This window comes from Salvia hispanica, chromosome 6, assembly GCF_023119035.1.
Source record: "Salvia hispanica cultivar TCC Black 2014 chromosome 6, UniMelb_Shisp_WGS_1.0, whole genome shotgun sequence".
Lineage (NCBI taxonomy): Eukaryota > Viridiplantae > Streptophyta > Magnoliopsida > Lamiales > Lamiaceae > Salvia > Salvia hispanica.
Genome location: NC_062970.1, coordinates 10,001,091 through 10,072,554, shown reverse-complemented (window position 1 = coordinate 10,072,554; position 71,464 = coordinate 10,001,091). Strand labels below are relative to the sequence as shown.

Below are 71,464 nucleotides of genomic sequence, written 5' to 3'. Positions count from 1 at the left end.
CCTCCAAGAGCCCCAAGTCGGCAGTCGCAACTGTCCTCCAAATTGTCTATTTGAATTGTGATAGTATTTCGTTTGTATAATTTGTCTTCTTATTTTTCTCTGCAAGTTCTAGAGCAGAGAGAGAGACTCACGTTTGGCTTCTTCAACACTCAAGTGACTTTTGATTTTCTCTCTAAAAAAACAACTTAAGTTTTATTAAATTTTAAATATTAAAGAAAGTACATGTTTGACTTTTTCGTTTTCTTCCAAGGTGGGGCAATAATGATTTTTCTATTAAAATACTAAGGGGGCAAAGCTAATACATAATACACATTTTATACTAATATTATATATATATCTATGTATAAATGATAGGTAGAGGTGGGGCAATTGCCCCTGGTCTATATGCCATAGATCCGCCCCTGGGAGGTTAAAATTCCAAGGCTCTAAAAAATAGGTTCTCCTGCATTTTCCATTTTTTAATTCCTTTCTTTCTTTTGTTTCATTGATTAGTAGGGTACACAACAAATCATTAAATGTTAATAAATGCATAATTGTTGGTAGCTAAAGTAGTAAATTAAATACAAATCTAATATTCGGCTGGCCTTAAATTGCCATGAAATAGGGAAGTTACTTGGAGTAAAAGAAAAATACACAAAATAATATATTCCACAAAAATATTCCATATTTTTTTATATTTTGAATGTCCAATAAAATTAAATATTCATCTATTTATAATAAGAGTACTTTTTTGTGGATTTCATTTTCTATTAGCAGACATTTTTATCTTTAATTGTTGGCTATAACTAAAATTAGTATTTTTTTTTTTTGTTTTTTATTGCCAAACACATTATCAAATGACTATACGATTAAATTGTGTAGCTTTTTTTTAAAATAATTATCAAGGGTATTAATTGATTTGTAGACATCTCATTGGTTGTGACAACTAATCCAATAATTTAAAGTTGCTCTATATTCTTATTTTAGTTGGAAGAGAATGACTATAACTTATTATCATATGATAATGGATTAAGTTGTGAGATTCAATCTCATTATAAATACACACTCCTCCATCTCACTGAAGATGATTCACTTTTCTTTTTAGTTTGTCCAAATCAAAATTACTCATTACTAAAATTGGAAATACTATCTCTACTTTATTTAGAGCATCCACATCCGTGCTATTTGGCAAGAGCACGGACGTGGGCTCGGACCCACTTTTACCCCCTGCTCTTAGGCAAGAGCATCCACATCCGTGTTCAAGGGTCCCATTATTCCATTATTTAATTTAAAGAAAAACATTTCCACAATATTAAAATGCATTAAAAATTACATAAGTAAAATCCCAAAAATTTAAAATTACATAATTAAATTCATAAAATTAAAAAAAATCCACTACGCGTTGGCGAATTTCGCCTAAATGTGTTTGATTAGATTCTGCTGTCGCGCATTGTGTGTCTTGTTTCGATCCTCTCGCCCACCGTCGTATGCACACCTCGGCGTGGGGGAGACCTCGCGGTTGAGCTCCCGGCTCCATCCTCGTCATTAAAGTTAGCCGCCCTCAGACCTTCGTCAGCTATAATCATATTGTGCAAGATAATACACGTGTACATGATGTCAGCAATATTTTTAACGTACCACAGCCGAGGCGGGGTCTTTACAATGTTGAATCGGGTTTCAAGGACCCCAAAAGCTCTTTCGACGTCTTTCCGAGCAGCCTCTTGACGCTGCGCAAAAAGAATCCGTCAGATCTTGCGGATTGCTGAACGTCTTCACGGAAGTCGACCACGTGGGTAGATACCATTGGCTAGATAGTAACTCATGTGGTATGCATTTCCGTTGATGGTGAAGTCGATCGCCGGTGCTACAGCATTCAAAACATCATTGAAGAGTGGTGAATAATAGAGCACATTCAAGTCGTTGATGGATCCGGTAACACCGAAATATGCATGCCAAATCCATAGGCGGTAGTCGGCGACCGCTTCAAGAATAAACGTTGGGCCACCGCCTTTGTGGCCGCTTAAGTATTGCCCCCTCCAAGCAGTCGGACAATTCTTCCACTTCCAATGCATGCAGTCAATGCCGCCTAGCATACCGGGAAAAACGTGGACTGTTTCGTGAAGATGAAACAACCGTTGACAATCTTCGGTGGTGGGTGCCCGAAGGAATTCCTCGCCGAAAGCAGAACGAACGCCTGCCGCAAAAATTTTTGAGGCATAGGATTCCAGTTGACTAACCGACATGCAAATACTCGTCGAAGAGGTCAGCCGTTTGCCCAGTAGCAAGTTGTCAGATAGCACAAGTACACTTTTGCAACGCCGAGAGACTTTGCCGACCGGCTGCGTATCTACGTGATTGAAAGCATTCACCACGGACGGACAATGTGTTGACAATACGCATAAACAACCGTTTTGACATGCGAAAACGGCACCGAAAGTAATCTTCTGGAAACCGCGGCTGGTCGGAAAAATAGTCGGCAACGAGCCTTTCGTTGGCTCCCTCCCGATCACGAGGGATATAGCGGCGAGTTGATCTAGTTGGTCGAGGAGGAGGGGCGGGGGTATTGTCAGCGACATAGGCTTCATAGGTGACACAATATTGTTCATAGTATTCTTGTTCTTCGCACTCCGTTTCCGCAATGATATCGGTGAAATCCATTTTTGAATTTAGAGAGGGTTTGAGTGAGTGAGGAAGATGTAGATGAGTTTTATGAAATGGATGATGAATGTGTGTATTTATAGATGTTTTTGGAATTAAAAAATTCAAAAAATAGTAATAAACGGCTATATTTTTTGGGAAACCAATTTTTTTTTAAAATTTCTAGTATTATTTTCGATATTTTTTTTATAAAAAAAGGAAAATCCAGCGGATATACCGTTGGCGAATAGAATTGCGCCACGTCAGTGTGGTCGCTGGCACGGAGTGCTCGATGCATCGAGCAGCACTGTGCCAGCAGATTGAGCGCAGCGGCGAGCAGTGGTGCACTGCGCCAGCGGCACGGACGGCGTCCGTGCCAGCGAGCACCGCTGCGAATGCTCTTACTTTACTCTCTATACTTACATACAAAATAAAACTACATAAAATTTCATGTCGCCCAAAGAAGAGGTTATCTTTTTTGAGATGGAAGAAGTATTCAATTATGAGATACTACAATCTTTCAAATTGAATAAGCTCTCATATAAATATAGTACTCCCTTCGTTTCATAGTATTTGAGGAATTTTTTTTCATCACGGAAATTAAGAAAAATATGTGTAATGTACTCCATTAAATAAAAAGATACTACTAATAAAGTATGAGAGAAAAAAACAAATAAATAAAGTAAGACAAAGTGATAAGTAAATATGATAAAATGTATTCTTTTTACTTAAAAGGAAAATGACTCTGATATTATTAAACCGAGAAAAGGGAAAAAAATGAGTCCAGTATTTTAAAAAATTATTGATTATGAATGATATTAATGAGAATTTCCGAATCTAACCCGTGATAGTGGTTAGTGGTTAGGTGGCGGTATTGACCGGTCTGGTTTGGTAGGCGTTTGTATCGCTTCTCCTCTCTGTGTATGTATGCTTATAAACACCCCCAAAAATCCCCTTTCTCATTTTCTGTAGAAGTCAGAGTCTCTCCAAACTCACCTACGCTCTCTTCAACTAACCTCCATTCCCCAACGCCGACGACGGAGAGGCTCTGATTTCGAAATTCGGTGGAAACTTTTTCTTCTGTGCTCGACTTCGATCGCAATTCATCTTCTCTACATGGAATCCACTACCGAGAAGCTTTCCCCCTTCGATTTGATGACTGCGATCTTCAAAGGAATGAAGCTCGACAATTCGAACGCCTCCGCGGATGCTGCTCAGCCCAACGTGGTGGCGATGCTGATGGAGAACAAGGACCTCATGATGATGCTCGCTACCTCAGTCGCGGTGCTCCTCGGCTGCGCCGTCTACCTGATTTGGCAGCGCGGCGCCGGATCGGCGAAGAAGGCGGCGGAGCCGCCGAAGCTCGTGGTTCCGAAGATGTTCTCCGAGGCCGAGGAGGAGGATGATGGGAAGAAGAAGGTCACCATCTTTTTCGGGACGCAGACTGGCACCGCTGAAGGCTTTGCCAAGGTATATAATTAGCAAATAATTTCAATTACATCGAAATTCTCCACTGAGAGAGTTGGATCGCTGTAGTTTGAAGTAAGTTGAAAATCTTAAGATTCGTGGTGGTTGTTGTTTCTAAAATTCGAAATTCTAAGAATACTCTATTTAATCATTGGGTAAATAATTAGCAAAATAAATAAAAAGGTTTTTCACTTTTACTTTAGGTTTTTGGAAAAAAGAGTGGTTCAATTGCATCGAAATTCCGAGAATACTCTATTTTATCGATCTCAATTATTTGTTGAATATGTTTGATTTGTTTTGGTGAATAATGATTTGATTCTGCTGCTGTGTAGGCCCTTTCCGAAGAAGCTAAAGCTAGATACCCGGAGGTCAACTTTAAAGTGGTTGACTTGGTAAGAGTTCTCTTACTTTTCCGATTTCAGTAATTAAGTTTGCAGATTCATTAGTTTCCTTTTCTAATGGCGTTTTGATCTGTTTATTAGGATGATTATGCGGCTGATGATGAAGAGTATGAGGAGAAGTTGAAGAAGGAGACTTACGCATTCTTTTTCCTTGCAACGTAGGTTCATCGTTTGTTGAATTATGAGTCTCGATTGCGAAAAGATGCATATTTCCCGCTTACGGGTGAAATTGCTTTTGTGTATAAACTCACGTTTATAATAAGTAAGTTAATGAGTTGTTTTGGATTGGCTGGTTGCAGATATGGAGATGGTGAGCCTACCGACAATGCTGCGAGGTTTTATAAATGGTTTGTCGAGGTAAAAAAAGTAATAGTGCATAAGCTTTTTTACCTTAGGGTTGATTTTGATAAAGTTTTGTGCTCCAGGGAAGGGAAAAGGGAAACTTGTATAAGAATCTCCATTTTGGTGTTTTTGGCCTTGGAAACCGGCAGTATGAACATTTCAACAAGGTCTGTATGCGCTCTGTTAATTGTAAATGTGAACACGGCAAGATTTTGTACTCACATGTTATCTCTTTATCTTACTTGATAACAGATTGCAATAGTGGTGGATGAGATTCTCGCCGAGCAAGGTATGCAACCTCTGAGCGTAAATTTTTTTTGTTTGAATGTTTTCTTTGAAACGTGATTGTTAGGATTTTCGAAATGTTTGATTGGCATCAATGGCACCCCATGGTTTACAGATTACATGGTCTTATAAGTCGGAAGTTAAATTGGAATCTATGATGAAAAGAGAATGAGTTTTGGATTCTTTGTTCAGGGTCTATCCTGGTGGTAGCCATGTAATTTGTTATCCACTTTTTCTTACCTACACTATCTAACTCCAGGTGGAAAGCGGCTTATCCCTGTGGGTCTTGGAGATGATGATCAGTGCATTGAAGATGATTTTTCAGCATGGTATTGAGAACATGCATAAGTTTTTACTCTATAATTCCATCCATTTCTAACAATATTGTAAGGTTTTTCCTAATTTGTGCTCAACATTGCAATGCAGGCGCGAGAATGTGTGGCCCGAGTTGGATAATTTACTCCGTGATGAAGGTGATGCAACAACTGTTTCAACTCCATACACTGCCGCAGTTTTGGAATACCGTGTTGTGTTTCATGACCAACCAGAAGAATTGGCATCAGTGAATGGCTTTGCCAATGGTCATGCCAATGGCACTGCTGCCTATGATTCTCAGCATCCCTACAGGTGATGATGTGCTCCTGCATTCTCTTTTTATCATGTATAATATTTCCTTTTGCCTAACCTTCTAGGTTTATTTTTCTCTCTTGTAGAGCAAACGTTGCTGTAAAGAAAGAGCTTCATACCACTCTATCTGATCGCTCTTGCACTCACTTGGAATTCGAGATATCTGGCAGTGGATTAGAGTGAGTCTTTTATTTCTTTTACATGTTCAGACTGTTGGATGTTCTAAATACTGATTGGCCTGCTGTATCTAAATAAATAATTGCTTGGTCTTAACGTGACTGCAATGCGAAAGGAGAATCTTTTCTTTTCGCTAACTTATTCTATTCCTCAGGTATGAAACAGGGGATCATGTCGGTGTGTACTGTGAGAACTTGATTGAGACTGTTGAGGAAGCCGAAAGATTACTTGGTCTCTCTCCTGAAACATACTTCTCAGTTCACGCTGATAAAGAGGATGGCACACCACTTGGTGGAAGTGCCTTGCCTCCTCCCTTCCCGCCTTGCAGTTTGAGGACTGCACTAAGCCGCTATGCCGATCTTTTGAGTGCTCCTAAAAAGGTATGCTGTGTAACCGTGCTGCGTTATTCCCTGGATGTTTTTTGTTAGTTACTCAGCTGATGAGAAATTGTTTGTAATTGTTACAGTCTTCTTTGATTGCATTAGCTACTTATGCTTCCGACCCTAGTGATGCTGATCGGCTTAAACATCTTGCGTCCTCGGCTGGAAAGGTTCGGACATGTTTAATTAAATATTTCTACATTTATCTCCATCATCTTTAATGTCTGAACTCAATCTTTATGTCCTCTTGTTATGAACTTAAGAATATACATTTCTGTATTTCAGGAGGAATATGCACAGTATATCGTTGCTGGTCAGAGAAGCCTGCTTGAGGTCATGGCTGACTTCCCATCTGTCAAGCCTCCTCTTGGTGTTTTCTTTGCAGCAATTGCTCCTCGCTTGCAGCCTCGATTCTATTCTATCTCATCCTCCCCAAAGTGAGTATCTATGATAGCATCGTGGCTCGTGTTCAGTCTATCAATTTATGTCCCCTGCTCTTAGTCCATTCGGCCTCATTTATTTTTATCTATATTCATCAACTTGATTCTCAATGCTTTATAATTTTTTACTCCAGGATCGCAACTTCAAGAATTCATGTCACTTGTGCATTGGTGTATGAGAAAACTCCCACAGGAAGAATCCACAAGGGTGTCTGCTCAACATGGATGAAGGTATTTTCATTTTCTAATTTCTACTTTAAAGTTGTCTCGTGTATAATAGCTTCATCCCTGTTGATGAGATTGTCAAACTTGTTTGATGATATTTTCATCACTATAGGCGATTTAGTCCATTTTTTGCTCACCTTATTTCTCATTATCAGAATGCCGTGCCATTGGAGGAAAGTCCCAACAGCTCTTCTGCATCTATTTTTGTTAGGACCTCTAACTTTAGACTCCCTGCCGATCCTAAACTACCAATTATCATGATCGGCCCAGGAACTGGCTTGGCTCCGTTTAGAGGTTTCCTTCAGGTTTGTTTCGATTCATTCATGTTCTTACATATTTGGCCATTGAGAATTTATGTATACACAATAACATCATAAGTTTTCTGTTTGTATTTCAGGAGAGATTAGCTTTGAAGGAATCTGGTGCAGAACTTGGTCCTGCTTTATTTTTCTTCGGTTGCAGAAACAGAAAAATGGTTAGCAACTATTTCACCATTTCTATAATAAATACATAAAACCTTATTTATTCCAATTGACAAGTTTTTATGTGTTACCTTTCTCAGGACTTCATTTATGAAGATGAACTGAACAACTTTGTTGAAGCTGGAGTGATCTCTGAGCTCGTCCTTGCATTTTCACGTGACGGACCTACCAAGGAATATGTTCAACATAAGATGGCACAAAAGGTACAACTCAATTTTATGTAATCAACCACTCAAAACTCTCAAGAAGCTGCATTTAACATTGATGTTTCTATATCAATCTTGTCATATTTATCCGTATCTAAACTTTTGCTTGCGAAAAACAGGCCTCGGAACTGTGGAATATGATCTCAGAAGGAGCCTATGTTTACGTATGCGGTGATGCTAAGGGCATGGCGCGTGATGTCCACCGAACTCTCCACACTATCGTTCAAGAGCAGGTTTGTCTCTCTGAAGCAAATAAAGGGTTTTCATGAAATTTAAATTTTTTATTGATGTAAATCTAAAACTACTTTTTTTTCATCCCAGGGCTCTCTGGACAGCTCAAAAACCGAGAGCTTTGTAAAGAATCTGCAGATGACGGGAAGGTACTTGCGTGATGTATGGTAATAGTTGTTACGTACGGTGATTAATAAAAAGTCGGGAGGCTATTATACCAATCGGCTTTGCACGAAGTGCCTTGTGAATTACTAGGAAGGTAATGTGCAAAGAATTGCCTACTCAAAACCCAAGGGATGCCTGAAGTGTTGTAATCTTACTTTCTTGTCATTCTTTACAACTAGTTTATTAAGGGATTTTTTTGTTCGGTTGCTATGGAATATAAATATATATATGTATTACATACAAATAATTACTGAATTTTATGCTAGTAAACGATTTAGGTGAAGGTCCGTTGTAATTTTATTGAGCTGGGAGGATATGTGCATCTGACTAAACATGGTAATTTTGCACTTATATATATTCTTTTCTTTTGTTTAATATAAGTATTGGTTTTTGAGGAATTCTTTTTGTACTTCTCTGTCCGTTGGTTACTCCACCTGTATATGTATCTCGACTATTTTATTCTTTTTCTTTTGTAATATATCATTTGTTTCATAATAAATGTCATACTTTTTTTTAGTTTGTCTCACAAAAGATGTCTTTTTTTAAAAAAAAATTTCTATCTCACATTAAATTAATACTCCCTCTGGCCCTGTCTACTTATTTTTTAGTTTGTCACAATTAAGATGACTCATTATTTTAAAATGGAAGCACATTTATCTTCTCTTTATTAACTCTTACTTTACATTCTCCACTCAATACACAAAATAAAATCACATAAAATTAAGGGGTCATCTTCAATAAACACATAGAATAACGTCTTATAAAATCTTGTGTCATAATCCAAGTGAGTCATCTATTTGGAAATGGAGTATAAATTATAAATAGTTACGTATATTAGTACGGAATGAGAACCCCTATTGTGTACAAAAACACAGCGTTTGGTGATGTGCATGAAACGCATATAATACTAAATGAAACGCAACCCATGTTTCTTTATGATAAAATATTGAACAAAATATACATCATCTAAAGAAATACACAAATTATATGGACTACGTATATTTTCAGGAAAGGAAGCAGCGCAAGTTTTCTCTGTGTCTTTATTTTGTTTAATAAATTGATTTTTCATTCGATACTTTTTTCATTTATAAATTTATACCAATACTACTTAAAAATTTAGTTAGATTCAGAATTAAACAAAATAAACACACATAAAAAACTTGCGTTGCTTCCTTTCTTGAAAATATACGTACTCACGTATAATTTTTGCATTTCTTTAGATGATTTATATTTGCTTAATATTTTATCATAAAGAAACATGAACTGCGTTTCATTTAGTATTAGGTGCGTTTCATGCACAACACCAAATGTTGTGTTTTTGTTCACAGTAGGGGATCTCATCCTATATTAGTACTGGCATTCTTTCACATTTTTTTCATTTTTGGCCATTCATGTTAGCTTCTATCTATTTATAATAACTCTTTTTTCTAATGAAACGAGTCTCATTTATCATTAATAATATTTTAACTATTTTTATTCTCTATTTTTTCTTAATTTACCAAGTTACATTAAAATCTGTTTCGTTCACTGCCAAATTTATTATTGTTGTTAATAGTATTAGAGTTTCAAGAATGTTGGAAAGAGTAGCTATAGAGTTTCAAGGAATATAACATTAATGGTGTTATAGTTCCTAAGTATATAGTTCCCATGTACATTTACTTTTCTAATCCTATAAATAGGATTCAACATTGTATCAGAAATATCAATTCAGTTCAATGAAATACAATTCCCAGTTCAATATGGTATCACGAGCAATTCGATCCTAAATCTTCTTTCAATCTTTCGACCCAACCCAAAATTCAAAGATCCAGCAACAAACATCTCAACCAAATCTCAAACCTGAAACAGCCACCAAAATCAAGTCAGATCACATCCCAATGGCCAAATCAATTGAAACAATTTCTATAGGCATCAAACTTGACGGAAAAAACTTCCCTATTTGGTCAAAATTGATGCTTGTAAACATTGGATCCAGGGAGAAACTGGATCACATAGAGGGGGAAAATGAGCCGCCGGCACGAGACGATCCCAAGTTCAAGGAATGGCAAGCTGCCGATTACATGGTGTTCTCGTGGCTTATCCAGAATATGGAGCCGAGACTCGTCGTGCAATTCGCCCAACATCAGACAGCCAAGGCTATGTGGAAAAGCCTTGTCACTACCTTCGGTGCACGAGTTGATCCTGTACAAGTCTACGACCTCGAAATCACAACAACAAGAACTATGCAAGGAGATGACAGCCTCGAAGGTTACTGGAGTGAACTCCAAAAACTTTGGGTGGACACAGATTCAAGGAAGCCTTGTCCTTATACATGTTGCGACAAAGGTCCTGGCATCTACCAAAAAGAGACGCAGACCAAAAGATTATACCAATTCCTTGCCGGGCTAAACGACAAGTACAATGGCCTGCGGCGGGAGATTCTCAAACTCAGCGACACTACAGCTGAGGAAGCTTTCGGAATAATGAAACAAGAGGAAGGCCGGACTGCCGTGTGGAGACCGTCGGCGAGACTGTCCGACCCTGGAGAAATCGGAATTGGAGCGGGCTTCGGTACCCGGTTCCATCTGCCACCACCACACATGCAGACACGCGGACCACCACCGCCCTACGCTGCTCCACCGGCGCTGCCCCCACGCGGAAACTTCACGAACCGAAAGGTACCTGACAAATCGAAACTCCATTGTTCCCACTGTGGAATGACAAAGCACACTAAGGAGACGTGCTTCAAGCTCGTCGGCTACCCCGAATGGTGGGAGGACGGGCATAAGGCGAACAAGGGCGGTGCCGGGAAAGGAAAAACGGCTATCGGGCGAGAAGAGGTTGACGGGAATGGAGGAGCTGTCGCCCCAGCGGGCAACCAGATGGCCACCGGCGCTGGGGGCGACGGGAATCGTCCCGGAGAACTCCTAATTCCAGGCGGGTGGTGGGGAACAGGCGGCGGTGGTGAGCGAGGGGAGGCAGCGGCGCCGAAGTCTTCCGCCTCTTTTACTCGTTCAATTGAAGGTATAGGGTTTGGGAGTTTGCCCCCAAACCCTTCTAATTTATCATTATTTCATAATAACCCCCAATTCTTGCAAAATGAGTCCCAAATATCTAAATTTTCCAAATTCCGCCCCAATAGTTGTGATTTAACTCGAAATAAGCCCCATTTTCAGTTAAATTACAATGTTAACCCCCCGATAAATTGCCAAAATAGATTTTCTGTGCTTGACAATAACCCCGATATAGAACCAAATGCTGATATTCCTGTGGCTTTCACGGTTAAAAATATAAATATTGTGGATGAGAGGGGATGGATTTTTGATTGTGGGGCGACGGACACCATGTCATATGATAGGGCAGATTTTGGAGAATTGACGAAGTCTAAAAGGGTGTGTATCGAGACTGCTGGTGGGGAACTTGTTCCGGTTGCTGGAGCAGGGACCATTCAGATATCACCATCTTTAAAAATTTCCAATTGTCTTTATGTTCCAACCTTATCTCAAAAATTGTTATCTGTCAGTCATGTGACACGAGAACTTAATTGCACACTTCTAATGAAGCCCAATTTTTGTCTTCTGCAGGATATCCGGACGGGGATGACGATTGGGCGTGGCACTGAAAACCAAGGGTTGTATTATGTTGATGGGATAGCTCAAACTGGCAGAGGAATGCTGGCTCACGGAACTTCAGACCATGAAGTCAAGTTATGGCATAGGCGGTTAGGGCATCCGTCCTCAAGTTATTTAAATATTTTATTTCCTAATCTCGTTAAGAACTCCGTTTTTAATTGTGAAACATGTGTTTTGGCCAAGAGCCACAGACAGTCTTTTAAACTCAGTAATACTAGAGTTGATTCTGTTTTTTCCTTAATTCACTCTGATGTGTGGGGACCAGCTCCGGTTGTTGGTGGGAACGGCTTTCGTTTTTTTGTTTTATTTATTGATGATTGTACTCGTATGACGTGGGTATACTTTCTTAAAAACAAATCCGATGTGTTTTCCAAATTTTCTGATTTTTATACCATGATTCTCACACAGTTCCAAACCAAAATTAAAATCCTTAGGTCGGATAATGGGGGGGAGTATGTTAACACCAAAATGAAAGAATTTTGTGCTGAAAGAGGTCTTATTCACCAAACATCATGTGCCTACACTCCAGAACAAAACGGGGTAGCTGAGAGAAAAAATCGTACCATCCTTGAAATGACTCGGGCTCTCGTTTTAGAATCTAAGGTACCTAACCATTTCTGGCCTGAAGCAATCGCTACATCTGTTTATCTTATCAATCGTCTCCCCACCAAAATCCTCAACTTAAAAAATCCCCTCCAAATGTTATCCACCATGACCACAGTCCCTTCCGCTCTCTCCCTTGATCCCCGCGTCTTTGGATGCTCGGTGTTCGTTCATATCCCAAAACATGAACGTTCCAAACTTTCCCCGTGTGCTGCTAAATGTGTTTTTATTGGGTATGGGATCCATCAAAAAGGGTATCGATGTTACGACCCAAAAAAACGTCAAGTCATCACCACAATGAACTGCACTTTTTTAGAAACCGAGTTCTTTTATAATACCCAACTTACAAGTCAGGGGGAGAGGGAAAAAAATGTTGACTCGATAAGTTGGTTGCCTATGTCAAACCTTGATTCTGAGGATCCACCAGAGCCAGCTAATACTGTCGCCGAGCAAGTCACAAACACAAATCAACCCATGGAACCAGGTGACACTCCATCGCCAGCCCCTCCGATATCCGAGGTAAACAATTCTACTGAGAACTCTGTTGTTATTACCACTGACCCTGTCATTACAGAAGAAGAAGTACGGGAAATCATTGATGAAGATACTGGGCAGTATATTTTGCCGAATCGGATTAATCGGGGAGTTCCACCTAAACGATACTCTCCAGAAAAAATAGGAAGAAAGTCAAGATATCCGGTGGGCGGTGTGGCAAAGGCAAATCTAACAAAATTGGCTAAGGCATTTGAAGCAGCACTATATGGTGAAGAAGAAATCCCACAGACAGTGAAAGAAGCTTTAAAAATCAAACACTGGAGGGAAGCAATGATGATTGAATTAAAGGCTTTGGAGAGGAACAAAACATGGAAGAAATGTCGACTGCCGAAAGGGAAACGAACAGTAGGCTGCAGATGGGTCTTCACCATCAAACGAAGGCCCGACGGAACCATTGAAAGATACAAAGCGCGCCTTGTAGCTAAAGGGTATACTCAGACCTATGGGGTGGATTACTGTGAAACATTCTCACCAGTGGCAAAGATGAATACGGTTCGAGTATTGCTCTCCATTGCAGCAAATAAAGACTGGCCTCTACACCAGTTCGACGTAACTAATGCCTTTTTGCATGGTGAACTAAAGAAGGAAGTATACATGGAAGCTCCTCCGGGCTTTGAAGAAGACTTTGAAGATGGAGAAGTCTGTCAGCTAAAGAAAACCCTATATGGGTTAAAACAATCTCCGAGAGCATGGTTTGGAAGGTTTACAGAGGCTATGAAGAAGTACGAGTATCAACAGAGTAATGCTGATCACACACTCTTCACTAAGAAAAGAGGGGACAAAATCACGTGCCTGATAATCTATGTCGATGATATGATCGTCACAGGAGACGATTCTGAAGAGATAGAGCAGCTAAAGAAGAATTTGGCGAAAGAATTCGAAATGAAGGATTTGGGGCCACACAAATATTTTCTGGGAGTAGAAGTTCTAAGATCAAAAGAGGGAATTTTCATCAATCAGAAGAAATACACTTTGGATCTACTCACTGAATCTGGCATGCTAGAATGTAAGCCAGCAGACACGCCGATAGTTGTCAATCATGGCCTCAAAATAACAGAAGGAGCCCAGCTAGCCGATCGAGAGAGCTATCAGAGGTTGGTGGGGAAATTGATCTACTTGTCACACACTAGACCAGATATCGCATACGCAGTAAGTGTGATAAGTCAGTTTATGCACCGACCCCAAACCGACCACCTTGAAGCAGCTTTAAGGGTTGTCCGATATCTCAAAGGAACCTTTGACCATGGGATTATGTTCAAGAAAAGTGAGCATTTGGAGATTCACGGCTATACTGATGCTGACTGGGCTGGAAATCCAATAGACAGAAAGTCCACTTCTGGGTACTTTACTTTCGTTGGAGGAAACTTAGTTACTTGGAAGAGTAAAAAGCAGAAGGTTGTAGCACTATCAAGTGCAGAGGCAGAATTCAGAGGAATCAGGAATGGCTTAACTGAAGTATTGTGGCTTCGGCGACTGATGAGTGAATTGGGTTTTTTAACACAGAAAACCTGCCAACTGTTCTGTGACAACAAAGCCGCAATCAGCATTGCAGAAAATCCAGTCCAACATGATCGAACAAAACATGTTGAAGTAGATAGGCACTTCATTAAGGAAAAAATTGAGGAGGGAATTATTGAGTTCCCATTTGTTCGATCTAAAGACCAACTGGCCGACATTCTGACAAAAGCAGTTGGAGCTCGGAACTTTACTGAAGTACTTTGCAAGTTAAGTATCGGGAATCCCGTTACTTAACTTGAGGGGGAGTGTTGTTAATAGTATTAGAGTTTCAAGAATGTTGGAAAGAGTAGCTATAGAGTTTCAAGGAATATAACATTAATGGTGTTATAGTTCCTAAGTATATAGTTCCCATGTACATTTACTTTTCTAATCCTATAAATAGGATTCAACATTGTATCAGAAATATCAATTCAGTTCAATGAAATACAATTCCCAGTTCAATAATTATTGGTGGACAAAAGTAGAATTGTTACTTTACAATGAGCAATTCACGCAAGATTTGGAAGCTTGTTGGATTTCAACGTGATTTAGAGCCAGCCCAAGATAACTCCAATGTTGTGTCTAACTCAAAGGAACTATGAGCACACAAAGTTAGGAAATGTATCTGAGAGAAAATACCATATCATGTGAAATATAGTGAGACGTTGAGTTATAGAAGTTACAAGATTGCATCAAAAGAGAAACAAACAAATTCTTTCACAAAAAGCTTTCAAGGAAGCGATGGAGGTTAGATGCATCAAGTACATAAGTGGGAGTTATATAGAGTTTTATATACTTGAAGAATGTTTTGATTACAAGTTGGAATCGCTAGAGAATATACTAAAACCATGTTTCATGCTTCTTTATTAGTCTAATGCTTTGATTAGAAGTTGGAGGATCTTCAAAAACATTGATTTCTAAGTTTAATACTCACCTTATGACCGAATGATAAGTAACTAAAAATAAATACTCCCTCCGTCCCAAGTTACTTGAGTCGTATTCCATTTTGAATTATCCCAAGTTACTTGAGTCATTTCTCTTTTTGACTAAAAATAAAACATCTAATTACACTTACTTTATACATTCTTTTATTTTATCCTCTCTCATCTCTCTTATTTTATTCCGTCTTCTACTTTATTTAACTCACTAAACATAATTTTCTTAAATCGCGTGTCAAAAATAAATACTCACATCAAGTAATATGAGGCGGAAGAAGTATAATTAAAGAAGTTTTATTGCCGTCATTAATGAATTAAAAATTTGGACTTCGACACCCTCCACTCCACCCCACCGCCCTGCTTTCGTAGATGAATTAATTACGTAAATAAATATTCTGCCTAAATAAACAGACTTAGGTAATTGGGGAGAATTTTTCTATTGCACGCCAAATTCGAGCGGCTGTATTTTCCACGTAGAAGAGTCTTAATTTTTAGCTTTTTCTTTTGTATATTTTTCATTTTATATTCTAGATCTAGTTTTATTTTTTATTTTTTTTACTCTTTCCTTTCTCTTGGTTAAAACATATCCAGCAGCTCACTTGACGATGACTCGGGCCTTCACCTCGAGTTATTCGTTTTATTCAATCTTCATTATTTTAATATATTTTCAATATTCTCCCTTCGTTCCATGATAGTATAGGCGTTTCTTTTCGGCACACGATTTAAGAAAAGTTATGTGAGGTGAGTAAAGTAAATGAAGAATAAAGTAGGAAATGAAAAAGATAAATATATGAAAAGAAAATAAACTAAGAGGGAGTAAAGTAAGTGAAAGAAAAATGTGTTGACTTTTACTATAAAGGAGAAATGACTCCACTTTTATAGAACGTACCAAAATGTCAAAATGACTCTACTACTATGGAACGGAGAGAGTAGTATTTTGACTTTTGTGACAAAACTTAGGAGTATTAAAATAATACTTCTTCTATCTAAAAAAATAGTTTTATTTGTGGATAACAAAATAATTTATTTATGGACGACATGAGTTTTAATGAGAGAGTTATAAAGTTTGACATATGAGAGAATAAGTAGATAAAATAGAAAGGAGAAAGAGAAAAAAAAGTAAGAGAGATACAAAAAAAGTGAGAAGCAGAAAAAATAGATAAAATACGAAAAATTATTTTTATTTTTGAAATAATATTAATTTTTTCGTTGACACTCTAAAATGACAAAACCAAACTATTTTTCATTGACTAAAAAAAAGTAGATAAAAGAGGTGGAAGTTCCCTGCCCTCCAGATAAACACCCAGAAGAAGAATGAAAAAGAAAAATGAGAGAGAGATGTCAATTTTTTAAGACAGAATAGGAGAAATTAAACACTCAAAACAACAGAATTTTTTCACTCAAAAAAATAATTTTCTTTTTCACTTTTTCACTCAAAAAAACAATTTTCTTTGTCAAATGACTTCACTGCCTATTGATAGGCCAAAGAATATTTTATGAAATCAAATTTTAATGGTGAATATGAAAAAAATTTATGTCAATTTATGTCAATTGATCCAAAACCACCCCTTTTGCAATCAATGTTTTTCTAAGCAGCATTTTATTTTTTGATAATTTGTTTTAATATAATATTTTTCTCGGAAAACTCTCTCTCTTTCTCTTTCTATTTTTCTCTTTAGCTATAAAATAATCGGACTATATTAAGGCTTACCCATTGAATTTGAAGATTCTTAACGAGTACTATTTGTCTTATCCGCATTTCAGTTCATCAATATATATCGATCACTCTTCTAGCTTTGGCATCAATTTGAGAGTTAAGTGAACCTTATATTGAAACTATATCAAAAAGAAAGTTGTGGAGCATAAATTTGTGATTGTGATACATAGATAATCAAGAACCTAAGCGAAATCATAAACAGAAAACTATTAGATCAGATAAATCTATTATTGAAATAAAATAATACTACACCGTAAGGTAAAAATAATTGGTGTATAAATTTTCTCTCCGTCGTCATTCTCTCTCTACTTTACAAAACGGTATAAACAATCTATGTACCAAAAAAGAAATTCTTTGTTATTAATGTTATGCGGTTGTGTTCAGCAATGAAGCCATGTAGTGATAAAATTTGAATTGTATTTAAAAATTTTCAGTACAAAATTCTCATTCCCTGAGAGTTCCTAGATAAATAGAAAATCATTATTAATTTTTTATAGAAAAAGGAAAAGAACATTATTTTGTAATGAGAAAGAACTTAAATACTCTCTCTATCCCATGAAAATAAAAACGTTTTCCTTTTTCATCTGTTCCATTAAAATATCTCATTTCTATTTATGAAAAGCTCTCCCAAATTCATAACTCATATGCATCAATTTATTTATAACTTATAATTATATGGGTCAACTATCCATTAAAACTATTTTAACTATCTTACTCTTCTTCTCTCTTAGTTTACCAATTATACATTAATTTTCGTGTCGTCCAAAATTTCCTTATTGTTTTGGGATGAAGGGAGTATATTTTTTTAATTAAATTTCAAAGATCACTCAATAAACATCATGCAGTTGGATTGTTCAAAGCAATTCCACAAGAAAAGGCTTACATATTAGCCTGAATAATGCCACACAAAGTACGAATATAGAATAAATTTTCATTAGTGAAGTCTAAGAGGAGAAACAGAAAAGAGAAGAAAAGATAGAAGATGAAGTTTGGAAGATGATTGTGTGGTTACAAAACTGGCAAGGTAGTTAAGATCGAAGAACCCCATGATCCTTTTGTTAGTTAGAGAACTAGTATTAATCTTTAGGCCAATTAATATTTTAAGAATTGGGTCTTTCTTTTGGGCTAAGAAATTCTCTTAAGTGATTAACGGGCTGGCCTTCCACTCGTTATTTAGGTTGGGAACGAACGAAACAAAATACTCCTACATGACTAACTAATTAAAGGTAGTGATTTAGAGACGTAACCTCTGTATATCTAATCTATCTAAGTGACATTAGTATGCTAACTATTTTAATGTGCTGCTTGCTAACTAATCAACACATTATATTAAAAATGTCAAGACAGTAACATGAGTATGTCAACACAAATTTATCTTGACATTTTGCTTAATGTGCTATTTATTCACTAATCAACACATTATATTAAAAATATCAAAATAACATGAGTATGTCAACATAAATATATCTTGACATTAATAAAATATTAACACAAATTTGTATTGACATATTCATATCATCGTGCAACAATTTGATTTTTTTATTCTTTAAATACTTACTTAATAGTATTAAATTTGCTGATTAAATAATAATTTTTAAAACAGATATTTTGTACGAGAAAGAGCTCATATGATTTTTAAAATATAAAATTAAAAAAATTGGTCTAAAAAATATAATTTACTATTTTATTTATACAAGTTACTCTATTACTTTTATATATTAAAGTTATTATCTATGACTAAAATTATAATTCTTCTGAGTAGAAGTTAATGTTTTTTCTAATAAATTTTATTCTTCTTACTAATAAAATTTATTATTTTTATATAAAATATCATTATTTTGAATAAATTAGTACTCAAGAAAATTTAGTACTCTCGACGTCCCATAAAAATATGCGCTCTTTCCATTTTCGTCTCTCTCACAAAAATATGGACATTTCCTTTTATGAAAAGTTGTCCCAACTCATATCCATATTTATTATACACCTTATACCACTAGGTCTCACTATTAGACACTAATAATAATGTGAGTCCAACTATGCACTAATATAATTTTAACCACATTTCTGGTCATCTTTCTTCTTTTACCAATTATCCATTAATTTTCATGTGCTATTTCAAATGCACATATTTTTAGAGGACGGATGGAGTATTTTTTTTTATTTATTCCTAAATTAATTTAATTGAGAGCTCTATATTTAAAAATTAACAAAATGGAAAATAGGAAAGTATATGAATAATATTGGGCGTAATTTTATTATTATTATTCAAGATTAAGAATAGTGCTAAAAAACGTACTAGGATTAGTACTCAAGGTTTTACTTCTTAATGATTGTGGATGTTCTATGCCACCAAAGTGAGCTCAGATGATAAAATTAATATTAGCCCAAAAGATCGAAACATTAACTTTGATAATTTTGTATACATTAAAATGGAGACTCGTTAAAGGTTTTGATATATAGGAGCTAGATTGAACCTTAACTTTTATTATGAGTGTAAAATACGTTTCTCGTTTCAGCCAGAAAGATGGTGATCATCAAAAGATAGTCTGCAAGAGTTATGACTGTGACAATCCAACAAAAGAAAACAGACAGCACAACCTATGAAAAAAATCTTCACACAAAATTAAAAAAGCAATAAAGACAATAGGCAAGAAAGTAGACTCATGCCAAGAATATCATCTAAATTTGAACAGCAAGCAAATTAATAATAGCATGTGATCACTATATTGCTGTGCATGCTAGAGTAATATATGTGCATAATCTGGTCAATTATTTTGTTTTGGAATATAGTGGGAATATTATTCTTCGAGGTGTATAGCTTAAGACCCCAACCCCAAATCAAGGGGAAGAAGTTAAAAGAAAAAAATAAAGATTGTGATTGACAATTACTTTACGGAAAGCTCCAAACCCAAGTAAGGGTCGGTATTAATTTGTCTGTATATATAGCATAATAGAGCACTTGAATATACATGAACCAGTAGTCCAAAAGCAAGAAGTGACTTTCTAACAAGTTATGCACACATCAAAAGCAATTTTATTTATTACAATCATTATATTATATACTCCTAGTATTTAAAAACGTTACGTGTTATTTTTAATAGCAACATTTAATATAAGATTAATTATGGGCTCAATCTATAAAATAATGAAAAGTTTAGAAATAGAAGAAGATCCTTAACGCCATAGGGATGTATTCAAATATTTTTCATATCTTTTATCCTTTTTCCTTCTTAATCCTAACCCCACGATTTTATCATCTGACGGTTAGATTAATGCCACGTGTCATTTAATAATGCACATTTTCATTCTAATAATGCACAGGGACTAATAATGCAACATTATAGACTAATAATGCATATTTTCATTTTAATAATGCACAGCGGCTAATAATGCAACATTATAGACTAATAATGCATTGATCACAATTATCTAATTCAAGGATCCAAGGGCTGAGATTAAGAAGAAAATAGGACACGTAGAGTGCAAAGGAGCTTAACGCAACCCTAACGCGATATCCAAGTTTCAAAAATGGACGGAAAGGTAGTATGTATCAATATATAATTAAACTATTTAGAAGCAATAAGTGATCACTTTGTAGTATTCATGAGTTGTTTGACTTTAGTCATTTATTAACAATATAAGTAATTAGCAATCTAATTTAGAAATAAAGGCTTATATATAGGACATGTATTATCTATTGCCCCTTAGGTGTAGATTACGTGAGAGATGTCATTTTTGGTATGGTTAGTTACTTAATACAATGTGCTAAATTATTTGATAAATATATACGAATGTGTTGGAAATATATAATATTTTTCTCTTTAAATTTACTGTCGTCTTTACTTGGGCAAAACAATCATAGAATTTTAACTCGAAATATTATTCTTATAACATAATTTTTTTACTACCTAAATACTCTCAATAGAATGTAATAAAAATACTTATAAATGTTTGAATAAGAAATGAATCACTCATCTTCTTAAAATACTCCTTCCCGTCCTTTATTTTTTATCCACTTTTATTTTTTATTATAAATTATACTTCATCCATCTCACAATAGGAGTCCTATTTGATTTGGACACGAATTTTAAAAAATATAAAAAAAATTGGATTGATTAAGTTAGTGGGATGTGTGAGTCCCACTTATAGTATACTCCCTCCGTCCGCAAATAAGATTCCCGGTTCATAATTACCATAAATGGTAAAGAGGTCCCACATTACACCAACTCATTTCACTCACATATCATTTAAAACTAATATATACAAGTGGACCCATATTCCACTAATTTCCTTCCACCCATTTTTCTTAACATTTATTAAAATCCGTGTCAGAATGGAATGAGACTCCTATTCGCGGACGGATGGAGTAATAGTTTTATAATAAAATGTGAGGTGAAATAAGTTGGTGGAATGTGAGGCATACTTACCATTTAAGGTAAAAGTGAAATAATACTCTTATCATGGGACAGAGGAAATAAGTATGATCTACATTCCACACTAACTCAATCCAGTCACATTTTTATACAACTAATATATAAAAATGAGTCCCACAAACACAATTCCACTAACTTTTTCAATCCACTATCCTTTACATTTCTTAAAATCCGTATTTAACACAAAGTGGACTAAAATGAGGGACGGAGAGAGTATCTCATAAAGTAAGGTTTCAAGAATATAAAGATAAGAAGACATGATTATTATTAAGTCGCTGGTGGATAAAAATAAGAGTTTTCAACACGCCCATGTATGGGTCGGAATGCACATCAGACATCCATTCGCGCAAACAAAAAGATCCACATCAAGTTGGATATGCTTTGTTATTAAATAGAAATGAGTCATTCACCACTTTAAAAGGTTTTATAGAGAGAATAATCATCCATAAATATATAAATAAAACATGATCATCATCAAATTGATGTGAGAAAAGAATGTTAATTTTGAACATTGATGGTCTTATAAAAGCATCCACAATGCAGTTTGTTTGGGGCGGCAGCCAGATGGAGCTGCATTGCGGCCCCCTAAAATCAATCGGCAGCCCGGCGAAGCGCCCTCATCCCGGCAAAAATGCTAGCCACCCGGCGGTTTTTGCGGTTGCCGGTCGTTTTTTTCTTTTTTTCTTTTTTATTACTCACTCCATCCCACCACAAGTGATTAACTTTTCATTTTGAATTGTTCCACCACAGGTGATCAATTTCCTTTTTTTAATTAAAAATAAAATTTCAACCATCTCTTAATTTGTCTCGTCTTTCTTACTTTATTCTCTATTTATCTCTCTTACTTTTTATTCTCTCGTACTTTACTTTCTCCATTTATTTATATTAATATCCCACTTTCAGCTATAAGTACCCGTTCTTTCATTTATTTTTCACACCACTTATTATACAATTCTTTTCTCTGTTAATCATTTTCTATCTCTATGGAGGTACAAGCTAATATCAACGAGGTTGCAGTAGCCATAGCACAAGATGAGATGAATTATTTCGTGGAGAAGAAAAGGAAGGAAGATGAGGAGAGAGAAGAGATTGTGTCTAGGCTTATACTCCCTCCGTTCCATAGTAATAGGGGCGTTTTTTCATTTCCGTCTGTTCCATAGTAATAGAGTCATTTCCCTTTTTAGTAAAAATCAACACATTTTTCCACACCTACTTTACTCTCTTACTTTTTTCTATCTTCATCTCTCTACCTTTTTCATTTTTCACTTTATTCTCTCTTTACTTAACTCACCTAACACAATTTTTCTTAATCTCCGTGCCGAAAAGTTTTGCCTCCAATACTATGGAACGGTGGGAGTACAATACAGCTTGAAATGAAACGATAACGACCAAAATAGGATATTAAATGATTAAAATCTTATATTACACGACAAAATAAGATATTATAAAATTAAAATATTTTTTTTATCTAAATAATAAAATCAAAGTACTCCTATAATATTAAAAAGAAGTAAAATTAATTCTAAATAATAAAATAAAAATAATTACTACATCCGTCTACAAAAAATAGACAAAGTTGTAAATAACACGGATTTTAATGCGCAATTGGTAAAGTAAGAGAAAGGAAGGAAAAAAGGTGGTGGAAGTAGTAATAGTGGATCGTGGAGTCCACATTTAGAATGAAGTGTAAGCTTAGTATTGGTTTAAAACTTTCTATATTTAGAATTAGTCTAAATTTGGTGGACAGTAAAAAATGGTAAAATTTGGTTTATTTTTTGTGGACAAAGGTAGTATTTCTTAATAAAATTAAGATATAATATTTTTAATAAATATTATTAAAATTAAAGTTTAATATTTTTGTTAATTAAATTAAATAATTAATTTTTTTTCCTTAATGGATAACCTAAACTTGACCCATGCCAACCCAACCAGAAATCTTTGGATACTTATCGGCTCGACTCTATAAAGATCCAAACTCTAAACGTCCATATTTAACTCGTGTTGGATCAAAATTGCAAGCAGAGTGCTAAGTAATAGTTGAAGCATCTGGAATTAATTTATTACTAATATTTTAGTGATTTAATTCAATGGACATTGGATGCCCTATTTTATTTTTAGTTAAACATTAGTTGATTCTGATCTTATATCCATCGCTAATTCTATCTCCAAGTCTCTATGAAGAGAAAATAGAATTAAAACACATACACACACAGATTTCTAACCAACAATCATGAAGAACATCTAGTCACAATTCCATCAAAATTCGATAGCTTTGGACTATATATTAGATTCGCAGTTTCAACTTTTGTCATAATAGGCAGGCAAACTAAACGAATTTCTCGTTGATACTAATATTTTACAATTGATAATAAGGAAAAACGAATAAACAATTGAAACTACAATCCAATGTCATGACATTCATTAACTTTGGGCCATTCATTTTCTTTGCCATGTTAGTTGGCTTCACTTTATAAGAAGGGATCCCGAGAAATCAGCTCCCACAAGATTGTTTTATAGTAGCAACTAACTAATTCCATTTTTATTAATTGATCTTAGATAATTTCCAATACCTCTTTCATCAATATAATCTCTAATACATTCCATCAAGTTTGAAAAAATGACTTTTTTTAAAAAAAAATAGAGCAAAGCCCAAGGCTCAAGCTATAAAATTAGTTGAGCAGCAAGATGAGCCAAAAGAAAATATTCCAATTGTTCTGCTACAAAACTCAACCAACAAACACAACACATTATAAATTATGAGCTGAAGTAAAATAGTTTAACAAAAATATATTGAGGAGGGGCAAATGCCCCCTATTCTTTCTATAAAGATCTGCCCCCGTGAACCACACACTAAAGCAACACTAAGCACAACAAGATTAAATACTGAAACAACTAAAGTATCTCAATAGCCTAAATAAGTGATCAGATCAAACAAAGAAACAAACTCCTCAGAATAACTTGGAATCAACTTAGCTTGTCTCTTTGTCGCTTCCGTGGCCAAAACTAATCTCTAATCTCATCCAATCAATCTGGAGACTGATACTAGCATATCTATCTATTATTTTATTATTAATTCATCATATCTTTCTCATATATATTTAGCTATTTGTTTTCTTGTTCATTAAGTTAGGGTGCTAGTATATATTATAATTGGAGACATTGTTATCAATTAAGGAATCAATGAAAGAAAAATTTTCTCAATTGATCTCTTTAGAGTAAAATACCCTAGCCGCTTTATTATTCTGCCCGACAGGAAAAGATTCCGCGCACATAACCCAAAACCCCTGGCCGCCGAGCTAGATTGGCCACCCGAACAATCCCACCCTCTTCTCGTCGCAGTGGCGACCCCGTAGTCCAACGACTGTCGCGCCGCGGCCCCCCAATCCATCCACAACGAATGTTCTGTATTGAACAAAATGACTTATCGTTTATGACTTATGAGCACAATCCGAATGACTGCTAAAATTACTAAATGAGTATAGTAATAATCAATTGTTCTAGATAATTAAATCCAATAGAAAATCATATTGACTAATTAACTATTTTAAATTGTGGACCGAGGAAACGATAATAATTATGCACCACTATTATATAGTCCTACTATCATTAAGTAAATTGTCAGCAAAAGTGAGTAATCGTTACTGCACTTATCCCAATGGGATCCCGATCACAGCGATAGATTTTGAATATTATAAATTGTCCATATCCATAAATAAAATAAATATAGTAAATAAAACAAAAGAATGCCATGGATCCAAATTGCTGTTTCAAGTGGAAAACTGCAACAAAACGACAAGTTTAAAATTAGTAAACCTGGCGAATATGAGTTGAACCAACTACAAAACAAATTCCTGACCTAATTAAATTTAATAATCCATAAAATAATATTTTTCAATAAAGCAAACCAGTTATAGAGAAATCACAACCACAGCACTTAACAAATTAATACAGCACTATTAAAAAAAAGGTTACCTTTTCCGAAGCGCCACACACGGACAAATAATATAAGTACTCCTAGAACATTCTCTTTATTCCTGAAAAATAATCAACTTTTATCATTTTTCACATAAAACTAATCCATTTTCTAATTTTAGAAAAAAAATTCACATAGTATAACATTTGTAGATATACGGATTCTACTATCCAATAGTAATATAGTATCTCTTCTTAAAGAATTTATTTATAAATGAATAAAATTTAAAGATAGCATCAAAACCTACTCAAAACTTGAAACTTTTGGTGTATGTCTTAGTCATACTCCCACTATGACAATTTCAACTTCTGTTCTATTTTTCACTAATTTTATCAGTTTCATGTTAAATAACCACTTAAAAATAAAAACTATTTACATTTTGATCCGCTGCTTATAAATATAAATTTTTATTTTAGAATCTGAATCCCACAATCTACGTACACTAATTTTACTAATTTTTCTCTTCATCTTTTTTATTTTAATTTTTTTTCTCTCTCTCACTTATTTTATTAACTATATATTAAAATCCATATCATTTTAAAAATTTCTATTTTCCATAAACGGAGGTTATCATCCCTAAAACTTCTTTTTAGAAAACGAATGCATTGGTTGGTGTTGCCACGTAGATTAAATCTATTTTAGTTTCTAGGCTAAAATGGAAAAAGGCAAAATCTACTTTTCTAACTCAGTAATAAAAATCAAGACAAAATCAGTTTTTTTTAAAAAGAACAAAAAGCGTCAACTTTTATCATCATACAATTACTAATGCTTTTCATCTGAATATCTTTCATTATTCCAACATAAAATCTTTACATAGTGCTAGTTTTCTCCTTGTTTTTCACTCACATCATGCATTTCTTATTTAAATTTCCTTCCATTGTCCATTTGAACATTTTCAATATCAAGATAATCGACCTCAAACTCGTTTCCACAATGTGAAGCAAAGCATGAAACTTTCGTTATGTAAAATATAACTAGTAAAGAAGTATAAGAGCGAAATAAGGTGTTTTTTGTTTTTTCACTCACTGAATAAGTAAGTGGCTATTTTATAATATAGCGATCCAAAAACGAATACGACTCAACTAAGTACTAACCGTCTGAATACTAGTAACAGAAAAAAAAACAATAATGCCATGGAATTCATGTCACGATTTTCATCCTTTCATCCACACTCAACTCAAGTTGAATGCATTTTGTCATTATCAACCACATCTCCAATGCAATTTTGCTGCGGACTCTCCAAAGCCCTCTTCTCCTGCTCCTCATCTTCCACCCCTAATTTCTTCAATCGACTTTTCTCCGCCCTAATTTTGAGCGCGTCCATCAATTCAACCACCGCCCTGCTCTTATCGCGCCGATTCTTAATCAGCACCTCGCTTATATCCGCCGGCGTCATCTCCGCTTCATCGATCACCGCCGCAAATTCCTCCCCCTCCACATCGCTCTCTTCCAAATCCAAATAATTCTTCAACAGAATCTTCAGCGCCGGAAACGAGCAGTAGCTCATGTGGATGTGCATGTCCATCCTCCCGCTCCTCAGCAACGCCGGATCCAGCTTCCCGATGTGATTCGTCGTGAACACGAAGATCCTCTCGCTCCCGCAGCACGACCACAATCCGTCCGTAAAATTCAGTAAACCGGAGAGCGTTATCGTGTTGGCGCCGTCGTCGCCGGCCGCCGCCGCATTCTTCCTCCCCCCTAGCTTGTTGTTCCTGTTTGTGAGATTAATCGAGCAGTCAATGTCTTCTATAACGATAATCGATTTTGAACTCGTCTTCATCAGCAGCTTCCGCAGCTCGGAATTCGTGTTAACTTCGGTCAATTCGAGATCGTAGATGTCGTAGCTAAGGAAATTGGCCATGGCGGCGATTATGCTCGATTTTCCTGTGCCCGGAGGGCCGTAGAGGAGGTAGCCCCTCTTCCAAGCCCTACCAGTTTTCTGGTAAAAGGCCTCTCCGTTGGCGAAATCCAACAGATCGGCCATGATTTCAGATTTTTTGACCGGATCCATGGCTAAGGTGTCGAAGGTGCTGGGGTGCTTAAACGGAACAGACTCCCAGGGATGGCCGCGGGAGTCCAATGAGCCGCCGCGGGAGTTTGTGTAGAGCAGGCGGTCCTGATTGCTGCGGCGGAGGTCGCTGGCTCGGTCCATGACGAAATCGAGGTAGGAGTTGAGCAGCAGGTGTTTGTTGCTTTTCCTGAGACGGAGAGTGAAGGCGCGCTTTTCTTCGGGGAGGGGGCGCCAGGAGAAGGTGGGGGAGTGGCGCTGCGTGACGACGTGCTCCCACTCTACCGTGGCGCCGTTGAAGGAGTCGACGAGGCGGTCGTTGCTGGAGAGGCTGTAGGTGATGGAGGAGGAGTTGAGGGCGCGGGTGAGGCTGAGGCGGGAGCCGGAGACGGAGGCGGAGGAGCTGAGGTAGAGCTGGACGGCGTTGTAGAGCTCGTTGGTGTTGACGCCGTCGCTCTCGGTGATGTCGTAGTAGCAGTAGGCGGAGAAGGAGCTGAACACGCGGTGGAGGAGCTTCAGGGAGGCGAAGCGGAGCTCCGGCGGGAATAGCGTGTGGAGGAGGCTCTGGCCGAAGGCCCACACGCCCATTATGGAGGCCATGGTTGTCCACAGCTCCTTCATTTAGAAACTGTTTTAAGAGGGAGGATTTTATGATTTATGCATATGTTGTTATGGTTATGGGGAAGATATATGTGATGATTTCTGAGTGATTTATAGAGGAAATCATCATGTGATGATAGTAGTGTAAGAATCTTGGGAGTGAGATTTAGATAGCGATTGGTAGATTAATACGGAAAGCGTATCAGCGGGGGTAGGGCTGCTGTGGCATGCATTGATAGTGAAGGAATATAAGCTATAGTACTCTTTTCATCTTTCCATTCCCAATGCTTTTTAATAAATTGAGACCATATTTCTTAGATGGTCCTTCTTTAATCAGATGGTCCTTGAATAAGCTGTTTTGCACCCACGCCGATCTTTTCAAAAATAACATCAAATACTCTATTTTAGACTTGCACCCAAGGTTTATCGAACCGGCAGTTAAAACCGAAACCGTAACCCGAACTGTAATTGCCAGTTACGATTTCGAACCGAAACCGTGAGAATTTACCTGAATTGAAATCGTCGATGTTTTAAAATAACTTTAAAAACAAATGAGAGTGTGTCCTACATTTATATTTTAGTTTTATAATTAAATGTGATTAAGATAAACTTATTGTAATGTGATGTCCATTACCAAAAGTAGTAACAAAACAAATGAAAATTTTAATGGTGGACAAGCAAAAATGTTAAAATGAGAAGTTTATTGGTGGACGGTGGGAGTAATGAAATGTTAGTCAAATGAGTTATTAGAAGGTGGGTCTACCTATCATTTATAGTAAAAATGAACCAGAACTGCTAATGGCTACAAATTAAAATGGTAAACTAAAACTCCTAATGAAAGACGAAGGGAGCAGTACTTTATTCGTCCCACTTTAAGTGATACATTTTTCTTTTTGGGATATCTCATTTTAATTGACACATTTCTTAAAATAGAAAAATCAGTCTCTACTTTTTATTTCTTATGCCCCCTCCGTCCACGAAATGTTGTCCAAGTTTGACTTAACACGGGTTATAAGATATGTGAAGAAAAGTAAGTGGAAAAAGTTAGTGGAATGTAGGTTCCACATTTATATATTGTTTTTATAATAGAATGTAAGTGTAATGAGTTAGTTGAAAGTGAGATCCATTTGCTAAAAATGCAAAAAAAAAAAAAAAAAAAAAAAAAAAAAAAAAAAAAAAAAAAAAAAAAAAAAAAATAATAATAATAATAATAATAATAATAATAATAATAATAATAAAGTGAACAACATTTCACGGACGGATCAAAATAGTAAAACTGGATAACATTTCACGGACAGAGGAAGTATCTACTTAACTTACAAAACTACACTGCATAAAATCTTGTGCCGAATAAGAAATTGTAATTAACAGGTGTAACCTAGTTTCGGCCATTTTGTATCTTAGAAAAGTTTTTCGTAAATTAGTAAAACTGACATCAACACATGGATCATTGGCTCATTATAACTCTATAATTCAGGGGAGTAGACGTGAGACACAGACCCTAAAAATCATATTTTAAGATTTTTGAAAATTCCCTTCACTTGGATTTTTCGAATTTTGCTCCCCTGTAGAGTTGAAGTTTTGTCTATTTCTTGCGAGTCCTATATTATTCGATAAGTTTTACCCTCACAAAGATCGAATAACGAGTTTAGGTAACAAATCAATATATTTACAATAGAATACAAAAACATCCATGTAGACATTGCAGAGTCAACATTGAATCTTTGGAGAATTAGAAATAGTATGTTTAATCAAACGCAAATTCATGATCTGTGATTTAGTTTCATTTATGTTAATTATATCCATCCTAGCATGCAATAACTGCTCTCTCATAAGAATTGAATTAATACTAGTATAATCAACTAAATAGAATATATAGTGAATTTATTTAAATTTGCTAGTCTTCCAATGCAAACCCAATAATATGAATGCAATAAAATTACCTCTGGAATTTAACTTTCCAATGATGCAGGGTTTAGTAAACCTGGATTGTATCTATACTGTCATAAATAAAAGTACAGAGAGATTTATTTTCACTCTTAGGCCTTAGCAATAATCTATTTTTACTATTATAAACATACCATATTGGAATATTAATAAGCACGCATTTACAGTCAAGAAAGTAGGATTTCATTTCACAAATATATCCAACCATTCAAAAAACAGAACCAGCACAAAAGAACTCAACCTGAGTATGTGTATATAAGCATATGATTCCAACATAACCATAAAAAGAAACTGAATTCTGAAGGAGATCCCAGAAAATCAAAACTTTAATTGGAATCAATTCACCTAATGCCGTACATGTAATGCAAGTGTCACCATGAGCAGTATAGCAGTGTGTCACTGAATCAGTCGATGGCGATGATTAGAAAACCCACGGACACGTACATAAGTAAGACAGGATATAGAGCAAGGGCTTTCCTCCTCGGGCCAACAGCGCTGCTCATGAACGGATATGCAGCCCATGAACTCCATGCCAATGTGATGACGACAACCACCACTTTAATTATTACGTTGTCCTTCAACATGCAAATCAAGGCACCCACATCCAGGGGAAATAAACAGTAACCGAGAAGGCTTAGGCTCTGAAAGAAGATGATGTGACCCCCCTAAAACAAATACACAAGATCCATCATGAGAGTAACAACTCTGTCTATTAATTGCAACATAAACTGGTCCATGCTAAAGGTACATAATTGATAGCAACTCGTAGCATTTAGTTGCTCGTTCTTTGTGCATGTGTGTGTCAGAGAAAGAGAGGAAAAAAGATATACCAGCAGCAACACATTCAAGGTCAGAATTATAGCGCCAGCGGCAAGAAGTGCAAATGCAACAGCAAAAACTTCAGACTGGAACAAGAAAACATTATTCGAAGATCATTACTCAAGGGATATTAGCTTGAGATAGGCAAGCAAAGCAAAGAAATTTGCAAACTATTTTCAATTAAACATTTGGTGGATGTGGTACAACATCACTTTCTGAAACATTGTTTCCTTTCCCCTACTTGTATCAGCGTTTTAGACCGTGTTTACTTTTGGTGTAGTAAAGACAAATCTACCACATGCTTAGATGGATTGATTAATTTTGAGATGATTTGATCATGTAATCCTTTAAAAGCTTGATCTCATGTAAGTAAATCTAATCCCTAAGCCAACATGCCAAAGTAAACACCCTCTTAGTTCAGTACCAACTTCATATTCTACTCAAGAAGCAGCGCCCTTCCTAACAATAGCAGACCAGAGTAAGAAACTTAAACTTATTCGTCATACATTTTACCTACTCAAGTAAACTCATTAATCATCCATTTTACCTACTCAAGAGTTGGCGTAAATTCAATCTACAAAAGCTGAAATTAAATGCAGTACAGAGTATTTATTTATTTGCCTCAGAATTTAATAGGGATACATTATATGATAATGACTCATTGTACTATTCATAAAGCAAGTCATATTAGATTGGATAGCGACCTGTGAAATTGCTTGTACAATATTACACAAATAGAATGTAGAAGAAAGTGGAAATTTAAGTTAGAAGAAATAGGTTCTCTTCAGTAACTTATAATAACTCGATAATCAAGCCAAAATTAAACTCCACAAACATTACTAGCAAAAGAATAAAAGAAATGAAATGCAACAGCTGAAACCAGGACTACAAGGCAAGAAAGTTCGTGAATTGGTTTCAACTTTTACATTAGGTTTGCTTAGCCAAACATGACTCTCCAAACAATATTTATAATGCCATATTCTAAATAAGAAGCAAAACAATGAATGGAAAGGCCTTAAGGAAAAAAAGAAAACCTAAAACTCATCTACAAAGAGAATGCCAGCCATACAACAAATACTAAGTTGAGAATTATAAGATCAAGGTTTATGCAATGAGCAATTAGTCATATGCATCATATTAATTTGCTTCTTTGGCAGATCAACTTTTACTTAAGACTTTCTAAACACTTCTCTGCTGAAATATATGATTATGAGCTAGCTTTTGTACTATTTTAATATTTACAAAGGACTGCTGCAAAAGTCTATTGATTTAGCACTAGCAATCACTTAAAATTGTTAACAAGGCGGAGAATGCTGAAGTTTTTATAAATGTGAGTAAGAAGATAGTATATACAATGAGATATAGAAATTGATGAGGGAAGTCTCTTTCTATTGTTTCTTTCAATAAAATATTACCAATTTATATTATACAGAATTGTTTTTTCAAAAATGACAAAAAAAGGCCATATATTTATTTTATGCATAGGTCCGCATGAATCTAATCTAAGTAAGACGAAAATGACTGCTTGCATGGATCTCAATAACAAGAAGCCCATTACAAGGAGACCTCAATATAAATCCATAGAAAACCAATACAAACAAGCTTATCATCAATCATCAGTAGAAGGAGACAAGCACATGCATGAATTAATATATTTTCTTGCCTCCAAACTAACTAGTGTCTGAAAGTAGATTTTCTTTGACCCCATGTGAGTGTAGCCTGTACAAGTTACAGCTATTGCTACACAGTAATATGAGAGTACCACAAAATCTAAAGGGTCTATGTGGGAGTACCTCTAACATTTAAGTTCTAATACTATATAATACCATTTAATGAAGGATGCAAGTATAAGGGCATATATTATAGGCTTCACTACTGCATCATTGGGTAATCAATAAGCCCACATGGTTGTGAAGCAAATGGATCATGAAAAATCAAGCCACATGAAAGTGAAACTAAAGGAGTATTCCACATGAAAGTTTCATTCAATTAACACAAGTATTCCATTGAAGGAATTGAGTAAGTGGTTGCAGAATGAATGAAAGATTGACAAAGTGTATCCGTCCAACAGTCCACGTGTCATCCTATGATGCCATGTTAAATACACTTCACTTTATGTAACTAATACTAAGTTATCTTTTATTTTTGGTAAAAACCGGAAACTAGAGGTCACTCATGGCAGTGGCCAGTGGGAAAATTCTCAAATCTCAACTGACTGAAAAGTGATGGTTAACAATGATTTTGGAGGGAAGCAGAGCTAAGGAGAGAGGCATTGAAAAAAGTGAAGATACTCACAATTGAAATTAATTGAGTATTTTGCAAGATTGTGGAGACTTTCAGATATCAAAAGCATTCAAACATTCTAAATTAAAAGACTTGATATTGAGTTTGACTATCTGGATGAAAGTAAAGTAGGCACTGAATCTGAGTTGAGACCATTGAGCATTCTTTGAGTCAGTGGTAGATTTGAAACCCATTTAGGAAAATGAAATATTTTTACTCAAATTCTTCCAACTAAGATGCTTCTGAAGTTCCACTCAGTTGCAACCGTTCAACATACTTAGCGCAAACATACTTCCCATACAATAAATATATAATGAATGATTACTGGCACGTGGCAGGACATATTTCAAGCGATCGCACAAAGAAACTCATTTTACAGGTAATTAAGCAGCTCATTTGAATGCACCAGCCTACAATTGATACAAGTAAAAGTTGGATCCATCTTGTTGTTGACATGATGGAGACGATAAATTGATAGATACTAGATAGGAAGGTACTTTTAAGTTTCTCGAATCAACCATCGCCAAAGTTAGTCTAAACCAACCAGGATATATATATGCTATCCTGATCTAAGCTATATTTATCCATATCCGGCTACTTCAAACTAACAGCCTCTAATCAAATCCTATATGATGAAGATTGATGATCGGCAAGTAGAGTTAATGTGTACAGATATATCTACGTTATAAGATCCCAATTTCACTACAAGCCCTAATTTCTTCAACAAATCGCCCAGAATAAAACAGTATCCAATCAAAACTCACGAATATTTGAAACGTAATCTACAAATCAGGTTACCTTCTTAACAGAAGCAGACCAGGAGAGAGTGAGGCCGAGGAAAACAATGAAGAAAAAGGGGCCCCAAAGATCCCAATCGCGCAATGCCTTGCCGGGATCTTCCCTGTAGGGATTGGGGAAAACAACGAGCTTGAGATTGCTGACGATCCTCGACAAATCCCTCTTAACAGTATCCCAGACAGGCTCGGTGAGCGTATTAGGAGGGGAACCGAACCCCGATGAGGCAATTCCGCCGCTGGAGGAGGAGGATCCAATCGGAGGGGGGACAGGGGGTTTAGGAGCGATGGAGGGGACGGGAGTGGGTTTGGGGGCGGAAGGAGGGGGGAGATTGGAGGGGATGAAGGAGGGAGGAGGAGGAGCGGAGGAGACGGGGATGGAAGCGCGTGGGGGGGAAGGGGGGCGAGCGGGGAGGACGGGTAAGGGGTTGGAGTGGATGAGATTCTCGATCTCGTCGATGTCCGATTGGGAGCTGGGATGGAGCGGAACCGTGTCACTGTAAGACATTGTCAACCCGTTTTTCACCCAAATCACGCCACCGCCGGTATTTCTCTAATTCTCCGAGTAGCCACACCCAAGCCCAGATCTATTTTCTTTTTATTTTCTTTCTATTTTTTTCTTTTTCCATTACTTTTGATGGAAGCAAACCTATACATCTAAGTCGTCTTAAATGGACTATTTTACCCGTTGAAAATATTCAAATATTAACACAATACGATTAAAATCAATTTAATGAGCTACATAATCCCTTCCACATTTTTCTCTCTAATAAATTTTGTAACTACATTGTTAGACTAGTTAAGAGCATCCCCAACTAGGCCCAATTCGGCCGTTGGGAATGGTCGGTAACAAGTCACTGACTCACACCGTTGCATGCATCCGTCCCAAGGGGTTGTCCGTCGTGGAGAGCACGGGCAGACGTGCCAACACCACATAGCGCGTTTTGGAGGCGCCGTGACGCCTACTTCCTCCCACCACAAGTGGGGGGTCGTTTTGGGGATTTGATTTTGGTTTTTTTTTTTCTCAAGTTTCTAGATATTATTATCATTTTTTTACTTTTTAAATTTTGTTTAAATCGAACAATGAGATAAGTCTTTCTTGTTATTTACTGAAAGACGAGGTCTTATTGATTACTGTTTCTTAATCAATGTATTTAATATTGAACATATGATATTGGTTATGCCACTACTTTGACTTATCAAAAGGTGCAGTATTTCATTACTCAAGAATCATGATATTCTGGGCAGTGGTGATCAGTGTTTAGCAGTGCTAGGATTGTTATTACACTTGATCGTACGCTGGGTGAGTTCAGTTTGATATTAAGAGGCGTCTGAAATAAAGTTTTATTATCCGGAAAGCTGGCCGGTTGGAATTTATTCCACGAATACAAATTATATTTTTCGAATTAGACCACTCTGGGATAGATGTTAATTAATTAAAGTATGTATCAGATAGGGGTAGGTAAACGGTTCTCGGTTATTCGGTTAACTGAGAACCGAACCGAAATCGATCGGTTATTGATTAGCCGATAACCGAAAATCACAGTGTTCGGGTCGGTACCGATTTGGCATTTCTCAAAGTCGGTTATCGGTTAACCTATAACTGAAATTAAATTCAATTTTAATTTCAATTATATTTTAAATTATAAACTTCTATAATATTTTTATACTTGTAAAATATCATATTTATATTACATTGATTCTCCATTGTTTTATGTGGCGTCACAATAGAAAAAATGTGATTTACTTCCAAATTTTTTCAATGTCTATTTTAATTTGTGTCACTCATTTATAATATCTCAAAGTCAATAAAGTGCCTAACTATTATTTTAAAAATAGGATATTCCTTCACTTAATTATCATAGAAAAGTTTTCAGATCATTTAAAGTTTAAACTTTTGAAGTGCCTAAACAATTTATGTATTACTAGGAAATAATAATAATAATAATAATAATAATAATATAATAATAATAATAATAATAATAAAAGTAGATGAAAAGTGAAAAATGAAAAGTTGAAGTGTTAGTTCGGTTATTTTGGTTATAACCGACAACCAACCGGTTTAACCGAATCGGTTAGTTAAGTAACCAAACTAGAGATCGGGTCGGTTTCGGTTAGTTTTTTGACCAATTTTTAAGTCGGTTCGGTTATTAACCGAACTGACCATTAACCCACCTCTAAAATCAGACTTTAAATAATTAATGGATATTTATACCTTAAGCGCGAGAAATAATGGATTATTTAAGAGGAAATCCCGGAATACTCGTAATTTCGGATTTAGACGGACAATCAATATTATTTTACCCTAGTGGTTGATAATATTTTATTTGGCTTTGGATTAAATTAGGGTTCAATTTAATTAATTAAAAGCCAAATAAGTGTGGCTCAAAACCTCCGTAGATCTTTAACTGGCCCAAAATAACTTTATAAATAAATCTCTTCATTATTATTGTTCCCTCTCTCTAGAGAAGGATAAATTTCTCTCCTATTTTGTGTAGAAATTTTGTCTATTCTCTATTTAAGAACAAGACTATTTTGATAAGCTTAGGTTACCCTAAGATCAAAATTAAAGGTTGGAACACAGCCAAAAGATTCATGGACGTAGAAAAGGTGCAAACAATCGTCGATTCTTTAGAAAATCAATTCGGTAACTCTAAACCGTATAATTCATGATTTAGAATTTAAATTTTTTATACATAACTTATTTGTGTTGTAGCATGTAATTATTTTTTTAACATGCGAATTGATTAATCTCATAATTGACCAAATAGATCTTATATACTCCCTCCAACCCCTAAATATTGTCCCACTTTGACCCGACACGAGTTTTAAGAAATGTAATGGAAAGTGAGTTGAAAAAGTTAGTGGAATGTGAATCCAACTTTTATATATTATTTTTATAATAATGGAATATGAAGTCCACTACCAAAAATGGTAAAAAGTGAAATGAGACAAATTTTGTAGGTAGGCGGAAATAGAAAAATGAGACAAACTTTTAAGGGCGGAGAGAGTATGATTTATTTAGTCTTCCATTATGCATGGTTCACTATAAACCCAACACGTCATCATCTTCCTAGCCTTGCGCCACTTGTTATATGCTCCTTGACTGGCGCTGATGCATTAGCATGTACGGTAGGACTAGGTGTATTTAAGACAAATTTATAGTCTTCATCGATGAAATACTCGGGGAACATAAATTTTAGACATATTCACAAAGCATAAGGTTTTTATTTATTTTTTTATAAATGTAGCCTTTTTTGATTGGTGAAACTATATACTAACTTGAATAAAATCCTAAGTATAGAAAGATTAAAAATTGGCCACCGCCAGTCTACATGCTTGTCGCGCTCACTAGTGTCGGCCGTGCAACTTCACGCTACTGCATTACTGTCCAGTAGCCACCCGTGCTGCCTCACTCCCACTGGACGGGCCATTCCCGCTTGACACCGCTTACGTCTTTTCTTCTTACGCATTCATCTGATACCAACCAAAATAAGTAATTTTTTAGATGATATAAAATTTAGAGGCAAGATTATAAGATTTCACATGTAATTAATTATACATTTTTTATAAGGCAAAATCTACATTTTCTTTATCCAAGCATCGGTACATTTGAACGTAAAAACTAAGGAATGAATGCAAGACATTTCAGTATTACAACCCTAAAATTGCCATGATAAAAATTTCTTCGAAACTAAAATTTTAGATATTCTAAATACACCGGTCCACCACCATCTCCCGTGACAAATATAATTGGGGATCCCAATCCCATTCCAATCCACCTCCCCCTCATCCCGTGACATTTTAAATACTCATTTCAATTTACAATAAGAGTCATATTTTACCATTTCGATCCATCCTATAATAAGAGTCGCATTTCACTTTTACCATAAATGATAAGTAGGTCCACATTCCACTAACTCACTTCACTAACATTTTATTACGAAACCTATATAAAAAAGTGGGTCTCATATTCCACTAACTTTTCCAACCAACTATTATTTACATTTCTTAAAACCCGTGTCTACATTAAATGTGACTCCTATTGTGGGACGAATGGAGTAGGGAGTAGTAAACAATTAGTGATTAGAATATGTGTTTAGATAATTGCAATTGAAAAAAAAGACAAATTGTCAGTAAAGTTATAGACTTTCAAAATAGTTTGATTTTTTCCCTGAACTTAAATGTTGAATGAAAAGTCATGAATTTTATCAGACTGTGTAAATTTTTCATCCAACCCAATCCGATAGATTTTTGACACAAACTTATCCTACGTGGCGCGCCTGAGCCAAGACTTGGCAAAACTCCACGAATTCTGATTGTTTCTCTTATATCTTTGCAATCTCTGACACTGAACTTATCATAAACATACGAGTAGCACAAATGAAAACATATAAATTGAATTCAACATATAAATCGATATAAACATACAAATAGAATTTCACAAATCGAATTCAGCATAAAAGTAGTATTAACTCCACAATTCGAAATGAATCCTAAATTTGTCATTTGACAAGTCACGCCTCGAGCGCGCCATGTAGGATAATTTTGTGTCGGAAGTTTATCGGGTCAGATCGGATGGAAAATTTATACAGTGCAATAAAGTTCATAACTTTTCATATAACATTTCCGAAAATTAATAATGCAAAGTCAATTTACTGAAACTCGACACCTTAAATAGAACGTGAATTTCTTCTCCCTCTACAAACAAATTTTTATTATAGAAAAAAAGAAGAAAAAGTAAAGGTGCAGAGAAGCAGAGGAAATGGAGTTGAAAGAAGAAAAGGAACACATTTTCCAGTCAAAGCTTCCTGACATAAACATACCCACTCATCTCCCTCTGCACACATATTGCTTCCAAAACCTCTCCTCCCACCGCCACCGCCCCTATCTAATCAACTCCGCCACCGCCCAAACCTTCACCCATGCCGAATTCGAGCTCACCTCTCGCAGAGTCGCCGCCGGCTTCCACACCCTCGGAATCCACAAAAACGACGTCGTCATGCTCCTCCTCCACAACTCTCCGGAATTCGCCTTCGCATTCCTCGGCGCCTCCTTCCTCGGCGCGATCTCCACCACCGCCAATCCTCTCTACACCGCCTCGGAGATCTCGCTTCAGGCTAAAATCTCGAGACCTAAGCTCATAATCACCCACGCTTGTTACGCTGAGAAGGTGCGCAATTGCGGCGCGAAAATCGCCACAATCGACCCTCCGCCGTCGCCGGAGATCCTCAATTTCGCTGAAATTATGAGATCTGACGAGAATCTGCTCCCGCCGGTCGAGATCCAGGCGGAGGACACGGCGGCGCTGCCGTTCTCCTCCGGCACCACCGGTCTCCCTAAAGGAGTGATGCTGAGCCACAGAAACCTGGTCGCGTGCGTGTCGCAGCAAACGGACGGCGAGAATCCGGCGGTGTACACCGATAGTGAGGATCGGATGCTCTGCTTGCTGCCGATGTTCCACGTGTACAGTATGATTTCGGTGATGCTCGTGTGCCTGCGTGTGGGTGCGGCCGTGGTGATTGTGCCTAAGTATGAAATCAATGAGCTGATGAGGTTAATAGAGGAATACAGAGTGACGATTGCGCCGTTTGTGCCGCCGATATTGCTGGCAATTGCCAAGAGCGCGGCTGCGGAGAAGTTCGATTTTTCGTCGGTGAGGAGAGTCCTCTGCGGCGCGGCGCCGACTGATAGAGAGCTTGAGCTAGCTCTCAAAGCAAAGCTCCCTAATGCTGTTATTGCTCAGGTACTCAATTCGCTAATTATTTCCATTTTTTTACATTAAAAATCTATAATACTAATATTTTTTGGTGAATTAATGCTAACACTGGAATTTTGAATACCATAGAAATTGAAATTTTCATTTGGTTTTGTTTTTACTAGTATGATTTTGATTTAAGATATTAAATGATCAAGTAATGATTTTGTTGAGTTGACTGTGTAGAAGTATTAAACAGATTTTTAAATGAACAATGTGACAATATATTGGCTGCTGATTGAGTAGTAGTATTAAACAATTTGATCAAACTTGACCAAACTTCACGACAACAATATTATATATTATAATAATTTACATTAGACTGAATTTTATTGCATTAATTGAATTTTTTTATCTATATTTTTTTATTCCAATAATGCATATGAGTCGGTATGAGATACTATTTCATTTTTATATTGCTTTATATATAAATACGAAATGATCGAAATGATTTCTCGTTGAGCCGTCACAGTTAAACGTATCGTGAGAAAGTTTTGTAAATAATTATGTTGGCATGTGAGTCACGTTCATCACTCAACCGTTCCACTAAGGATTTTTTTAGAGATTATGACATATCGATGTTACGTAAATGGGCCAACATGCGGACATGCCATTATTTCGTATTCGTTTATATCACGTCACATTTAATTAGTTTTGTCTATGTATAAGGTGCATTGATATATTGATAGATTGATCAAAAACCACTGCATCCTTCCCTGATTCATTTACTAGATAAATTAATTCGGTAATTATGTATTATCAAATTGTGATAGAAGTTACTATAAATGCAAGGCTAATTGTTGTTAATGGCATGACAATAAATAAGTAAAAAAATACTCCAAAAAACAGTATAGTTATATTTTTTCATCACTACTACTAGTAGTAGTAGTAGTTTTGAATCTTTTGTAAGTTGAGAAAATAAGGAATTATGTGAAGTTGAAGTGCATGATGTATAATGCACAGGGTTATGGCATGACTGAAGCCGGATTACTATCTATAAGCTTAGGGTTCGCCAAAAGGCCATTCAAATTCAAGGCTGGTTCATGCGGAACTGTGATTAGAAATGCGCAGATGAAGATCATCGACCCCTCCACTGCCGCCTCTCTTCCTCGGAATCAGATGGGGGAGATCTTCATCAAGGGAGACGCTGTGATGAAAGGTAATTAGTCTCAATGTGCATGTGTGATATCAATAATCTTAGCTTGATTGTATCTGTGGACGTTGAAAAAGGCTACTACAACGACCCGGAGGCGACAAGGAGGACGATTGATGAACAAGGGTGGCTGCATACAGGCGATCTAGGGTACATAGACGACGATGATGAAGTATTCATCGTGGATAGATTGAAGGAATTGATCAAATACAAAGGCTTTCATATTGCTCCTGCTGAACTGGAAGCATTGCTCATTGCTCATCCCTCTATATCTGAAGCTGCTGTTGTGCCGTGAGTCATATTTTTCTATTCTGTAAATACATGAGCTACACCCGAATTTTTTATTTTTAATCGTTTCGATTTTGATGTGCAGTATGGCGGATGAGGCCGCTGGAGAAGTTCCAGTTGCATTTGTCGTCCGAGCAAATGGTGCTTATATTACCGAGCTAGAGATCAAGAGCTATATAGCAAAGCAGGTATTACAACATTTTATTTTTCCTGACAAGTTAATACTGCATTTATCCTGCTTAAAGCGAAACATTTTTCTTTCAACACGTGATATTATGTACGTGATATTATGTAGTATTATTTAATAAATGAACTAAGAAAAAAATATAGCAATGAAAATATTTTCTTTTTAACAAATATCGCTTTGAAACATTTCAAAAAGGAAAATGTATCACTTACAAATAGAGTAAGTATATAAAATGAAAATGGTCTTGATAAAATGAGTGAAATTTTACGTAGCTATATAAATTTGTCTAGCTTTGTGTGTGCCGTCATCGATTGTATAAAAAATCTCAGCATAAATTATGAAAAAGGTAGATTTAACTATTTTAGTAACCCAATTTAATAAATAAATTTTGCACTATCAACGACTTTTTAAAGATAGTTTAATTGACAATTTCGTTTATCTTTCTAATTAGAATTACTTTCTCAGTTTTTTAAAAATAGCAACTATTCTTATTTTTTGCCGCTTCATTAAAATAAAAAATTTGGATTTAGTCTAATTTTAGAACATGGACTCCACAATTCATTAACTTTATTTTCACTATTTTTTCTCATTCTCTCTCTTATCGTACTTTTTTTTTTTTCATTAATTTTTGTATCGTTCTAAATGGCTATATTTTTGTGGGAAGGATGTAGTATCATAATTGTTTGTTAATATTGATTAATTGTGATGCAGGTGGCGCCGTACAAACGCATCAATCGTGTATTTTTTACTGCTACAATTCCAAAAGCATCCACCGGTAAAATTTTAAGGAAAGATCTACGAGCTAGACTTTGATTTCATTCGAGGTTTGCAAGTATTACTTACACCAAATAATAACATTTGGATTACCCAAAAAAAAAAGAACATATGTCGTTTTCAATGAAATTGAGAAGTGGATACGTTAGATATCTTTGGAAGAGATAATTATTCTGTTTTTTTTTTTATTCTATCGTATGATTTGTTATATTTTTTTCCTTAATAAAAGCATCAATAATAATTTCTCTATCTTTTTTTAATGGTAATTTACTACTTGGCTAATACTGGTTAAAAGAGAAAAGTCTTATTAATTAAATTGTATTTCAACATCTATGATTTGTTCTAAGTTGTTATTTTACTTGTTTCCTATTTTGAGGGCAGTAGGACTAGATATTATTCCATCTGCTCTGTTCTAAGGTATATATCAACTTTTCTGTTTTGTTGTTTTATGAAGTATGTTATATTTTCATTTTTAAAAAACATAAATTACTAACTCTCTTAATTCTCTTTTTCTCTCACATCTATATATTCAAATCTGTTTTGTTGGTTTTATAAAATATGTTACATTTTCATTTTTAGAAAATCTCAATCTCTCTCTTCACTCTCTATTACTTTCACATCTATACTATTTCCTACTATGCAGAACAATACTCTTTTTCGGTAAATCTATCATAGAACATATGCATACATGAATCAGATTTTTTGTTAACACAATTCATACATTTTATTCGCATGCTTCACAACACAGTATTTTAGTTTTATGAAAATTGTATGATTGAGTATGATGATTTTTTATGAAATTGTCTAGTTATTGTAGTACTACATCGCATATATACTTGGTCCATTCCTAAAAATTTAAGTTTAGATGTTTGTATCTAAATCACAAGTTGATACGCCCTCTCTTCGCCCGTCATTAAATGTCATATTTTTCCTTTGTCGTCTGTCCGCTAATAAAAGTCCCATTTCACTATTTTTAGTAAATGGACCATACACTCCACTAACTTATTTCACTCACATTTTATTACTCCATAAAACTATTATATGAAAGTAGAACTCATATTCGACTAACTTTTTCTTCCACTTTCCTTCACAAAATCAAAGTAATTTCTTAACACCCGAGCCGATCAACTCTGGATAATGGAACATGTATTCATGAACTGATGGAAGTATTAAGTATAACTCGATTTTATACTTTCCTTGTGAATCGGTTATTTTATATTATCCCTACCAATTACTAAAAGCAACAACAGATCCAACTCAGGCCAAGTCGTTGCTCCAGTGGGGGCTTGGCTGGAGCCCAACTAATAATGGTACCATCGGAGAGAGCCTTACGTTATGGCGCCACACCCAGTGAAGCTGTTGTATTTTTTTTTTGGTTAATAGACTAAGGGTATCCACCGCCGAGCCCCATTTTGGTTTATGGGTACTTCGAAAGATGAGACAGTTGGCCCAATAATTTAAAACTGCTCCACATCTAAACAGGAATCAATTCTCTGACCACTTGGCCATATCCCTTAGGTTCGAAGCTGCTGTATTCTAAATAAAGAAGATGAACAGTTCTATTCTTAATTAAAGTTATTGGGCTGAAAACATATACAGTATAATACGGCCCACTAATATTTACTTATTTACTCTAAAATTGAATCAAGCCGTCAAGGCGTCAACCAATACTCTAACTCGAAGCTATGTATTAACGTTTTTCCCACTAATTATCCTACAAATTTGTATCTCCAATTTATATCAATTCCTAATCCCAATTCATATAATGTAGTACTATCTATTAGTATATATTAATGAGATATTTTAAACTGACTCATAGTCAGAAATTTCTCATTATGTGTCAATTTATTAATTCGTAACATCGGTTGATTTGGTTCATGTATTAATTATGTTTATTATTAAGTTGCATTGTATTTATTTTTTTTTTCTATTTGTTAGATTAATTGTAATGAGTGCTACTCCTATGCTAGTTTACATTTTATTATGTTGATTACGATCTTTAAATGAAAATTTCTCACTAATATAAATAATAAATAAATTCTAACTCTTACTCCCTCCGTCTCATAGAAATAGGTCATTTAGAGTTGGCATGCGTTTTAATGTGTAATTGGTAAATTAAGAGAATGAAAAAAATTAGTTGAAATTGTATAGCGGATACTATGACCCATAAATAATGGAATAAAGTAAAAGAGAATGAGAAAAAAGTTGTCACAAATGGATATGAACTATTTGTATGAGACAGACGAAAAAGGAAATATTGTCTATTTTTATAGAACGAATGGAGTATAATTTTATGTTGAACGTATTATAAAAAGTTTTGATCATACCCAAAAAAAATGTGTCCTAAAGTTTTTGGGTATGTTTTCACACGTTTCAATTTGTAAAAACATTATATGTAAAATTGGATATATTAAATTTATTAAAAATATTTAAGCTCCATCTTATTTAAATTTTCTGATTCTGGCGCTGACTAAAAGGAATTCAAAGTATTTATATAGAAATATGAAAATAATACAAGTAATTTTGGAGTATTATGCTTTTATAAAAACAAATTCGCTTAACACATTATCTATACTATACTGCTAGTAAATAATGTAATAATGAGGATAAAACTGTTAAACATAAATTGAACATTTCGGGAGTGTTCGGTTTGCAAGATTGTATCCGAGATTAAATTTATAGTGTGTTTGGTTCATGAAATTCAATCACATAACTCAATCCTAGATGGATAATTATGAGATAATTAGTCATAACTAACCCCTATAACTAAAATAATCTCACACCTCAATCCTAGATTGTATTTTGGTATTATTTTATCTTGTAAACCGAATACCACCTTCGTGTATAAGTATTGTTTACGGACTTCAGTACTTGACTTTAAATTTGCACTTATATAAGTCATTCTTCATACAGGTGTATTAAACTAAAATAGCTATTCCTTCTAAGTGCATATATATTTTTACTTATATAATTTGTCAAGTTGTAATTCGTTTTAGCTCGCTCACAGTCAATTGCAAGTTGCAACTTATAAACAATCGAATTTCAGCATTAATACGTGAAACATTTTCATAGAGCTCTACAATTTATTTTAACACCCTATGATTATGAGTGGCGACCTTGACTCTATTTATGAAATTATTACTATTACAGTTGACTTGAATGCATTTTAATAGTACTGTTGAAATGATGATTATCAGTTAATTAACAAATCGATTTATTAAAGAAAGACACACTCAAATCAATCAATTGTTTGATGATGATCTTGACTATCCACGTGTTATCAAAGCATTGAAATGAACAAGAAATGGCGTAGTCAGAGTGTGCCCTTTCCACAAGCCATAAAATAAAATAATACTACTAATGAAGTATGATCCTCGACAGCAAATAAAACATGTTCTCTGCAAGACCTCCTTTAGCTTTAAGGAAATTTCCTATAAAATTTACAACTCCATTCCTCTCAAACAAACCTCACGTTTCCCAAAGCTCAGTTATTGCCTTCTCGATTCTCTCTAAATATTTACTCCCGTCCTTCCATATGGATTTTGGGACGATGATAATTTTAATGGGAAATTAAAAAAGTATAAAAAGAGAAAGAAAAAATATAGTAATTGAAATAGTGTTTCAAGACAGTGAGATTCACTTTATTAACGGTATCATTTTATAATCGAAAAGTTTCATTTTATGAGATGGAGTAAAATAGTACTATAAAATAAGACTATTTTTTAGAGACAGAGAAATTATACGATCAATTCATAGGGGTAATTGCACCTCTTATACAAAATGTTTCACAAATTTTTTAATTTAGTACAAAAAGTTTTAAGTTAGCATATATCAAATTCAAGGTTTGACTAGTGTTTCAAATTAGTACATTTCGTCTACGATCACTGATACCATTACTTTTTCATATTTTTCATCCTATTACTTCAAAATTAGCTACAAATATTTCGTTTAAAATTACATGTGAATTCATTGCTTGATAAAATGCCTATATGGCAACACATGAGGTATTATTTAAAGAAATATTATCATGTTTTTCAAGGCATAATTTTGGATGATAGAAGATGAAAAGTAGAAAAAAAGGTACTAGTATTAGTGATTTTAGACTGAAATGTCCTAATTTAAAACACTAATCAAACTTTTTGTATGATATATATTAACTTACGATCTTTTATACTAAATTGAAATATTAATGAAAATTTGTATGTATAATGTAATTAGCCTCAATTCATATACACCTAAACTTTATTTTTCTTGGTGTCTTCAACTGCAATTGATGTTCTGTGTAAACCCATAATACTCGTACGTGTTGCCAAGTGGGATCTAATTATTAAAGTTTGATGATCCCAAACTTTGATGCAGGTATGTTTTCACATTACTGTAGGCTTGTCCAAGTGCAAGAAGAAGACATGCTAGAGAATTATTGAACCATGGTGCAATTTTCAAAAGGGAATTAGTGTTGCTTGGGTATATTAGGACTAGATACATTCCTACATGATTATGCTGTGTCTGTAATTAACAGCACACATTAATCGCCGTAATTATTGCCGACAATTCAAGATTTTTAAGATCCTTGATGATAAATTAGGCCGCTAATTATAGAAAATAAAAATAAAGAAGTTTTGCCATGTTATGCCAATTCAGTGAAGCCCATTTCTGTCTCTGAATATTTTAAGTGCCACTTCTGTACCATGTAATGGGCTTCTAATTAGCAGACTGTTTCACTCAGTTTTAAAACTTATGTCCCATGTGCTCTTGTTTTCACTGCCATGCAACTTCAACAATTATTTAATTTCATGTATTATTATCAATTTATTATATGATATTTATTGGTGTTTTACCAAGATTAGACTCCCTCCGTCCCGGCTAAGATGACACATTTCTTAGTCGGCACGCGATTTATGAGTTATTGGTTATTGTAGTTAATTGAAGAGATATAATGTGTGGAAGCATTAAATGAAGAGAGAAAGAAAGATGAATATTTAATTGGAAAAAGAAAAAAGTAGTTAGATGTATTAATTGGAGAGAGAAAGTTATCAAAAATAGAAAGGTATATCTTGGCTGAGACAAACTTAAAAAGAAAGTGTGTCATTTAAATGGGACGAAGAGAGTATTTGTAAGTAAATGGTCGAAAGTCTGAGTTACCTTTGCTTGTCTCAATTTTTTTTACCATGTTATACATTAAATTTTGATTGTTTATATAGTTCAATGTTACAGTCACCGAAATCATGCATAAAGTATGTCATTTAACACTGCATCCACAATTTTATTATTTGATTTTATTATAATGTGGGTTATAATGAATGTACGGAATGAAGATTGGTACTAATACATGGATTTGTTTTAAATGGATATAGTTGCACATAAAAATGGAGATTTTGGAAAATCATTTTGTCAGATTATGTCCCTTGCAGCTAGGATGAATCCTTAATTGAAATTGGATTTATGACCAGAAGCATCGAACAATCGTCTTCAGCATCATGGATTACGTATTGCATCCATAGTAGTAGTATATATCTAAGTAAAGGGTGGATGCAGAGAAAAAATGATATAAACTACATTCAAACTTTTATTACAGTTACAGATATATATTTTTAGATAATTTTGATTATTAATTGAGATTTTTATACAATATTTTGCATAAAATTTACATAAATTTCACATCATTATTAAAGAAAAATAATTAATATAGAAATATGGTAGGGAAGTATACCCCTATTGCCTTGTGTCTGCCATAGTACCCAAGTTGCTTGCGAAGAACTCATCTTCTTTCTTTTTTAATCACCTTTCTCGCGTAAATACAAGATTGAAAGTCATTCGATTTCAAAAAAATTGCTAATCCTTAACTTTTCAAGGAATCCTTCATCGGTGGTTGTGAATAGCTTTTTTTTCAATTTTTTCGACCTTAGTTTTGTAGGAGCAAGTGAGAAAGATTAAGAAATAGAACTATTGGAAAAAACACATAGATGGATCTCATTAAATGTCTCATATTTCTTTTTTTATTCAGTCCCCAGTAAATGTTTTATTTAATTTTTAATATTTTTAATAGATGGATCTCATGTTCTATTAATATACAAAGTCAAATAATTTTTTAAAACGTGACACAAGACAACTAATGGGGACACGAAGGTGCATATTTTCAAAGAGATGTCATGTCTAGTGCAGGAAACAAAATGAAAGCAAAAGTAGTAGTCTGAAAAAATGGGAAACTTGTTAATGAAAAGTGATATGAGTTAATCAATTAGTGCAATCGACGTTGTTTGTTTCTTTTGAAGAAAGACTGTATTATTACATTACGTAAATGATATAGTCAAGAAGTCTTATCTTCAATCCCCATCTTGTACTTAAATTAGAAAAATGAGTGAAAGTTCTCCCACTCCAATTATGTCCACATCCCAATTTTACCCTAAACCAAACTCATACTCTCACCCCTTAATTTAATACATCTATACATTACATAAAATATAAACCCAATCATAAATATTTCTACTCAAAATATTAATTTATAAACCGACAAGGTGCTCTCTTGCCGCCTTTATTGGAGGCGGCATATACTTAATTAAAAAATTTCTACTCATTCACCCTCACTATGTGTATCTCTGCGTGAGTTTCTAAGTATATAAATGAGTATTTTGTCCAATATCTTCCTCAGTCACTCTATACAAAAAACAAAAGAAGTTAGCAAGCATGAATTACGACGGCAATACCTCTCTCAATCTAAGCTTATCATCGAGGAGGAGCGGGCTGATGAATCTGCCTCTGGACCCGGCTTCGCCGCCGCTCAGCCCGGCGGATCAGCGCGTGTTTTCGTGCAACTACTGCCGGAGGAAATTCTACAGCTCTCAGGCGCTCGGCGGCCACCAAAATGCTCACAAACTGGAGAGGACGCTCGCGAAGAAGAGCAGGGAGCTCAGCATGCCGGATTCGGGCTCAACCCGACGGGCTGGCTCGGGCTACGTGCCGATGCGTGCGAGAGAGTTGAGTAGTTATGGAAATATCGGTTGGATTAATGAAGGGGTTGATCATCATCAAGAGGAACTCGGCCATCTTGATTTGTCTTTGAGGCTTTGATGAGTTTTGCTATCTTTTAATTAGATGATTTCTGGGATTTGGAAGAGTTCATCTTTAACTATTTGTATGGTTTAATTAGATTTTATTTTTATCCATGCCGTGAAAAATTATGCTCACTTTTAAATCTTTTTTCATGCCAAAAAACGATTAATGCTGTTATTTTAGCTATTTTTAGGAGAGGGGGATAAATAGTTGATCTGCTGATGCTCAACGTTAATTATATAGGGTAGCATAAATTTAATTTAGTTAATGTCAAATGAAAAATGGGATTTAAGGACCGTGAGTAACTATTTTATGTTCATGGCTTTGTTAATCGATTAAAAATAATTCTAAGTTAATAAATGTGGCAATTAAAAGGACCGTGATGTTTCTTTATATTCATGATTAGATAGTAGGGTTCAAATCAAAAGGGGATTGTTGAAACTAGAAATAATCATGTATTAAACGATAACTGAAGTAGGCTTTTGGGTTATCTTTTTCAAGAGGCCATCGGCGTTACATATATCTTCAGAAATCAATCACCTATTCATGGGATGTCTGGGCTGCGAAGCCCTTGAAGTCATCTTTTAAGAGGTGTCGTCTAATTGTCATAGCTAATTAGCATATGATAATTTATTTAAAATTTAATTATAAGATTATTTTAATTAGAGAGATTAAATATGACTAATATTCACATGATTATTTATTTAGAATTAATTTGTGAGATTTAATCTCATAAATCAAATATAATATCATTCGTTCCTGAAAATTAAGTAAGAATTATTTTCTTATTATTTTGTTCTTAAAAAATATGAAATTTCTAATTCTGAAATATTTAAACAACACATTACCTTTACGTATCATTTTATTTACAACTAATTAATATCATTACACTATTATTTTTCTATCGCTCTCTTATTTTGCCAATCATACATTAAAACGTCGAACCAAATGTTCATATTCTTCAGGAACGAAAAGAGTACATATTTAATTATAAGATATAATCTTGTAAGTCCAACGACCTCTAAAACTATTAATAGTCTAGTGTTTAAAACAATGGAAACACACCACCAGATGCAAGTTTTCTCCCAAGTTCTTTCTGTTATACATGCATAAAATTTGTGCATTAATTTAGAAATTTGTTTGCTCAAAGTTCTCATAACTCTATCAAAAATTTTAGTGTTTAGTGGGTTTGAAGTGCTTCTACTGGCTAGGAGCTAGTCAATTTATTTTGGGACAATACATCAATTTGAGAGAACTAATCGAGTGGAATTTATCTTGCTAAAAGAGGATTTTTCTCGACTCTATTTATAGTTTGGTGTGTTGTACTGTTTTCATTGTAATTTGTATTTACATGGTACTTCAATTAAGATACTGATACACATCCCAACAGACCAAACACGAGAACTCATCTCAAAAGACTAGCCTGTTAGGAGAGAGAGCTCATTTAGCATATATACTCCACACCAGTTGTTTTCACAACAGATGTGAGAATTGAGTCTGTAACATTTGACCCTCCTTTAAGGGCCAACGTCCTCGTTGGTCACGGCCACGTTGGCCACAATTGATTCTTTGCTAGGCCACCACTCCGAGTTCTCATTGGTCACGACCATGTTGGTCATGGCAGATTCTCTGCCCGACCACCACTCCGAGTCGGCCCCAAACGTACTCGTTGGTCACGGCGGGTTCATTGCCCGGCCACCACTCCAAGCCGTTTGAGCTCTCAATGAAAGCACCAATAGATAAACAGGAGAACTCAGCCCAAAAGACTAGCCTGTTAGGAAAGAGAGTCCATTTAGTCTATATACCCCACACCAGTTGTTCTCGCAACCGATGTGGGAATTGAGTCCATAACAAATAGATACAAGAAACCGTAATAGAGAATATATTGAGTCGAGAAGTCCTGTTTCTGCAAAACGAGATATGTAGCGCTCTTGCATTAGTGTGTCGTCCCCAAAGATAAAACGGCTAAGTCTTGTTAGTCTTGTTATATTACGCCGAAAAGGAATACGACTCACTTTAGATGGGATGCTCCGAAAAGGAATACAAGTTACCTATGACGGGATGAAGGAAGTATATTGTTTCAACCCTTTTCAATATTGAACCTCATAGGATGAATTTTGTAAAATAACAAAACTAGTCTTTCTCTTATGCTGATCACTCATACCCAAAACGACATGATATTGCGGGATGAAAACCAACACAATACCACAAATTCTTTAATCTGTTTATTCATTTTGGTCGTGTAGCATAAATTCTTTGCAACCTTTTGAGTTCCAAGGGATGCATATCTAAAAACAAATTCAAATTTTAAACAGTCAGCATAAGAAGAAACATTCCGAATCGAATTTCACACATCAAAGTCAGCAGAAAACAAAATTTCCAAGAATGAAAACAGAGTAATTATTATATCCACACATTTGCACTTTAAAAGCCAGTAAATTTGAATGCAATATATCCAGCAATAAGGTTCTAGAGTGAGAAAACAATCAAGTTTACTAAATGCTACTAGCAAATCACTTCACACTGGACAGGAGACACTGTCACACAATAATACAAAGACAGCATCAAAGTTAAATTCGGGCGCAGTCTCAAATATGTTCCTACTAAGCATGTTCTGTAAGACGGAGGGTGAGCGACACAGGCAGCGGAGACGAGTTGTTAGGCGATGCTGATATTCTAATCTTCCAACTCCACAATCTGAGCTCGCCTTTCAGCTGCTTTCTTCCTGATGAATATGCCCCATCTCATTGCAGCTTTGATCTTGAGCCAACCTACAACGGCCTTTCCGGAACGGTTTTGGTCCTCATTGTAGCTAAATCCCGGAGAAGGCGACGTTATATACGAAGGGAAGCCAAACCCGTCTTCTGGGCCGTTAACAGGGGCATGGCCGCCCATGCTGAAAAGCCGAAGCAAGTGTTGCATGTCTTCGTTCTCGAGCATCTCATGACTCCTTGTACGAATTTCCTCCTCAGACAAGAAGTCAAGACCACCCTTCTCCCGGGAGCTGGGCCAGTCCTCGAAAGGTAATGCTTGCTGAAGAGAAGAGTTCCCTTCTTGGAACGATGAGGTCGACTGAGGAGGGCCGAGGGCAAGGTCATATGCATCACTTTGGAACTGGTTGGGTTGGCTAACCTGATGGTCGTTTGGTGTGAATGATGCTGCATCAAACTGTGGGCGCGGACCGGGACTTATAAGCTGGGAAGGGGTTCCGTATCTTGCAGTCATATCATGGTTATAACCTGAACCTGGGAACATAAAAGCATATTGTCCCATCATCCATTGTTACTAGATATCGACTATCAAACAATAGAAATATTTGCTTTGGGTATGACGATGCTGACCTCCAGCTAGTACAGTCTGATCCACTAATGGCTCAGGGGGAACTGAAGCTGGCAATCTTTGCTGCGGAATCTGATTGACTAATGTATGACTCAAAGGAGGATCGGTCAATGTGCTTGACTTCTTCATTTGATTGAAATTCAGCAGTGATTTTCCATCATACTCCACAACTTGACTCCAGTTATCATATGCTTTTTTCACCCAAGTGTCCACATATACCTGCACATAAATAAGATTCAGAGAGCAATTCACAGCATCCAATCATAATATAGAGGCTAATGAGGTGAAGATATCACACTAGACGTCGAATATAATCACCAAGAAAACTCATTGCAGAAGAAAATTAGCAAACCTTCTGGCCATCAGAAAGTGAATCAGCAGGATAATATTGATCATCCGCTATAAGACCACTCAGCTCGTAGATATTGTTAAATACCACTCCAACATTTCTTGTCTCGTCAGGATAATATATATAAAGCTTCCCACTCAAAACACAAGTCTTGCTATGTTCTATGAGGGCCTCCCACATCTTATTTGACATACCACTGCCAAGTATCTGCTCAATCACAATTTCAAAAACAAAAATGTTGTCAAATATGCAACTGTACCATAGTTAAATAAATTTGATGATCAAAAGAGAGAGAAAACTACAGGTACTTACATTCCTCAGCTTTTGAGAGTCCCTGACTACAAGTCGAAGGAAATCCTCCACGGTAAATATCCCTTCATTATTGAGCCTTCTGTGGAATGACCCATCCTTGCCAATCTTCTCCAATCTCCACACCTCATCACTCAAAGCAGGTGGATAATGTTTCTTGTACACTATCAAGAGAAAGAACATATGTTAGTCCATGAATCAACATGAAAAAAGAGAAACATTAATTACAATACAATAATGAGAAACTTATCATGCGCGAAAGAATGATACATCATAATAAAGACAATTCTGGAGTAACATGGTTTCCATATCGTTTTTGGACCTAAAGCTTAAAACGTGTTTTTGATGTTTTCACTAACTGTTCTATCCTGATTACCTCGTCATGTAAAAAGCCTTACTTAAATTTAAGAAAATAGATAAGGGGTAGATTCAGACATATAATTGTTCTCCCCCACCTCATCCTAACTCCTCTCAGTCGCCCAGTAACACCCCTTTGTATCTGGTGAATCTATAAATTGACATCAGTATCATATAGCATCAGAGCAGTTCTATCCATGTGTCATAGATGGGACAGAGTTAGAAAAAATAAGAGGTGTACATACATTCTCCTCGATGATCTTTGACAGTAAAAGCTTCTGTCTTTGCTTCACGAATGCGCATTCCCTCACAATATCCTGATGCAAGTTTCAGACCAAGTCTGAATTTCCTGCTCCGTATCCAACTTGAGTTATCAGTAAATGTAAGATCACCCAGAGTTCCAACACCTTCCTTAAGTGTGACTTGTAAATCCCCTGTCAAAAGAGGCCTCTTTCCCTCACGTTCTTTCACGATATGGCTTTCAAACTCTTCCTGAGTCCAGCCTTCCTCATTTTCATTATTGAAGTCACCTTCTAGCACAACAATGTCCAGCTTCACAGTGGATTCAGGTCCAGATGTTACAACATGCCCTGTGTTGGCATCAATTAGTACAACATGAATAGCAGCACCTTGCTCACCCTCTACTTTCGCCCCGGTAAACAGCGGAAGGGAAAGTCTGGATTTAAAGTGAAGCTGCCGATTTCTCCCATCTGGCCCTTCAATCCGTTTAGGAGATGACCTGAACTCTCAAAGTCTTAGGAAGAACTTCCAGGTATAAAGGAAGTTTCAATAATATAGTAGAGGAAACTAATAATGAAAATAGAAACTGAGACATTTGAAAAATGAACCAAACTAGAAAAGATCCATTTATGAAATTCTCATTTTATTGTCATCTTGAACATTTATCTTTTGAATGAACAACATCAACATCCGTAATTCTGTATGAATGGAATATGATAAGGAAATATACTAGCACATCAAAAACATAAACAAGAAAACTATCAATATTTCATAAAAAATTACATTATACATATTGATAAGTCCTTTCAGAAGTTCAAACAGAGCAACCAACCTCCCATTCAGCATAGCCGGACCCAGCTTGGCCAAAGCTCGCTCCACTTCTTCACTAACCTGTTCAAGACAAGTTATTATACAGCATCAAAATTGTGTGTGAGAATTATTTTAACACCTAGAGCAGAACAGACAGCTTCAAGTAGCATACATACTTGGAATCCAAATACTAATCACATAATGTTTTATATTAGCTCTTATATAAATTGGCTATTGTAATCCACAAAAGCTTTCACAGAAAGGAGTGTACAGGAGGTCAGGGACAAGGTTCACATGTGTGTTCTTATCTGTTGAAAATTTATTACGGAAAGTGATGCATTTGAATTGTAATGGCATTGACTTTACCACTCTCCTGAGAATTGGTTCTAGGGATGAACAAAGCTTCTGGAGACTATCCACCTTGAGTGCTTCGACAATAACACTGCATAAACGGGAGTAATATATAAAACAATCAGTGCCATTTCTTGCTTAGCATCTGTTAATAAGACAACTAATCAGTGAATAATTTTACAGCAGAAAGGAAAGAGAGCGCAGAAACATGAAGAAACTCTTTCCAACACCTGCATCACCAGACTGATTGAAACCTGAAGCTACCACATAACCCTCACACTTCCTAAGGCAGTATGCAATACTTATATACAGTTCATATCTCAGTTTATTGGTTTCTAGACACATTCAGTAAAGGATAATATAATTACACAATAAATGGGTTCATAGATTAAATTGATTGTAAAGGGGCCACATTAATTCCCACATTTCCAGCCGCCAGCCAAGTAAAGAAATCTAAACCAGCAAAACAGGGAAGTAAAGCAAGCCCTTTCGACACAAAATTTACAAGTCCAAAATCAGAGGAGGGAGAAATGAGAGCTTGATACCTAGCTAAAGCAGGCCTTTTTCTCTCGGGCTCCTGCTCTTCATCTCCGCCACCATCCAAGGTCCTTTTCCCTCGACCTTTCATCGAGTTTGTTCTCTCCATATACCTAGTCTTCATTGACACTTAAAACACAACCAAAAGAGGAATTTGAGAAGCAGAATTGAAAAAATAGGTCAAAATAGCTTCAAATTACCACCAATTGAAAAAAATCCGTCACAGATCCCCAAATCAAATCGGTTAAGTAATTACATACGGTGAAGAAGGAAAGAAATTCACCTGTTCGGATGTGTGGTACGCGCGCGTTTAGGTGGTGGATTGGCGGACTGCTGCGTCAGAGTTCGAATGATTGCTTGGTGAGTAATTACGATTTGGTATTTGTAGAAAGAAGCAAGCTTTATTGGTCTTTGATTTGATATGCGATAACGAAGTCGATTTTTTTTTTTTTTTTCAACTAATAGAAAATGGTCTCTCTAATTACTACAGTTAATTAGTTTTCAGTTAAGCAAATGCAGTCCTTCACCAAGAGAGTAACTGTAATTTATAAAATTTAAACCGAATTAGTCTTCTTCACGAATTTATGTAATCCCTCTATTTCATAGTAATACAGACATTTCTTCGGTTGAAGATTAAAAGTATTGTGTTAAGTGAGTTAAGTAAAGAAATAATAAAATAGGAAAGGAAAAAGGTAAAGATACGAAGATATAATAAGTGAGAAAAAATTTGATTAAAATAAGTGAGTGAAAATGGGTTCAAAATTTAGTTTCAGTTATGAATTGTACTGTTTAGATGTGCAATTTTTAAAAAAAAATTATAGGAGTACTAATAATATTTCTGTGAACAGAAAATATATTTAATTTTAATGCATACACAAAAAAGAAATATTATTATTAAATTAATTTTAGTGAATGACTATTTATGGTGATTTTATTTTTTCTGTTTTATAGAAATGAGTTTTAGAACTAATTAATCTAGTTATCTGTGTACCAGTCTAAAAAAACGCTTTTATTTTGCTCCAAGAGTTTTCGTAGTTTTATTTATTTAGTGAATTAAATTAGTACTCCATCTGTCTCGCCATAAGAGCATCCACAATAGCGGCTAGCCCACCGGCTAGCCGATTCGCGTCGCTAGCCGGTCGGCTAGCCGAACTATTGGAATCGGCCAGCGCCGAATCGGCGAAAAAATCGGCGTGGGCTAGCCGATTTGAGGGCGCTGGTCGCCATTGTGGCGTGCCGATCGGCCAGCGATCGGCCAACGCCAATTTTCGTTTTTTTTATAAAAATTTTTTGAAAACCTATATATACGCGATTTTAGTTTCATTTTCATTTGCACCACTTGTTTTAACGAGTTTTCTCTCTCTCTAAATTTCGTACAAGAGCAACATCGAGCGATGAGTAACGCGGGTGGTAGCGGTGGTGGTAGTGGTGGTGGTGGTGGTGGTAGTGGTGGGGATACTGAGGAGTACGAACGGAGGATGAACGAGGCTATGGAGGCCTACATGAACCGCGAGCTAGAGCGGTACATGCGAAGGGTCGAACAGCAGGCGGTACCTCGCCCTCCACCGGTTGTCCACCGCCGAGCAGTGATTGATCGGGATCACGTAGCTGCACATTAGCGGCTATATGACGACTACTTCGCTCCGGAGACGCGGTTTCAAAGCAAACATGTTCAGGCGGCGTTTTTGAATGCGCAGGAAGTTGTTTATGCGTATCGTTGACGCTTTGGAGCGTCGATATCTTTATTTCCGTTTCAGGCACGATGCGGCTGGCAGACCCGGCCACACCCCTATCCAAAAGTGCAAGACGGCAATCAGGCAGTTGGCCTACGGAGGCGAGGCAGACATGTGAGATGAGTACCTCCACATCGGTGAGACAACTTCTCCTGGAATGTCTGAAGTTTTTCCGTCAGTGCGTGATTCAAATTTTCGGTGAGCGGTACCTTCGAAGCCCTACCCCCAAGATTGTCAGGATCTGATGCAGATGCACGGGGAGCAGCATGGGTTCCCCGGGATGTTAGGCAGCATAGATTGTATGCATTGGGAGTGGAAGAACTGTCCGACTACCTGGAAAGGGGCCTACACGACCGGCTACAAGGGAAAGAATCCCACGATGATCCTCAAGCCGTAGTTGATTACCTGCTGTGGATCTGGCATGCGTATTTTGGGGTAGCCGGGTCGAACAACGACCTCAACGTCCTCAACTCGTCGCCCCTCTTCAACGAGAAGTGTCGGGGCATCGGTCCAGCCGTCTCATTTGTGGCCAACGGCAACCGGCATGATATGGGCTACTACTTGGCGGATGGGATATACCCTAGGTGGCCTGTCTTTGTGAAGACGATCGTGCACGCGGCGGATGACAAGAAGGCCTACTTTGCGGAACGGCAGGGAGTCGGCGCGCAAGGACGTGGAGCGCGCATTTGGTGTGCTCCGGTCTCGATGGGCGGCAATTAAGGGTCCAACGCGTTTGTGGGATGTCAAATGCGTTTGTTGATATAATGTACGCCTGCATTATCATGCACAACATGATCGTCGAAGACTAAGGCGTACAACTAACGAGTTGGACCAATGACGATGAAGCCGGTCCAAGCCACAGAACGGCCACCCCTAGCGTACGACGTGGGGTACCTCACGATGAAGTCGGCCGCCTCCAGGAATATGCCGACATGCGCCAAGTGGATGCTCATATTCAACTCCAAAAGGATATAATTGAAGAGTTGTGGGCACGGAAGACTGCACGGCGATAGTTTTTTTTTCTTTTTTATGTAATTTATTTTTTAAAATGAATGTAATTTTTTTTAATGCAATTAATGAATTTTCCCGTATATGTCTCGTAAATTTAATTTCGTAATTTAATCGTAAATTTAATTCCGTAAATGTAGTTCTTTTTGAATTATTTTTATTGCGGCTGGCCTATGACTGGCCTATTTGAGTAAATGTTGGCGTGGCAGGTGGATTTTTAGTGCTGATGACGTGGCGGAGAGAGAGAGAGTGGCTGGCCTATGGCTGGCCTATTCTTATTGTGGATGCGAATTGCGAGCATCCACAATAGCGGTTAGCCCACCGGCTTGCCGATTCGCGTCACTAGCCGGTCGGCTAGCCGAACTATTGTAATCGGCCAGCGGCGAATCGGCGAAAAAATCGGCGTGGGCTAGCCGATTTGAGCGGCGCTGGCCGCCATTGTGGCGTGCCGATCGGCCAGCACCAATTTTCGTTTTTTTTTTAAATTTTTTTTTGAAAACCTATATATACGCGATTTTAGTTTCATTTTCATCATTTGCACCACTTGTTTTAACGAGTTTTCTCTCTCTCTAAATTTCTGTACAAGAGCAATATCGAGCGATGGACAACAACAACGAGTCCAGTCCGGCGACGAGCGGATCTCAGACTCCCACGGTAGATTGATATGACCATGAGTGTTAGACATCAAGTGTCTTCACCTCGACGTGAGCCATGGATTGATTGGGGTCCAAGGAAGAGAGTGAAGACGTTCCAAGGATTCAATAAAGCTAGAGGGTCTCCCGAGGATGCGAGGAATAGAGAAGGCTCGGATTTGAGGATAAATCCTTTCCAAGAAGGGGAGGATGATACGATCATGGAAGCCGTGCGTTAAGGATTTCAACTATAGCTGGATTCAACCAGAAACCTTCCTATCGAGATGATATCCGAAAGCTATGAAACTACCACCATCATCTTCGTCTTGGAAACAGCTTCGTGTGGGTATCTTGCACATCTCAATCGGAGTCCGAATGAGGGAGTTATAGCGGTTTGACAGAAGTCGCGCAGAACTGGCGAGGGAGTCCAGAGAGAACACCCAGGCGGGTGTTTTGCACCCTGCAATTCACCCGACCGGGTGAATCACCCGAGACGTAGTTTTTGAGGGCCTTTTTCCACATTTTGGGCCCTTAGTATAAATACCTTTTGGTGTCATTTTTCATTCTAGATTAAGATAAGATTGTGATTAAGATATTTCCTTTGTGAGTTTTTCCTCTTTGAGGAATGTATCCAATTCCTTCCTTGAAGGTTGCTTGTTTCAATTTCATAGATTGATTCAAGTAGAGGTATGCATCAATGGGGTGTATCCATTGAGTAGTGGAGCCAAGGGGTGATAGAGCTATTGAAAGTTACCTAGGTTTGTTTCCATTCTTTTGGTCAAGGTCCTATGGTCATAACTCTTTTATCTCATCATTATACACATGCTTTCCATTCCTAATCTTCTATCCATTCTTGTTTAGATTCAACTTTTGTGGTTGGGTCTACCTTATCCTTTGTTTTATTGATAAATTGAAAATCAATCTCACAAAAATAGTTAGAACAAGCATCATAAATGAGTAATCCTTGGGAAATGGATCATAAAATACATGAATCCTTATCACAGATGGGCCCAGGGTTTAACGTCCCTTGGCAGCAGTTGATGGGGATGATGGCTGGAGCGCAGGGGGATGCGGGGGATGCGAGGGGGATGCCGGGCGGGGGTGCGAGGCCGGTGGCGGGCGAGGCAACGTCGGGGTGGGGAGGTATGCCCCAGATGCAGACACGAGATGATGCAGACGAGATGATGGGGATGATGCCGGTATGACAGGGAGGGATGCAGCCTGGTATGCATCCCGGGATTCAGGGGTCACCGGGGGGGACATAGTCTATCGTCCCTCTCTTGATTTTTTGACGGCTTCGTCTCACGCGTCGACCCAAGTGGAGACGCGGTTAACTGGCGATGACATTTTGTCATTGCATGAGATGGGGATCGATCTCGGGGAGCCGGACACTCCCGTTAGCGGGTCGGGCCGCGCCGAAGAAGAAGAAGGCCAAGGGGAAGGGCAAGGTGGTCGGCGAATCGTCGCAGCCCGCTGATCACGACACCCCCACGCGGAGGAAGTGGATGGAGGATGAGTACGCCGGCGTGGCCAAGGCGTGGTTGTCGGTCTGCGACGATCCGCTGGTTGTGAACAACCAGCGGGTGCCGTCAACATGTGGGCGAAGATTAGAGCAGCCTACGGGAGGAAGCTGTCCGCACGGAAAGGACTACGGAGGGGAGGAGTGCCGGAAGGGGTGGAAACGCATCAGGGCCGCGGTCGACCGATTTTCGGGGTTGTACGCCAACGCCCTCCGCCGGCTGACTAGTGGGCAGAATAAGGAGGACGCCCGGAGGATAGCGGAGAGTCGGTTCCCCCCCAGGGAAGTATAAGGGGTTCACCTTTTGGGAATGCTATGTGTTGGCTTTGAAGGACTCAGAAGTTCGGGCGGGGTGCGGCGGCAGGTGGCCGAAGAAGCGAGGGAGGCCGAACTATTCCGGCGACTACAGCGGTAGCAGCGGCGGATCCCGACCTCCCCGGATGCTGAGGAGTTTCCGTCCCTCCATCCTCTACTCGTCGCCCTCGCCCGGTTGGCCTAAAGCGGGCGCAACGGGCAGCGAGGAGAGGATCCCCCCTATCGCCCCAGGAGGTCATCTCGGCACCCCCCCATGCGCGTACACCTTATTCTCGCGTGCAAAAACGGAGGAACGGATGTACAAAGTCTTACAAGAGTGGAAGGCCGCAACTGACCCCACGGAGAAGAGGTTTCTCCACTCGATGTTCGAGAACATGCGGGTGTATTTGGATGCCTCGAGGGCACTGGTGGGGGGGTTCAGACGCGGGCTCGAGATACCCCGGGTGGCGGCGGCGAGGACGGCGGCGGCGACGACGAGGAGTAGAGAGTGGTGGGGCTCATGTGTGGAAGCCCATTTTTTTTAAAAAAAAAATCATGTATTTTTTTTTATCTATGTACCTTTTTTTAATGAAATGAATGGATTTTCCCGTATATGTCTCGTAAATTCTGTAATTTAATCGTAAATTTAATTCCGTAAATGTAGTTGTTTTTGAATTATTTTTATTGCGGCTGGCCTATAGCTGGCTTATTTGAGTAAATGTTGACGTGACAGGTGAATTTTAGTGCTGATGACGTGGCAGAGAGAGAGTGGCTGGTCTATGGCTGGCCTATTCTTATTGTGGATGCTACGAGTCACTTTTTTTTGGATGTCTCGTCATAAGTTAATCATTTCCATTTTATGAAAAAAATCATTTCTATTAACTTTATTTTTCCATATACTGTATTTTTTTCATTCATCTATGTTTCTCTTCTCTCATATTTTCCTCTCTCCATTTAACTTTTTAAATACAAATTTCTTAAATCTTCTGCCAAAAAAATGTCGCACTGGGACGGAGGATGTAAATAATAAAATAGAAGAGGAAAAAAATAGAATAAAATAACATATCTAAGAGATTAAAATATGATAAAGATGAAAATAGTTATTGTTAGAAAGAAGGAAATGATGGGCATCCCAAAAAGAAATTTGCCTCTTAGACTATCTCCAATTATACCTAAAAAAATGAGTTTTGGTGTAGAAATCTTCTCTAACTATACAATAAACTCAAATTTATTTTTGGTGATTTTTGTGAAATAACACCAAATATGGTGTTACTGCAAAAATTTTATGAGACAAAAACTCAAAAATGGTGTAAATTTTAAATTTTGTGTAAATGATTGGAGTAAAACTACTTTTTGATGTGACATATATTCAAAAATGGATTTGAGTTTGATGTAAATTATTGGAGATGAACTAAGCAGGAAAGGTGAGAGATTTTTTATTTAATTGATTAAAATCGCCCCTACTCGAAATAAAATTTGACACCAATGTGTAATTAAAATTAAATTTATACTCCTTCGCTGATGAAAAATAATTTTATTCTTGTCAAGAATGGTTTATCTTTATATTTGGATATCGAGTTATCGGACCAAGTATTCAGTAATATCAAACTTGATTAGCTTATTTTGACAAGATCAATTTCATTTAATTTTAGATCACAGTTAGAAAGTACCATATGGAAATTCTAACTAAACGAAATTGAAATCAATTATGTGATTTAATGAATAACTAATGTGAATCGAGTCAAACATGAACTCCAACAGTTGACTCTAATGGAAATGTTAAGTTTTAATGCCAAATTTAATTGACTCTATGCCAAATGTAATTGACTCCAAATCATTATTGATTTTTCTCAAGGAAAAAATAAACTGCATATATGTTTTTCATTTTTTTCACAGAAAATCATGTATACATGGAAATTTTTTATGATTAAAGACAATTAAACAAGGTTGAAATTGTTGTTTTTTATTATCGGGAGCAAGGAAATTGAAGAAGTACTATAGAATGTTGTTGTTATGGCTATAGAACTACTACTAGATATTTTGAGGCTGATATTTATAAATTTTGCTATGGCTATAGAAATACTAGATATTATAGGCATGACGTGTGGACGGAGAATAATTTAGTTGAAAGAACAAGCTCGCGAGCGAAACCATATAAATTTTTATTGCAATCCAAAAAAATTTAAATCTACTTGTTTGGTACTCGAATGCTAATCGGGTTCGGGTATCAAATACCCCAAAATTTTAGATTGTGTATCACGGATACCCGAATTGACAATACTAGTTCCAACCTTATTAAACTCTACGTAGTTCCACCTTCAGGGAGCGATTATCAAGGAGCCTCTAAAAGGCTATTTCTCACTCAATGTCTCGTATTTGGCCATTTTCACTCTCTATCTATTAGTGTTTTCTTTCGCCCCTCTATGTCTCTCTCTTCCTCTCTTTGTGAGCTTATCTCTATGTGATCATTTTCTTTTGGTCTTCTTCCTCCTTCTTCTTATTAATACTCTGTGTATTCATGAGTGTGAAACTCTTTGCTGGGTAACCTTCTTGGTTACTATAACCGCTTAACTCAAACTTGATCGGAATTTTGGCTTTGGCTTGACAGGTTCATGGAGCTTGAGAGTTTTCTTTGTGAGATCTTGCAATTGTTATCCGCTTGAGTTTGCCCATGTGTGATTTGTTGCCGTGTCGTCGCAATAACCATTGGTTTGGTGGCACATTTTGTTGGGTTCGTAGCGGAAGACTAGTAAATCAAATATTTTACTGAAAGTAATCTATTTGGTCGATTGTTGATGAGTCGAGTTTTGTGCCTTGGTTACTGGCCTGTTTATCGTGTTTAAACAGATAATATGCGCAAATTAGTTGCTGAAGAGTGCAGGATAAGGTACAAGTCAGGAAGAAAGGGGTCAAAAGGTATAAGTGTGCCTATGGGTTAGAGCATCTGCATCGCGTCTCGATGCGGGCTCGATTTGAGATGAGACCGCATCGAGACAGCGATGCAAGTCTCCATCTCGTCGCGCGTCTCGTTACGGAGGGGGAGCTGGCGAGCGCTGGCGCTAGGCGTGACACCCACTCGCTGGCCCGAGAGTGGGCGTCGTCAAGCTGACGTCATAAATAATTTTTTTTTAAAATTCGATTTTCAAAAAGAAAAAAAAAAACCCGGCAATATTACCGTTGTAACGGTAAAAAGAAAAAAATATTTATTTTTTCTTTTTTATTCTATAAATACTCCTCTTTCATTCTCCATTCTACACACAAACACACATCTATTCTTCTCAAATCATCTCTCTTTCCTCTCCAATTTCTGTAAAAATGTTTGGTGACGGAAACTCCGGCGGCTTCGACTTGAACCCATTTGGCGACTGGGGGCATGTACAACGTTTTGGGTGCTACCGGTTCCGGTTCGTCGCCGGGCACCCAAGACTCGTCGACGTTGGCGGCGTACCAACACCACATTTTGATGTGGATGCATACTGTCGTCCCTACGTCCCCCCAAGGTATGTGCAAACGCATGGATTATCCCAAATTAGGGAGAATTTTCCGGATGAACACACTCCGAAAAACCTTCCGATAGGAGGAGGATGAGGAGGTGGAGGCTCCGCCAGTCGCAACATCGATGCCAAGGAGGAAGAGGACGAGGAGGAGGACGATCTAGGCCTTCATCCTTACAGCCGCAAGGAGACGTTGGCTCTGTACAACGCTTGGGTCAGCATCTCGTACAATTCCATCGTCGGGAATCAACAAACCCGCTTGTGTTTTTAGGAAAAGGTCACCGAAGCTAACAATGAGACAAAGCCAAAGGGGGCCGCCGCCGCAACTTGAAGATGTTCCGCAGTCATTTTGACCGATGCGACAGAGATGTCAAAAAATTTTGCGCGATCTATGGGATTGAAGCGGCTAATTACCAAAGCGGAGCCAGTGGAGCCGACATTCTGAGAGCGGCTTTGCGAGTCTTTGAAGACGACAACGGTAAAGATTTCAAACACATCGATGTTTGGTCGTTGGTCAAAGACCTTGAAAGGTGGGCTGGCGGTGTCCGGTCATGCACGGGGTCGAACTCGAAAGCACGAAGCACACGACGGGTGGCCAATACTCGTCTAGTGAGGACGGGTCAGGCAACACCTTACAAGAGGTTGAGGGCAGGGCCACCGATGCAGGGGGCTCCTCCGGTTCACGACGTCGGGCGCAAGGGTCCAAGGCGACGAAGGCGGCTAGAGGGAGGGGGGGAGGGGCCGAGGTGAATCAAGCCAGGCGAGCTCGGGCTCAACACCCTAATGTCCATGTACCTGCTTGCCACGATGACTGGCACTTCCCGCATGACGCCTCCCCAATATGAAACCCATCTTGCCGTAATTGAGTATATGGCAAGACAAATTGGTTTTCCGCCTCCACCTAGCTTAAGGGCACCGCCACCGCCTTCGGGTGATGATTCGCCGGAGGAGTAGTTTTTATAATTTAATTTAGAGTATTTTAAATTATATATTTTTATTTTTATTTTTTTGAATTTTCATTATGTGTTTTTTTAGGATTTTAAATTGTAATTTTATTTTATTTAATTTAATGAAAGGATTTTAAATTGTAATTTTATTTTATTTAATTTAATGAAGTGTGTTTTTTATTAATTGAATTTGTTGGAAATAAAAATAAAAATGAAATTGAATCAATAGTTAAGGGATGAGATGGTTAAGAGATGGAGGGATGCAAGTGTTGTCTCTTAGTTAAAAGATGGGATGAAAAGTACAGTGGGTCCATGAATAGTGAAGAGATGAAACGGTTAAGAGATAGGGCTGCGGATGACCTTAGCATTTCAAGTTGTTAAGTCAGCAGAAGCTAAATTAATGAAGATGAAAGAGAAGAAATGCAGTTAATAGCCTATGCTAATATTGTGGGCAGTATCATGTATGTCATGATAAGCACTAGGCATGATGTGGCTCAAGCCATCAGTGTGACTAGCCGCTTCATGGAAGATCATGGGAGACAACACTAACACGCTTTGAAGTGGACTCTAAGATACTTGAAGGGTGTTTCCATGGGCTGTGATAATAATGGTGCTATCAGTTTGGCGAAGCGCCAAGTCTTTCATGAACGCAGCAAACACATTGATGTGTGTTATCACTTTGTGAGGGAAGAGATTGAAAAGGGAAATATTTGTGTGTTTAAATTGGACACAGCTAGCAATCCAGCTGGCATGCTTACCAAGCCATTACCCAAAGAAAAGTTTGATTTGTGTATGAAGTTGGTGGGCATGAGCAAGAGAAGGCTCGAATTCAGGCAGTCAGGTGGAGATTTGTGAATATGGTGGCTACCAGAACGAACACGGGCCTTTAGCTGAAATATTAGGAGATGAAATGCGGATAAGTCGTGCGAGCTGAAAAGCATTTTTTAGCTCAAGTGGAGAGTTTTTTTGTAAGCCGTAGGATCTATTTAAGTTAGATAGATTAGATCCTAGCCGTCTATTCTTGTAAACTATAGGTTAGTTTTGTTATGGGGTTGTTCATCTCATCCGTTTCAGCTCAAGGGTTTAAATCCCCAAATTGTTGTGATTGACTTTTCAAAATACGAAATACAATTTCCCTACATCTACTTTCTTATTTTTCTTGATTTCCATCTTGTTTCTTGATTGATCTCCAGCATCCTAGCCAACAATTTTATATTAATATATATAATTTAATATTTATATAAATTACAAAGTACAGTATAAAAGTTTCATTCATATTTCAATTTAAAACATTTTGATATTTATATTTAAATAAATATTGTTAACTGTTTGTTTATGTGAAATAATTTTTTTTTTAACATTGTTTCATTTTAATATAAATTGTTTTGTAATTATTTTATATTTGTATAAATATCTATCATTATTTCATATTTTATACGTCATATAAATAAAGAGTTCACTATATTCAAACATATATACTCCATCCGTTCACAAAAATAGTCTTATTTGTGGACGACACTGATTTTGATGAGAAATTTGGTAAAGTAAGAGAGATATGATAGAAAAATAAGTAAAGTTAGAGAGATATTAAAAAAGGTAGATAAAGTATGGCAGAGAGAAGGAAAGTGAGTAAAGTATAATATAGAGACGTTCCATTTATAGAAATATGATTATTTTTTCGTGAACGGATGGCGTAATATGCTCCATCCGTTCTTAATAATTTGTCACCATTTGACTTGGTAAGAGTTTTAAGAAATATAATAGAAAGTAGGTTAATGACTTGTGATTCCTACTTTTGTATACTAGTGTTACAATAAAATGTGAATGGGAATATGTTAGTAGAATGTGGAATCAACTATCAGAAATGGTACTCCCTTGTCTGCGAATAGGAGTCTCGTTTTTTTCATTTTAGTCCGTCTGCGAATAGAAGTCCCGGTTCACTTTTACCATAAATGATAATAGCGTCTCACCTTCTATTAACTCATTCCACTCACATTTTATTTAAAACTAATATATACAAGTGAGACTCATATTCTATTCACTTTTTTCCACCTACTTTTTTTTAACATTTCTTAAAACCGTGTCCACCTATGAATAGGATTTCTAATGGCATACGGAGGGAGTAAAAGTGAAGGACGACAAATTTGCAGGATGTATTAAAGTGGGAGGAGAGAGTATTAGATTGAATTATGAATGAAATTTAGTCCAATTTTATATGCACATGAAAATAAACATACAGGTGAATATATAATTGGCCTGTTTAGCCATGAGACTGCACCGATTTACCGTATTGTTTAAATTCAAAATAGCTTTACGGCTTTACCTGATAAATGAAAATGATGAGTAATAAACGGAAATTAGAAAATGCATGGAATACGCACGTATAATTCGAATATTAATCGTCCACAAATTAACCAATGTCCACGACTCCACGTAGTGATACAATATTATCTTAGGTGCGTGTGTAGATGATCAGGCTGCCACGTGTAAAGGTGAAAGTGAAATGAACGAATGAGATACGATCACTTGCTGAGCAAGAAGGCCAATAAATAGACGGTTAATTACCACTGTGAAACAGGACAGCAGCTGTTGCAATGACGGAGATGTACACCGTCCCCTGCGACTCCCACCGCGTCCGCACCACCGTGACCTCCGAGCCCTCCGTCGTGCGCCGATGGGTCCACGCCATCCGCCACCGCTACAGCTTCCACCGCCACAGCGGTCGTCTTGTGGCGGGCCTGGGCGTCCAGTGGGTCCCCGGCTCCGCCTACGCCGCCACACTCCAGCTCTGCGTGGGCTCCAACTGCCTCATCTTCCAGCTCAGCCACGCCCACCGCTGCCCCGCCGTGCTCCGCCGCTTCCTCCTCGACCCCGACGTCATCCGCGTGGGGCTCTGGAACCACAGCGACGAGGCCATGCTGATGCGCTCGGAGCACGCGCTCCAGGTGCGGCAGCTGCTGGATGTGCGGAATGCGGCGCGCGATCTGAGGGGGTGCCGCCTCGGGGCGTCGATGGGGGAGCTGGCGGAGGAGATTTTGGGGATTTACGGGATGGAGAAGGATAATGAGGTGGGAAGGAGCGACTGGGAGGATGAGGATCTCACGTGGGAGCAGGTCGAGTATGCTTGCCATGATGTTTTTCTTTCCTTTTTGATGGCTCTCAAACTCAGCGTTTGGGACTGGGAAGCTCATCATGGATCTGTCGTCTTTTCATTTTGATTTCGGAGTGGATTTTCATTTTGTGGATTTTGGTTAATGAACTTGTAAGTATTTCATCAAATGCTTCATATCCTTCCTATTATGGTAAAAAACGCACAATATTTTGGATAAACTCCTTTTTTTGTATTCTCATCTTTATTGTGGTGTATGTGGGATACGTATATTATGTTATGAATGTAATGGTGCGACATAGAATAACTACTATGTGTAGTGGTTTGTGTTACAAAAATTTTATGGTGAAAATTAAAAATATGAAAATCACTGTATTTGAAAATTAAAATTTTATTAGTGGATGATGGCATGTTTTGCTTGGGATTACTAATTTTTTTGTTTAATAGTGTATGTAAGATTAGAAATACTATAGGATATGGAGTATTTTTAAAAACTAACTTAATATAGTTTGGGATTAATTTTTGGATCATGCATGGCCTAATAAATGCAGAGAATATGAATAGTACTCTGTTAAAACAGTTAAACAGAGGCTTAGTGATCAAGATGCTGCCACGTGTAAAGGTTACCCCAAATAAACGGTTGAGAGGTTCTCTTCTGCAGCATGCCATAGTTGCAGACTTTCAGCTGTTGCACATAACTAGACAGGGAGGATAACCCGCTGACAGTTTCTCCACCAAAATTTGCTGCCGCCACGGCCGTCACTCTCCAGTTCAAGTCAGTTCCCCGATCGTTCAATTTTCATCCTCAATATTAATTCAATCTAAGAATCCAAAAATAGTCATTTATTAATAATAACCCAACCATCCTACTCCCGCTATTTCATAATAGTAGAGGTATATACTTAGATTAAGAAAAAGATGTGTAATGTAAGGAGTAGTATTAGATAAAAGAATTGAGTAATAACGTAGGAGAGAGTAAAAAACGGAGAGAGTAAAGTAATAGAGAGATTAAGAAAAAGACGTGTAATGTAATAGTATTAATTAAAAAAAATTGAGTAATAAAGTAGAATAGAGTAAAAAATGGATAGAATAAAGTAAAAGATAGAAAAAAAGTAAAAGTGATAAAATGTGTTAAGTACTTTTTATTTAAAAAAGAGTGAATTACATAAATGATACCTCACTTTCGCACATAAATAATACTCTATATTGTCATCTAATATCATAAAACTTTTAAAAAGTTAAGTTTTTCTCACGAACTTTAAAATTAACAAATAATATCACGACCTTTATCTCGAGTTTATTTTTTCCCACGAATTAAAAAGTTCATGTTATTTTAATAGATTGAAGAACAATTTTGGAGGGTATGCTTCAAGAAAAACTATCTTCAAAGATTGAAAAACTTGAAGCTTTCAAAATTGTCGTCGAGAAATTATGAAAAAAAATATGTATCATAATATTATTTGTAGGGATTTTTTTCATTGGTGGGAAATAACAAACTCGGGATAAAATTCGTGATATTATTTATCAATTTCAAAGTTCGTGGGAAAAACCCAACTTTTTGAAAGTTTCATAATATTAGATGCCAATATCCCTATTTTATATCGTTTTTGGTACACCATGACAAAAATAACCATAGGTACTAAACATGTGATTTTCTTGTTATGACAGATATTTTTGGAAATTTCAATTAAATAGAACCAAATATGTGATTTTTTTCCCCTTCCTTTCTTATTTCATTTTTCCTTCTTGAGTGAACTACATAAATGATACCTAATATTTCACTTTCGCACATAAATGATACCTGATCTTTATTTTATATCGTTTTTGGTATCTAGTGACAAAAATAACCCTACGTACCAAACATGTGTTTTTTTTTTCATGGAGGATATTTTTGGAAATTTCAACTAAATAGTACCAAATATGTGATTATTTTTTCTTCCTTTCTTATTTCTCTTTTTCTTCTTTAGTTTTTCTTATTCTTTCTTTTCTTCTTTCTTCTTAGTATTTTATCTTCCTTTCTTTTTTCTTTTCTCTCCTTAGTTTATGTTTCTTCTTGCTTCTTTTTTCTTTTCTTTCCTTTTTCTTCTTTCTTTTTAGTGTTTTATACATACAGATAATTGCATTCTCAATATAAATAAAAAACAACATACCTAATTAAATTAATTATTTAAAGTAATTAAATTAATTAAATATTTTTTATTAAATTATTATACACTCATTTTAGTTGAAACACCTAACTAAAAATATTCAACTTTTATATCATTATCAATCAATTTGCAATGTTAATTTTTTATTAGGATATATTAATTAGTTATGTAAAATAATAATAGTAGTAGTAATAATAACAACTATAATAATAATAATAATAATAATAATAATAATAATAATAATAATAATAATAATAATAATAATAATAATAATAATAATAATAATAATAATAATTACATAATATTATGTGATTCATAATTTATACTTATACTACAATTATTTATTAATTACTATCAGTTTTTAATATTATAACAATGATATTATTGGGGTTTAAATAATCAAATATAATTATAATTATAATTATATTTAAGTATATTTGAATGATATTAAAAATAAATTAATTATTAATTTATAATATTAAAATAATAATATTAATATTGATTAATAATAATAGTATAAAGAGTGAGGAGAATGGGAGAAGATATTATAATATCACTTTTGGTACTAATTTTATATATGCCCAAAATACCCTCTATGAAATAAATGGAAAAATATATTTGTTTAAAGGACATTTTTGGAAGAAAATTACATCAGGTACAAAAAATATGATTTATAGGTATAAAAAACGATATAAAATAAAGACCAGGTATCATTTACGTGCGAAAGTGAAAGATCAGGTACCATTTATGTAGTTCACTATTCTTTCTTTAGTTTATTCTTCTTTCTTTTTTCTTCATTTTCTTCTTACTTTTTAGTATTTTATCTTCCTTTCTTCTTTCTTTTTAGTATTTTATACATACATCTAATTGCATTCACAATATAAATCAATAACAAAACACCTAATTAAATTAATTATTTAAAATAATTAAATCAATTAAATATTTTTAATTAAATTATTTATACTCATTTTAGGGTTGAATTGAAACACCTAAATAAAAATATTCAACTCTTTATCATTATGAATATAATTCACAATTTTAAATTTTGATTAAGACTATATTAATTAGTTATTAATTTAATATAATATAATAATTATTATTTATTAATTACTAGGCCCTGCTTATTTGGCCGGTACCGGTTCTAACCAGACCGGTTAACCGATTTTAAATTTTCATAAATCCTAGAACTGGAACCGGAACCGGAACCGATTGGTTCCGGTTTGGAACCGGCCGGTTAAGAGCCGGTCGATTCCGGTT

The 71,464-nt window shown here is 36.5% G+C and overlaps 8 protein-coding genes across 10 annotated transcripts in view; 4 read left to right on the top strand and 4 right to left on the bottom strand.

The window, feature by feature from the left end:
- The window catches only part of LOC125193617 (zinc finger MYM-type protein 1-like), a 2,896-nt gene extending 2,764 nt beyond the window's left edge, over positions 1–132 (bottom strand). For both annotated transcript variants that reach the window (XM_048091449.1, XM_048091450.1), the window contains exon 1: positions 1–132. This exon is cut by the window's left edge and continues 140 nt beyond it. The gene's annotated coding sequence lies outside the window, so the exon portion shown is untranslated.
- A 3,440-nt stretch (positions 133–3,572) lies between these two features.
- On the top strand, positions 3,573–8,419 carry LOC125194046 (NADPH--cytochrome P450 reductase-like). The gene is made up of 18 exons (XM_048092047.1): positions 3,573–4,086; positions 4,416–4,475; positions 4,566–4,642; positions 4,784–4,841; positions 4,910–4,993; positions 5,079–5,115; positions 5,371–5,440; positions 5,538–5,738; positions 5,825–5,917; positions 6,070–6,295; positions 6,382–6,465; positions 6,581–6,732; positions 6,870–6,966; positions 7,116–7,265; positions 7,358–7,435; positions 7,523–7,645; positions 7,768–7,881; positions 7,970–8,419. The coding sequence occupies exons 1-18, from the start codon at positions 3,733–3,735 to the stop codon at positions 8,048–8,050; spliced, it is 2,139 nt and encodes a 712-aa protein (XP_047948004.1). The 5' UTR covers positions 3,573–3,732; the 3' UTR covers positions 8,051–8,419.
- An 18,065-nt stretch (positions 8,420–26,484) lies between these two features.
- LOC125197518 (AAA-ATPase At5g57480-like) lies at positions 26,485–28,209 on the bottom strand. The gene has a single exon (XM_048096272.1). The coding sequence runs from the start codon at positions 27,998–28,000 to the stop codon at positions 26,549–26,551; it is 1,452 nt and encodes a 483-aa protein (XP_047952229.1). The 5' UTR covers positions 28,001–28,209; the 3' UTR covers positions 26,485–26,548.
- A 1,877-nt stretch (positions 28,210–30,086) lies between these two features.
- On the bottom strand, positions 30,087–34,465 carry LOC125192838 (protein YIP4a-like). The gene is made up of 3 exons (XM_048090498.1): positions 33,827–34,465; positions 30,757–30,831; positions 30,087–30,591 (listed from the first exon to the last, which is right to left on the bottom strand). The coding sequence occupies exons 1-3, from the start codon at positions 34,328–34,330 to the stop codon at positions 30,331–30,333; spliced, it is 840 nt and encodes a 279-aa protein (XP_047946455.1). The 5' UTR covers positions 34,331–34,465; the 3' UTR covers positions 30,087–30,330.
- A 4,072-nt stretch (positions 34,466–38,537) lies between these two features.
- Positions 38,538–42,143, top strand: LOC125192837 (4-coumarate--CoA ligase-like). The gene is made up of 5 exons (XM_048090497.1): positions 38,538–39,568; positions 40,544–40,739; positions 40,811–41,024; positions 41,107–41,209; positions 41,920–42,143. The coding sequence occupies exons 1-5, from the start codon at positions 38,588–38,590 to the stop codon at positions 42,019–42,021; spliced, it is 1,596 nt and encodes a 531-aa protein (XP_047946454.1). The 5' UTR covers positions 38,538–38,587; the 3' UTR covers positions 42,022–42,143.
- A 6,523-nt stretch (positions 42,144–48,666) lies between these two features.
- LOC125194657 (zinc finger protein 2-like) lies at positions 48,667–49,050 on the top strand. The gene has a single exon (XM_048092903.1). The coding sequence runs from the start codon at positions 48,667–48,669 to the stop codon at positions 49,048–49,050; it is 384 nt and encodes a 127-aa protein (XP_047948860.1).
- A 2,368-nt stretch (positions 49,051–51,418) lies between these two features.
- On the bottom strand, positions 51,419–55,758 carry LOC125195936 (calmodulin-binding protein 60 B-like). Of its 2 annotated transcripts, none has more exons than XM_048094225.1 (9): positions 55,608–55,758; positions 55,333–55,453; positions 54,803–54,878; positions 54,459–54,517; positions 53,632–54,125; positions 53,033–53,193; positions 52,724–52,927; positions 52,374–52,590; positions 51,419–52,277 (listed from the first exon to the last, which is right to left on the bottom strand). In XM_048094225.1, the coding sequence occupies exons 2-9, from the start codon at positions 55,446–55,448 to the stop codon at positions 51,709–51,711; spliced, it is 1,896 nt and encodes a 631-aa protein (XP_047950182.1). In that variant the 5' UTR covers positions 55,449–55,453; positions 55,608–55,758; the 3' UTR covers positions 51,419–51,708. The 2 variants fall into 2 exon arrangements, with proteins under 2 accessions (XP_047950182.1, XP_047950183.1); XM_048094226.1 differs by having other exon boundaries at positions 51,419–52,271.
- An 11,789-nt stretch (positions 55,759–67,547) lies between these two features.
- On the top strand, positions 67,548–68,225 carry LOC125191973 (exonuclease 3'-5' domain-containing protein 2-like). The gene has a single exon (XM_048089416.1). It carries the CDS (start codon positions 67,555–67,557, stop codon positions 68,167–68,169), a length of 615 nt encoding a protein of 204 aa, XP_047945373.1. The 5' UTR covers positions 67,548–67,554; the 3' UTR covers positions 68,170–68,225.
- The last annotated feature ends 3,239 nt before the right edge of the window (positions 68,226–71,464 follow it).

Bases quoted from the DNA above. Each gene is read 5' to 3' on its own strand.
- LOC125194046 (XM_048092047.1), top strand. From the start codon at position 3,733: ATGGAATCCACTACCGAGAAGCTTTCCCCCTTCGATTTGATGACTGCG. The intron at 5,116-5,370 runs GTATGCAACCTC...ATCTAACTCCAG, and splicing joins TGAGATTCTCGCCGAGCAAG to GTGGAAAGCGGCTTATCCCT. The intron at 6,466-6,580 runs GTTCGGACATGT...TCTGTATTTCAG, and splicing joins TTGCGTCCTCGGCTGGAAAG to GAGGAATATGCACAGTATAT.
- LOC125197518 (XM_048096272.1), bottom strand. From the start codon at position 28,000: ATGAAGGAGCTGTGGACAACCATGGCCTCCATAATGGGCGTGTGGGCC.
- LOC125192838 (XM_048090498.1), bottom strand. From the start codon at position 34,330: ATGTCTTACAGTGACACGGTTCCGCTCCATCCCAGCTCCCAATCGGAC. The intron at 30,832-33,826 runs GTAACCTGATTT...TTCTTGTTCCAG, and splicing joins GGTCTGCTTCTGTTAAGAAG to TCTGAAGTTTTTGCTGTTGC. The intron at 30,592-30,756 runs GTATATCTTTTT...TATTTGTTTTAG, and splicing joins CCTTGAATGTGTTGCTGCTG to GGGGGTCACATCATCTTCTT.
- LOC125192837 (XM_048090497.1), top strand. From the start codon at position 38,588: ATGGAGTTGAAAGAAGAAAAGGAACACATTTTCCAGTCAAAGCTTCCT. The intron at 39,569-40,543 runs GTACTCAATTCG...TATAATGCACAG, and splicing joins CTAATGCTGTTATTGCTCAG to GGTTATGGCATGACTGAAGC. The intron at 41,210-41,919 runs GTATTACAACAT...ATTGTGATGCAG, and splicing joins AGAGCTATATAGCAAAGCAG to GTGGCGCCGTACAAACGCAT.
- LOC125194657 (XM_048092903.1), top strand. From the start codon at position 48,667: ATGAATTACGACGGCAATACCTCTCTCAATCTAAGCTTATCATCGAGG.
- LOC125195936 (XM_048094225.1), bottom strand. From the start codon at position 55,448: ATGAAGACTAGGTATATGGAGAGAACAAACTCGATGAAAGGTCGAGGG. The intron at 54,126-54,458 runs GTTGGTTGCTCT...TTGAGAGTTCAG, and splicing joins CCGGCTATGCTGAATGGGAG to GTCATCTCCTAAACGGATTG. The intron at 52,928-53,032 runs GTAAGTACCTGT...GTGATTGAGCAG, and splicing joins ACTCTCAAAAGCTGAGGAAT to ATACTTGGCAGTGGTATGTC.
- LOC125191973 (XM_048089416.1), top strand. From the start codon at position 67,555: ATGTACACCGTCCCCTGCGACTCCCACCGCGTCCGCACCACCGTGACC.